This window comes from Carcharhinus amblyrhynchos, chromosome 30, assembly GCF_965287045.1.
Source record: "Carcharhinus amblyrhynchos chromosome 30, sCarAmb.v2.hapA, whole genome shotgun sequence".
Taxonomy (NCBI): domain Eukaryota; kingdom Metazoa; phylum Chordata; class Chondrichthyes; order Carcharhiniformes; family Carcharhinidae; genus Carcharhinus; species Carcharhinus amblyrhynchos.
Window position 1 is genome coordinate 31,638,611 of NC_137353.1, and position 72,089 is coordinate 31,710,699.

The window sequence follows — 72,089 nt, forward strand, 5'->3', positions numbered from 1 at the left end:
CGTACGCCAGGTTAAGGGAGATCCAACTCAGGGACAATTTATTGACACCAATCAGCCTAAAAAGCCCGTTTTTGGGATGTGGGAGGAAACCGGAGCACCCGGAGAAAACCCATGCAAACACGGGGAGAATGTGCAAACTCCCACAGACATTGACCCAAGCCGGAGATCCGACCCGGGTCCCTGTAACTGCACAGCAGACAGTGATAGTCACTGAGCTGACGTGTTGCCCATCAATTGGTCCAGTTTAAGCGTACACTAATGACGTGAAGCACTAGGCAACTCTCGAAGCAACATCCAAGAGTAACCCTCGCATGACCCGCCGCATGTATGCCCCTTGTTGGCCAACAAGGCGGACCGAATCGCCTGTAAAAGGAGACATCAATAAACGTAAATAGACATACAGCAGGTTATCCAGATGGTGATGGAAGATCCCCAATAGCTCCAATGCAAGTGACAAGGTGAGCGTTAAAATTTGTTGGATGACTGATAGGAATCTATTAATTCCCAGGAACGTCCTGAGGCTCTTGATCTTCAACTAGAACATTCTTTTGTCCCCCTGGTGTATATGTGGTGGTAATAACAGTGAACCAATAATCCAGAGGCCCGAACCCATCTTCTGGGGACATGCGTTCAAATCCTACCACAGAAGCTGGTGGAACTTCTATTCAATTAATTAATTAAACTAAAGAATTGAAACAAAGAAACAGAAAATGCTGGAAAATCTCAGCAGGTCTGACAACAGATGTGGAGTGAGGATAGAACCAACATTGAGTCTGGATGACTCTTAATCAGAGGTAAAGACAAAGTAAATAGGATGAGATGTATACTGTAAGGCTAAGAGGGGTGGGGGGAGTATTGGCTTAGTGGTATTATCACTCGACTATTGATCCAGAAACTCAGCTAATATTTTGGGGATCTGGGTTCGAATCCCGCAGATGGTGGAATTTGAATTTGATTAAAAATATCTGGAATTAAGAATCTATTGATGACCACAAAACCATTGTTGGAAAAACCCATCTGGTTCACTAATATCCTTTAGGGAAGGAAATCTGCCGTCCTTATCCGGTCCGGCTGACATGTGAATCCAGACCCACAGCAATGTGGTTGATTCTCAACTGCCCTCCAACAGCAACAGAGGATGGGCAATAAATGCTGGCCTAGCCGACCACACCCGTGTCCCATGAATTAAAAAATATGACCAAATGTCGCAGACAAAGGGAATGTACATGGTGGTGATAAAGACTGAGAATGGTGTGAATAGCGTCCATTAAGAGATCAGAATGTGTAAATAGCAGAACCAACGTGCAGAGTGTGAAAGGACAACCTGAGGGGTGTGGAAAATGGCTCTAATGAGGCAGGGGCAACAAGATGGAAAGTGAGATTTAGAAGTGGCAAATAGAATGACGGACGATATTAAAATTTAAAATAGAATGTAAAGTGATAAAAATGGATTAAGATGAAAAGAAATGAAATAAAATAAGTGGAGGTGGAGGAAGGAGGCAGTCCAGCTCTGAAAGTTGTTAAACTCAATGTTCAGTTCTGAAGGCTGTAAAGTGCCCAACTGGAAGGTGAGCTGCTGTTCTCCCAGTTTGGGCTCCATTAGAACATTACAACACTAGAACACAGACCAGGAACAGACATGTGACCAAAGGAGCAAATAGAACAGGCTTTTATCTTAAGGATTGAAAGTTAGTCTCAGTAATAGTCCAAAGATATGCAGGTTAGGTTCATTGGCATGTTAAGAAATTGCCCCTTGGTGTCCAGGGATGTGTAGGTTAGAGGGATTAGTGGGTATAATATGTAGGGATACGGGGGTAGGGCCTGGGTGGGATTGTGTTCGGTGCAGACTCGATGGGCCAAAGGGCCTCTTTCTGCATTGTAGGGTTCTATGATTCTATGAATGGCGGCTAGGAGCTTTTTTACATTAGTGTCTCAAGTAGAACTACATTAACACTACAATGAAGCTACCGTGAAAATCCCCTAGTCGCCACACTCCGGCGCCTGTTCGGGTACACGGAGGGGGAGTTCAGCGTGGCCAATGCACCTAACCAGCCCATCCTTTGGACAGTGGGAGGAAACCGGACCACCCGCAGGAAATCTAGGTAGACACAGGAAGAACGTGCAGATTCCGCACAGACGGTGGCCCAAGCCGGGAATCGAACTCAGGACCCCGACGTTGCGAAACAGCGGGGCTAACCACTGTGCCACCTTCCCGCCCGCCAGGAAGCTATCGTTGATTGGTGAAAGCTCTCCTCTTCGATAATGCCCCTTTGGGGTTGGGGGGGAGGGGGGATCCGCCACCTTTACCCAGCCTGCCTCGCACGTGGCTGTCGGCCCACAGCCTCTGACAATGGCTGCGCAAACCAGTCCCTTCAAAGACAACAAAGGACAGTCACCAAATGGTGACAACCAATCCCCATCAAAGAATAAAACTTTGAAAAGTGTTGAACCAGATGGGTTTTTAACAACAATTAGTGATAGCTTCATTACTGAAATGAGCTTTATAATTCCAAGTTTTATTAATGCAAATTTAAGTTCCACCAGCTGCTCTGGTGGGATTTGAAGCCATGTCCCCAGGCCTCGAGCTCAGAGACATTACTACTGTGCCACCCTCTCTCCCTTGCAGTTATGTCACACCGTGCTGCTCTCAGCCCTGACTTTGCTACAAGAGCACCATGTGTTCAAAAGCAGAAGCGTCGAGACTTCCAAAAAAAAGAGAATTACCTCAGCTTCTGTCAGCGCCAGTGACACAAAATGTTATTTTTATTCGCAAGCTGTGGCAGGCTAAAAATAATCTGTTAAAAAAAAAGCTTGAATGATGTAAACCAAATGGTCAGCACTTCTTTATCTTGTGAGAGCTCTGCAGACTCATTAGCTTAATAAGTTCAGCAAAGATGTCGATTGTAATTTACAGAAGGACAACAGCTAACAAGTGACTGCCGTCCGCAACGCAATTCAGGGTTTCATCTGGTAATGAAAATCTGACTGAAATTTCCTCTCCCCATCTTTGATGAACCCTGCTAATTAAGTTTGTTATCGCTCTGTACTGTCCATTCTCTCTCTCTGGGGTGGTGCAGCAGTTAGCACTGCTGCCCCATAGCGCCAGCGACCTGGGCTCAATTCTGACTTCAGTCAGGGTCTGCATGTTCTCCCTGTGTCTGCGTGGGTTTTCTCCAGGTGCTCCAGTTTTCTCCCACAGTCTGAAAGATGTGCAGGTTGGGTTGATTGGCCGTGCTAAATTGCCCCTTAGCATCAAAGGGATTAGCAGCATAAACACGTGGGATTAAGGGGATAGGGGAATTGTCAGTTCAATGGGCCAGATGGCCTCCTTCTGTACTGTAGGGATTTTATGATTCCCTTTATGAGCCTCCTCCCAATCCCATTGGCTACACACCTTGCCTCCAGATGTCCGTTGGCTGCTCTCCCCCGTGTTTGAGGCGGCGGATTGGGGGGGGGGGTGGGGGTCAGACCAGTGGTGATGAAGTGGTATTGTCACTGGACAATGATCCAAAGACCCAGTTTAATGCTCTGGGACCTGGGTTCAAATTCCACCAGGGCAGGTGGTAGAATTTGAATTCACTAAAAAATCTGGGATTAAAGATCTAATGATGACCCCAAGAACACTACCCCTCTGATTGTCATAAAATCCCATCTGGTTCACTACTGTCCTTTAGGGAAGGAAATCTGCCGTCCTTATCTGGCCTGCTCGATATGTGAACTCGAGAAACACAGCAATGTGGTTGATTCACAACTAGGGATGGGCAATAAATGCTGGCCTGTCAGTGACGCCCATGTCCCATGAATGCATTAAAAAAAAAGCTGGTTGACTTATTCTTGGTGGTCACCACATGTACACGACCATCATAGTAGTAAGGGTGGCAGATTAGCAGTGCTGCCTCACAGCATCAGGGACTCGGATTCAATTCCCAGCTTGGGTCACTGTACATTCTCACTGTGTCTGTGTGGGTTTCCTCCCACAGTCTGAAAGAAGTGCTGGTTAGGTGCATTGGGCATGCTAAATTCTCCATCAGTGTACCCAAACAGGCACCGGGCTGTGACAACTAGGGGATTTTCACGTAGCTTTATTGCAGTGTTATTGTAAGCTTACTTGCGACACTAATAAAAATAAACGTCAAAATTAAATTAATCATCATTCTGCTACCGTCCTCAGTTTCTCTTTTAACGCTGATGTGATGTGGGGGTGTTTACTGGTCAGCATTTGTTGCCCATTCTTAATTGCCCTCGAACTGAGCGATCTACTCGGTCATTTCAGAGAGCAGTTTAAGCGTCAACAGTTGGGATAGTGCTGTGTGGTCTGCAGTCACAGGTAGGCCAGACCAGGCAGAAACGGCAGATTTCCCTTCCTGACGGGGTATCCGTGAATCAGATAGGGGGTGGGATTCTCCGGCCACACTCGTCTCAAAACTGGAGAATCCCACCTGAGGTCAATGGACCTTTGCATGGTCCATCCCACGCCCGCTACAATTCCCATGGTGGGTGGGACGGGAGGATTCCGGCCAGGGGTTTTTTTTTTACAACAATCGATGAAAATTTCACGGTGTGATATTCATTCAGAAGGAGACTTGCAAATTGGTGCCGGTTGTGAAATGTGTCCTTAGACCCACACGCTATTCCCTGGGACCGGTGCGATCTACTAACTGTGCAGTGAAGTCAGGGAGTCACCCCAGGGTCAGCAATCCTGAAGATATTTCAGGATTGCTGACCCTCTCTTTATACTCTTGTGTTTCATTAAAGTTAATGAGACAAATTAATCAGATTAACTCATTAAGTAAACTGACAGCCCTTTAGAAGGACACCAACAGAAACAAAACTTCAACGAGGTCAGAAGTGTATCATGTGATCACTCAAGATAACCATAGAAAATGGGCAGACAGTGGGCTGGATGCCCCTTTGAGCGCCTGGATATATTAATGGCCCCCTTGCCCAGGCCCACAAGAAGGTCCTGCCTCCCTGTCTGTACCTGGTGGACAAAGTTGAGGAACCTGGCTCTGCAGTGCAGTCAAAACCTCAGGAGCAGTCCCTCGACGAAAGAGGTGGCTCTGACCTCATACAGCCTTCCGAACCATGGAACTGAACCTCTACAAGGCAGCAGAAAGTACAGGTGTCCTGGGAGCTCACAAACCACCTTAACCCATGTTTGTACAAGACCCCTGCACCCTCCACATCAGATCCCCAATGATAAAGGGCAGGACTCCCACATCCACAGCCCCTCCCAACAGCTGGGCAGAGCACTCTGCAAGGTCGTACCAATAAAAATAAAACAATTCACAAATTAACTCACTGAACAAATTGACACCCCTTAAAGGGGCAGGCTCTTTTTAGACTCTTCCTACAACAAGAACAAAGTAACTAATTACATTTCAGTGATGGCCCCTTAAGCAAATTCTCTTCTGCTCTTTTAATTACAACATTAAACTAATGGGCAAATTAAACTCTTAAACTAATGAGCACACCAATGAACAGGTAAACAAACTGACCAATTAAAACTGAAGTGATTGTCCCTCCACAGGCCACAGGGGCAGATTTCTAAAGACAACTTTATCTAACTGGATCAAAGTGCTGTTTTGGGGGGCTGACTTTGCACCTCAGCACCCTTAATAGCCACCTCCCCATGTCAGAGAGGACCTTAGGTGTACTGGTACACACTGTGTGCTCCGTCTCCAAAGGCCATCTGGCCATGAATGTGGCAAGAAGTCTCACAACACCAGGTTAAAGTCCAACAGGTTTAGTTGGTAGCAAACACCACTAGCTTTCGGAGTGCCGCTCCTTCGTCAGGTGAGTGGGGAGTTCTGCCCACACACAGGGCATATAAAGACACACACTCAGTTTACAGAATACTGATTAGAATGCGAGTCTTTACAGCTAATCAAGTCTTAAAGGTGAAGACAATGTGAGTGGAGATAGCATTCAGCATCATGAACATAGCCACAGAGGAGAGACAGGCAGTTGGGTTGGATTACGCCCCCAACCGCCCACTACCTGGATCTGTTAGTGACCACCTTGGCTAGGCCCAGGAGCAGGCCCACGAGGAGTTCTGCATCATTCCCCTAGCCCCTTCCCTGCCTCTCTCAGCCCCAAGACCAGCCACATGGGGCTGAAGTACAGCCAAAATGTTAGTGGCCACTCCCTCAGGTGTTTAAAAAGGGAGTTCAATCTCCCACACTCCATGGACATTTAAACAAGGGGCAGTCTCACTCTTGCTGCAATAATAACACATTAACAAATTATATTAACATGATAGCCCCTTAAACAATCTCTCATTAAACTAATGGGCAAATTAAGTCCCTTCATAATCGCTCAAAGCATTTAATTAAACAATGACCTTCACCTGTTTATTGGAACAACCTCATGAATACACCACTCAGAATTGGACTGACTCTTACTGACTGCGATAGGGCTTGGGTTAACCTGGCCTGGCCTTGTGTCATTCACTGCTCAAACACCTGGGGAGACGGGGCTCAAATGGAGAAACTCTAGGGAATGATGGTTAGGTTAGGTTGTCAGGTTCAGTTCAAAGGCATTCGTCACTTTTATACTTCTGGTCAAAGTTATTTGGCTTGGAATTACTGATTTTCTGAATTGATTTTCTGGAGAATGGTTCCAGGGATGAGAAATTTCAGTTATGAGGATAGATTCTACACTTCCTGCTGCCTCGGCAAAGCAGCCAGCATAATTAAGGACCTCACGCACCCCGGATATTCTCTCTTCCACCTTCTTCCCTCGGGATAAAGATACGAAAGTCTGAGGTCACGTACCAATCGATTTAACAGTTTCTTCCCTGCTGCCATCAGACTTTTGAAGGGACATACCTCACATTAAGTTGAACTTTCTCTACACCGTAGCTACTACATTCTGCCCGCTCTCCTTTCCTTCTCTATGAATGGTATGCTTTGTCTGTATAGCACACAAGAAACAATACTAATACATAGTGTGTTCGCGTTTATTAATAGGGGGTTAGAGTTTAAGAGCTGTGGGGTTATGCTGCAACTATACCAGACGTTGGTGAGACCATATTTGGAATATTGTGTTCAGTTCTGTCCACCTCACTATAAGAAGGATGTGGAAGCATTGGAGAGAGCACAGAGGAGGTTTACCAGGATGCTGCCTGGTTTGGAGGGTAGGTCTTATGAGAAAAGGTTGAGGGAGCTGGGGCTTTTCTGTTTAGAGCAGAGGAGGATGAGAGGCGATTTAATAGAGGTTTATAAGATGATGATAGGGATAGATAGAGTGGATGTATAGAGACTATATCCTCGGGTGGATGTAGCTCTTACTAGGGGGCATAACTATAAGGTTCATGGTGGGAGATATAGGAGGGATGTCTGAAGTAGATTCTTTACTCAGAGAGTGGTTGGGGTGTGGAATGCACTGCTTGCTGTGATGGTGGAGTCGGACACTTTAGGAACTTTCAAGCGGTTATTGGATAGGCACATGGAGCACTCCAGAATGATAGGGAGTGGGATAGACTGATCTTGGGTTTGGATATAGCTCGGTACGACATTGAGGGCCGAAGGGCCTGTACTGTGCTGTAATGTTCTATGTGACATTAATAAATCAAATCAAACAATAAAAGATTGGAGAGGTTGGGACTGTTCCCCTTTGAGGAGGAGATTTGATCGAGGTGTTCATATTCAAGAGGGGGCTGGACAGAGGGTATAGGGAGAAACTGTTCCCATTCGTGGAAGAATCACTAACAAGAGGGCACAGATTTAAAATGATTTGCAAAAGGAGCAAATTTGGTGAGAAAATCTTTTTCCCAGTGAGTGGTTGGGGTCTGGAATGCACTGCCTGGAAGCGTGGTGGAGGCAGGTTCCATCAGGGACATTCAAGAGGGCATTGGATAATTAGTTGAATAGAAATAATGTGCAGAGGGAAAAGGCAGGGGAATGGCACTAAGTTACAATGGCCTCTTTCTGCACCGTAACAGTTGTTGTGGTTTGTCACTAATAGAAGGCATTGGTTAACCTGCCAAAGCATTTGTGCAATCATATAAAATCTTACAGCACGGAACGAATGGCCATTCACTGTGCCAGCCCTTTTCAGAAGCAATCCAATCAATCCCATTGCCAGCCTCTTTGCCCATAGCCTTACAATCTTTCCTCTTCAAGTATATATCCAGCTTCCTTTCAGAAGGTCCCACTGAATAAAGCTTCAACATCTCCAACAGGTAGTACGCTCACTGCATGGGGAAAGTGGACAGAAATCAGGGTGAGATTTTAACTCACTCAAAACCCAGTCATTTGCCCAGAGTTAAAAGTCTTTGTTAAGCCTCTCAGTTGCAGTCCAACTTCTCCACAACCTCACTTTGCTCTTTTTTATAACTCCACATACATACACAGTAATTTATATATATCCCGGTAGGTACTATTAAGCAATAAACATACAAATTAAATCAAAAGTGGAAGGGTGCAGTTCACCCATTCATAATAAGTCTTCAAATTGACACAGCGTCAAAAGGTGAAGGATAGTCAGAGCAAGGTATCCTTTAGGGAAGGAAATCTGCCGTCCTTACCTGGTCTGGCCGACAGAGACACAGCAATGTGGTTGATTCTTAAATGACCAATCAAACCACTGAGCTGTATCAAACCCTAGAAAGTTAATAAAACCAGACAGGCCTGGCATCAACCTACACATCGGAAACAACAATGACAAACGCAGCCCTGTCGACCCTGCAAAGAGTCCTCCTCGCTACCTTCTGTTTCAAAATTAGGAGAGCCTCACAGAAGGGTCAAACAACAGCCTGACACAGTCACACTCATGGAATCATACCTTACAGATAACGTACCAGACTCCACCCAACTCCATCCCTGTGCATGTCCAGTCCCACAACACCAGGTTAAAGTCCAACAGGTTTATTTGGTAGTAAACACCGCTAGCTTTCGGATCACTGTTCCTTCATCAGGTGAGTACAGAGTTCTGATCACAAACAGGGCGTATAAAGACACACACAGTTTGTAACACTAGATTCTGCTCTGTCTTGTTTCTTTCTCTATGAACAGTATGTTTTGTCTGCATAGCAAACAAGAAACAATACTTTTCACTGTACGTTAATACATGCGACAATAATAAATCAAATCAAAAAAAATGCACAGTGGATTTGCAAAGGAGAAGTACAGGTTAATGCTGAGTAGGTGTAGCCCTTTTCCAACAATCTTTATCCTGTCGACTCCTCACTGATGCTAACAGACCTGCTACATTTCTCCAGCTGGTTTCACTTTGAGCTGAGACAAGCAGTTTGTAAATGCTAGATTAATATCCTAAACTCCACTCGGTCATCTTTCAAGGTGAGGCGAAATGTTTTGTGCTGTTAGCTTTCCCTGTCAGAGCCCAGCTCAGCAAGAAGAAATACGTTGAAGAGAGACTGTCGGGGTGTAAACTGGATATGACTTATTGCAAGAAGCAGGCTCCATTACCTTTCATTTTGTACAGTAACAGGCCTCAGGGATGTTGACATGGGAGAACAGTGTTGAACAATTTGTTCAGCGGTGAATCCCATGCCAAGGCTACGAGGGAGAATGATCTCTCAGCGCCAGGGAGCCGGGTTCGATTCCCGGCTTGGGTCACTGTCTGTGCGGAGTCTGCAAATTCTCCCCGTGTCTGGGTGGGTTTCCTCCGGGTGCTCCGGTTTCCTCCCACAGTCCAAAAGACATGTTGGTTAGGGTGCATTAGCCATGCTAAATTCTCCCTCAGTGTACCCGAACAGGCGCCGGAGTGTGGCGACTAGGGGATTTTCACAGTAACTTCACTGCAGTGTTAATGTAAACCTACTTCTGATACTAATAAATAAACTTTAAACTTTAGTTGAGGGGCGGTCATTTTATAATCCAGGTTGATTTATCAACTGTGACTGAATCAAATTAGCTATCGGTTGTATTACAGATTGAATCAGGTCGAAAGAATTTCCCTCCTCTGGTTGGGTGTGTTCTTGAAGGATTCACCATGTCACATGACCTCTTCCATCAAACTGCCCCTCCCCCTCCCCACAATCCCGAACTTCAGATGCCAACAGGTGTATCCTAGCCAATTGGATGAATCCGGTCTGGCAGTGAAACTCCCTGTTACCCTATCCCTGGAAATTTCACAACTAAAACACAAAATGAAATGGGGGAAGAAAACAAAGGAATCCCCACAGTGCATTCGGCCCATCGAACCTGCACAGGCAACAATCCCACCCAGGCCCTATCCCCGTAACCCCACACATTTACCCTAGCTAGTTCCCCTGACACTGAGGGACAATTTATCCTGGCGGATCAACCAAACCCGCTCATCGTTGGACCGTGGGAGGAAACCGGAGCAGCCGGAGGAAACCCACGCAGACACGAGGAGAACATGCAAACTCTACGCAAACAGTGACCCGAGGTCAGAATCGAACCCGGGTCCTTGGCGCTGTGAGGCGGCAGCGCTAACCACTGTGCCAATGTGCTGTTTAACACCGCTCCCCTATCTTCGAGCCGGGAGGTGGGGGAGGGGGAGGGGGTGCGTGGGCGCAGGAACTGGTGACGAATTGTAAAGTTGATCTTTCCCGAGGACCCTTTTGAACAGCACAGCCAGATAAAAGTGGGGGAAGAATGTTTCAATTCTCCCGGCGCCCATTAGAACAGATGTAACGTTTCCATTGTGCCTGTGATCTGACAGAGATAGCGAGATAGTTGGATGCAAATGTGTAGAAGGGTTGTACCTGTCATTTTCAATTTCATGGCTGTTTTTCATAATCACCTGTTGCAGAGCTCTGGAGATCCTTCCCTTTCCCAAATAAAACGGCCTCGGAATTGTTTTGACAACAGTGACAGGAATTGTCTGTAATTATATACACACCAGAGAGATTGGAACTGTTCTCCTGAGCGCACAGAAGGTTAAGGGAAGATTAAATAAAGATTTTCACAATATACACGGGGCTTTGGCAGAGTACACAGGGAGATGCAGTTCCTGCTGGCTGGTGTGTCGATGATGTAGAGATGCCGGCGTTGGACTGGGGTAAACGCAATAAGAAGTCTCACAACACCAGGTTAAAATCCAGCAGGTTTATTTGGTAGCGAAAGCCACTAGCTTTCAGAGCGCTTGCTGCCCCTTCGTCAGGTGAGTGAGGAGTTCTATTCACAAACAGGGCATATGAAGACACAAACTCAATTTACAAAATAATGATTGGAATGCGAGTCTTTACAGGTAATCAGATCTTAAAAGTACAGACAATGTGAGTGGAGAGAGCATTTAGCATATGTTAAAGAGGCGTGTGTTGTCTCCAGGCAGGACAGTTAGTGAGATTTTGCAAGCCCAGGCAAGTCATTATGGGGGTTACAGATAGTGTGACATGAACCCAAGATCCTGGTTGAGGCCGTCCTCATGTGTGTGGAGCTTGGTTATCAGTCTCTGCTCAGCGAATCTGCGCTGTGGTGTGTCACGTGTTGTGTCTTATGCTGTGTCAATAGCCAAAGGATACAATTTAAAGAAACTGGCAAAGTAAGCAGGGAGGATTATTGTTGGGGAGCATTATTGTTATGCAGCATGTTTTTGTGCTCCAGAATGCATGTTCTGATACTCAGGTTGAAGAAGATTTAACTGCACCCTTCGATCTCAATGTCAATGCCAAAATAATGACGTTCACCACCAACATCAAAGAAATCTCCTGTCAAGAAAGAAATCCAGCCAACTGCCTGATACGTATTTCCCATTTCCCAATATTGGATTGAACCTGGCCTCAAGTGGCATCCAGCAACAATGAGACTATGCATCCCGGTAGGCAACCAATCACATCTAAGTATTCTCACAGACAGCAAACCAGGAAGAAAAATGCACAGCTTATCCTCAACTTTTAATTAAATTTCATGGAGCTCAAAATACATGATTGGGATTGTGAATTCCATGAGGAATCTCTAATTGATCTCCCTGTGGAGCTTGCTGAATATGAGTTCCCTTGGTAACAGACAATGGCCTGCCCAAGTGGAACTCATTACTCGAACCTTTTCTAAGGCAGACACCAGGAAGGGTCAGCAAATCTATAGTTCTGGTTGGGATTCAAGACTCTTGAAGGTGAAACTCTGGATGGTGAAGTGCCGGAAGGTGACAGATACCTCAACTTTCCAAGGATTCCATTTTCTTTGGATGGGAGGTTGTTTACTGCAGTATTAAGGACTAGAAATAGCAATGCATAATAGTAAGTAGTACTGATTGCCATTAAACCCACACAATAGCCGGAATTCTCTGGCCGTTCGCACTGGTGGGATTCTCTGTTCCCGCTGGAAGTGCACCGCTGATTTCCTGCTGGCGTGAGGTGACGTCAGTGGGAATTCCAGAGAACCCCACTGCCAGCAAACAACACACCACCTCCTGCTGGTGGGAAAGAAGTTTGGAGGCCAGAAATCTCACCCAATGCTTCAGTTAACCAGTCCATTTAATTGACATCCAAGAATATGAACTGTTTCCACTGATATTTGTTGCTGGCATTGTGATTATATCAGCTTGGTGTCTTAATAGTTTATCAAACATTCAAGCAAATAAGTGTGTGTATCTACCATGCTGATGGCGTTGCCATGGTTTATTTGTTTAATACAGATGACAATTACTGAGGAATTTGCCACTCTCACAACTTCATTGATAAAGAAATGGTCCAATTCTGCCAATCTGTTAATACTTAAGATCATAGACAGTGCAGAAGGAAGCCATTCGGCCCATTGAACCTGCATCAACAACAATCCCAGCTTGGCCCTATCACTGTAACCCAATATATTTACCCTGCTAACCCCTCCAATCTGAGCATCCTGGAACACTGAGGGGTAATTTAGTATGGTCAATGCACCTAAGAACATCAGAAATAGGAGCAGGAGTAGGCCATCGAGCCCTTCGAGCCTGCCCCTAACTGGAGCACCCTGAGGAAACTCACGCAGACACGGGGAGATCATTCAGACTACGCACAGACAGTGATCCAAACCGGGAATCGAACCCGGATCCCTGGCGCTGTGAGGGGGCAATGCTAACCACTGTGCCACCCGTGCCACCCCAAACTAGGGGATCACGTCACCATGTAAATTCTTACCAATGTTAGAAGACGGCAGATGTATGAATTGTACGAGGTTTAAACCAGACGGGGCGTTAGGGGAATGGACGATCCAGGGTACAAAAATGGGGGGAATGTCACTTTGTGCAAGAGGCCAGAATTTCACATTGTTCGGTCGGGCGCGTGTGCAATCGCACAGCAAGATGCCAGGCACGCGTCCCGACATCACCACGCACTCATGCGATATTTCAGTTGTCAGTCAGGAAGACAGTTAAGCCCATTAAGGGGATAATTGAACGCAGTTTTACACAGCCCATTTCCTTTTATTGTTGGGAAGCCAGGCAATTGGCCAAGTGGCCTTGACGTTTTAGCTGGTCCAGGACAGGATGAAATTGAAAAGGGTGCCTGGGGACGGAAGTTTAAATGTGCTGCCTGGACGCTCTTTGCAGAGTATTTCCATCGCTTACAGATCTGCAGCTCCCTGGGACAGCTCCGCAGCGGCCGGCCACCCCGAGGGAGGACGTTGGTCCGTACCCTCCCATTTCTCAGTGCCCGCCCTCTCCAGGGCGGTGCTGAGCCCTAGTCAGCGCGTTTTCACATGGACTGCCATTTAAATGGGCAGGCAGCGCACATTCCGCGCCTGCTTTCCAGCCTGTCGAGGGCACGTGTCTGACAGGCAAGAAAATCCACGCCACAATCTGTGAATAATATCGTGTTTGGGTCCGAAGGTTTGACACATTTCTTTTAACATATTTCATTTGGAAAAGAATCAACTCTTGTCATCCAAACTGTTACCTTTGATGTCTGAAAGCTTAGAATTACCCAGTCACAGATTATTCAAAGAGTCCGAGTCCTCGCTGGGTACATTTGAGTGATTTACCGCTTTGCTATCTGCTGTGATACACAAATTGCGCTTTGAATGCCTATTGCCAATCTTTTCAATCTGAGAAGAAAATATATTTAATTATCTCTAAAATGCAGCTTTTGCTCAGCGTGATAAATTAGAGAAGGACAGCAGAAAAATCAATCAGTCAGCGTATATATCCCATCTATCACAGCCGGGGAAAGGGGTTTCTGAGCCAGGCAGAGGTCCTGGTTGTTCTACTGTGATAGATGATGTGGTCAGAATTTAATCAATATTTATCCTTTCGTGAGGGTGTAACCGTAACTGCTTCAGACACAGTTAGGAATCCGGAGCTTGTAGGATAATTGACATTAAGTAATAATACACATCCGGCACGGTTGCACAGTGGTTAGCACTGCTGCTTCACAGCTCCAGGGTCCTGGGTTCGATTCCTGGCTTGGGTCACTGTCTGTGTGGAGTTTGCACATTCTCCTCGTGTCTGCGTGGGTTTCCGCCGGGTGCTCCGGTACCCTCCCACAGTCCAAAGATGTACGGGTTAGGTTGATTGGCCATGCTAAAAAATTGCCCCTTAGTGTCCAGGGATGGGTAGGTTAGCGGGATTAGTGGGTATAATATATGGGGGTAGGGCCTGGGTGGGATTGTGTTCGGTGCAGACTTGATGGGCCGAAGGGTCTCTTTCTGCACTGTAGGGTTCTATGATTCATAGTTAGGAGGAATGTACCCAATTCTTTGGAAACGTTTCATAGCGACACAGCAGCTCTTGTGTTCGATGGAGCTTTTCCCTGTGCTGTATGATGGCTACGGCTGGCCAATCTCAAAATAAAAGCCACAAGTTCCTGGTGCTGGTCCATAGAAAGGCTAGAACTTCCTTCCTTTGGAGGGTAGGACATTGAGGGATGATCTTTTCGAGGTTTATAAAATCATGAGAGACATGGATAAGGTGAATGCACTCAGTCTTTTTCCCAGGGTTGGGGAATTGAGAACTAGAGGGCATAGATTTAAATTAAAAGAGGAAAGAATTAATAGGAACCTGAGGAGCAAGTTTTTTTATCCAGAGGGTGGTGCGTGTGTGGAATGAGCTGCCAGAGGAAGTGGTTGAGGCAGGGACAGCGACAACATTTGAAAGTACACGGACAGGGGAGGTTTAGAGGGAAATGGGCCAAATGCAGGTCAATGGGGTTAGCTTAGATGGGCCATTTGGTCAGCATGGACCAGTTTAGCCCAAAGAGCCTGTCTCCGTGCCATAGATTCTATGATTCTGTGAAATTCACACCCACATAACACCCTGCAGCCCCGAATCTAGTGTCACTGAGTCATTAGAATGCAGAAGGAGGCCATTTGACCCATCAGCACCCTCTAAGAACAACCCAACTAATCTCAAACCCCACACATTCCCCGTGACCCCACACACTTTTTAATCTTTAGGATCTCCTCCAACTCCCTGCAGAAAACCATTATTGAAACCGGCCCCACCACACTCTCAGGCGATCCTGACCGCTCGCTATGTGAAGAAGGTTATGGGGAGAAAGCGGGAAAGTGGACCTGATCCACTTCAGATCAGCCATGATCTTATTGAATGGCGGGGCAGGCTCGAAGGGCTAGATGGCCTACTCCTGCTCCTATTTCTTGTGTTCTCAATACTTTGCTTTTGGGTTTTTTTTTAACCAATCACCTCAAATCGATGTCCTCTGACCTTCGATTCTTCCACCAATGGGAATAGTGTCTCCACCGGACCCCTCGTGATTTTGAATATCCCTGTGGAATCTCGCCTCAATATTGTCCAGTCTTCGGCGAATTGCCTCAGCTTTGTCAATCCATCCGGATAATTGGGGCCCCTCATCCCCGGAAGCCTGCTCATAAATCTCTTCAGCACTTTCTCCAATGCCTTCACACCCTTCCAAAAGTGTCCAGAATTGGGCACAATACTCCAGCTGAGGCTGAACTGATGTTTTATAAAGGATCATTGCTTTCTCATGCCTCTATTTATAAAGCCCAGAATCTCATAAGGGTGTATTAACCACTATCTCAGTCTGCCCTGGTTTGACTTTGTTATTGTCACATGTATCGGGTTACAGTGAAAAGTATTGTTTCTTGCACACTATGCAGACAAAGCATACTGTTCATAGACTACATAGGAGAGAAGGAAAGGAGAGGGGTGGAGAAGGCAAGGAGAGGGTGCAGAATATGGTGTGACAGTCATAGCTAGTTTTAAAGTTTATTTATTAGTGTCAAAAGTAGGCTGACATTAACACCACAATGAAGTTACTGTGAAAATCCCCTAGTTGCCACACTCCGGCACCTGTTTGGGTACACTGAGGGAGAATTTAGCACAGCCAATGCACCGAGCCAGTATGTCTTTCGGACTGTGGGAGAAAACCGGAGCACCCATAGAAAACTCATGCAGACACCAGACAGACAGTGACCCAAGCCGGGAATCCAGCCTGGGTCCCTGGCACTTTGAGGCAGCAGTGCTAATCACTGTGCCACTGTAAAGAAAGAACAGCTTAATATAAGGTAGGTCCATTCAAAAGTCTGATGGCAGCAGGGAAGAAGCTGTACTTGAGTTGGTTGGTATGTGACCTCAGACTTTTGTATCTTTTTCCCAATGGAAGAAAGTGGAAGAGAGAATGTCGGCGATGCATGGGACCCTTGATTACGGTGGCTGCTTTTCCGAGGCAGATTTATCCTCTGTTCCATTTCGAATTGTACTATTTATTTTTACTGTCTCTCCATGTTGCCTCTGCCAAGATATATCATATCACATTTCTCTATATCTGCCACATGTCTACCCATTCCACCAACCGGTCTATATTGACATGGCAACATTAGGTCAAGCACAAACATAATTCTCCTGGTCTGCAGTGTAACTCCACGGCTCGTGCAGGTCCATGGGCATATTATACCTTCCAGTATTCAAACCCCAATTACCCATCCTGGACCCTGTGAGTTTGGACAGTGTCTATCAGTTGAGCCCAGTAGCCAATAATCACTGTCCTGTCTAAATAAATCTGCTTGATAGGTTGCTGTCACCGCAATTCTTAAACCAAGTTCAGCATTACATTTTTATCTGGGCCGTAACTTCTGGCCGTAACCCAGGGTGTTGGATCTGACGGGGGAGTGGGGGGAATCCCTCTCAGAGATTCTCAGGTAATGTTTCCATGGCAATTTCCCAGGCAGTGTCATTGCAGTGGAATCTATTGTGACTCTAAACACAAACTTCCAATCATTTGATCTGTCTTACAACAATATAGTCACCCAGAAAAAAGCGAGAAGAATTAAAGCCATTACTAACTTCTGAATAACTACTTTACAGACCCACGCACACCCACCACCCCACTCCCGACCCCGAACGCCCCTAACCCCTCAAATACACCCCAAACCCCTCAAATACACCCCACAATGGGACTCACCCCCCTCCTGGCTAGGGGACTCCCCCAAGCCCCCATCCAGTAATGCCTGCTGGCCCAGTTCGATTCCATCCCCCTCCCCGCCTACCTGACCCCATCCTGCCAAATGTCTGATTCCACCACCCCCCCCTTCCACTGACTCCCCGACACATCCTCCCCACTCCTGATTGGCTGATTCCCCACCCCCCAACCCCGCACCGCTCCAAAACCGACTGGCTAACACTGCCCCCTTCCACCCGCTCCCCCCCGCCGCAACTTCTCCCCGACTCCAACTGACCGCCAACCCTACCCCTAACTGACCAATACTCCCACCCCCGAACTGACCATTACTCCCACTCCAAATTCTAACCTGGCAAATCTATTTTGCCTGCTGGCGGCTGAACCTTTGAGCTCACCTGGTTTGCGGCAGCCACGTTGGTGATGAGAAGGGAAACGGGATTCAGCAGCTTTTGACTGCGGGCCTCAAGGGGCGCACTGCCCAACACAATCCGTGCCCAGCCCGGCGAGACAAGATTGAAAAAAAACGTGACGGGGGAAGGAAGCAGGAACCCCCCCCCTCCCCGGGAGATCTCGTCCTGTGATTGTACTATAATGCGGGCTTTGCCATTTCACCTGGAATAGAAGAATGTAGATTTATCAGTGTTTCACTCCATTACCATTTCTCTCACAGATATGTGCTCATTACTGTGAAGATTTACAAGTCTTCTGTGATGCTGTTCAGCTCCTAACAGCTCAGCAGTCCATTATTCATTAAAAAGGTAGGACTGCCTGATCCAACAATTAATTTCTCTTTGTGCTCCATGTCAACATGTCACCTGTTGGAATAGGCAGCCCCCTTCTCCACTTCACTCATTAAACCTTTACTCCAATTCAACTTTTCCTGTGTTTAAATCGGGAGACATGCAGAGCGTGCCTGCTAATTCACTATCCCGGCCTAATTGATTTAGATTCATTTGCCCCTGTCACAATGATTCATAAATCCAATTTGTCAGACTCACACAAGCTGGGTTGTTCGTTGGTCCTCTCATTAGGAAGGACGGTATTTGCTGGGTTTCAACCGCATTCAAATGTAAGTGGACTCAAAATGATGGTTAAGTGTTGCCTTGAAAGAAGAACGCAGTCCTCTTTCTGGAGTAGAGAAGGAGGCGCAGTATTACAAGATTTTTTTTTCAAAAATTCATTCATGGGACAAGGGGGTCACTGCCTGGCCAGTATTTATTGCCCATCCCTCGATGCCCAAGGGCAGTTGAGAGTCAACCACATTGCTGTGGCTCTGGAGTCACATTTAGGCCAGACCAGGTAAGAATGGCAGCTTTCCTTCCCTAAAGGACATTCGCGAACCAGATGGGTTTTTCAGACAATTGACAATGATTTCATAGTCATCAATAGATTCATTATTCCAGATTTTTTTATTGAATTCAAATTCCACCACCTGCCGTGGTGGGATTCGAACCCAGGTCCCTAGAATATTAGCTAAGGTTTCTGGATTATTAGTCTAGCAATAATATCGCTATGCCATTGCCTCCTTGTACAAGAATTGGCAGCCTCTGAAATTAAATCTTAGAATTCCTACATTGCAGAAGGGGGCCGTTCTGCCCATTGAGTCTGCACCAACAACAATCCCATCCTGGCCCTACCCATAACCCCATGCTTATGTCCCTGACACTAAGGGGCAATTTAGCACTGCCAATCCACCTAACCCGCACATCTTTGCAGTATGAGAGGAAACCGGAACACCCAGAGGAGACCCAAGCAGACATGAGGAAAATGTGCTAGCTCCACACAGACAGTCACCCAATGCTGGAATTGAACACAGGACCCTGGCGCTGTGAGGCAGTAGTGCTAACCACTGCCCTGGAGAACCAACTCCAATTCTGGGCAGACATCTTTCTATTATTTTTTTAAAATTCATTCATGGGACTTGGTGTCGCTGGCTGAGCCAGCATTTACTGCCCATCCCTAGTTGCCCTTGAAGGTCAGTTGAGAGTCAACCACATTGCTGTGGCTCTGGAGTCACATGTAGGCCAGACCAGGTAAGGATGGCAGATTTCCTGAGGGATACTCTTGTTCAGTGAGTATGGCTTATCCCTCCTCATTGTGTAGGGTGTGGAAACCACAATATGTAGGACCAACACTCCTATTGGCTTGTACGAGGATGGTGGCAGTCACAGAAGGAGTGATCATGTTGACCTACCCCCCCAAGGGAAGATACAAACACAAAGAAAATAAGGATCTCCTTGTCCCAGAATGTTGGATAATGAGCGGGATTTTCCACACCTCCCGCAGCGTGTTTTGTGATGGCGAAGGTTGCCCCATCATTGGCTGATGGTGGGGTCTTCCAGTTCCACCAGGGGTCTCCCATTATTTGCACCCACGGTGCAACCCAGGGAACTCACAGTGGGATGAATATTAGTATACCTTCTTCTATATCCTGTCACCTCTGATGGTTCTGAAGCAGCATCAACACTTGTTCTGCAGTATAAGGATGTTTGGTTTAGGATGGGTGAATGGGGGCCTGTGAAAACTGTACTGCCCAGACTCTGATAGAACCATTGAACCATAGAAAAATTACAGCACAGAATGAGACCATTCAGCCCATCTTGTGTACACCAGCCCGAGGACACCTAAGTGCCCTTTCTAATCCCACCTTCCTGAACCTGGCCCATAGCCCTGTAGCTTACAACAATTAAGGCGCAGAGCCAGATATCTTTTAAAAGAGTTGAGGGTCTCTGCCTCCACCAAAATTCAGGCAGCAAATTTCAGAGTGATATGTATGTTGGGGGCATAGCCCCTTTAAGGGAACAGGTCATGTGACCAGGGGTGTGGGGTGAGCTGGTTGGGAACCGTCCTGAGTGGGCAGTCAAGGTTTGAAGTGTGGAGCAAGTGGACTGAATGAAGATCTGCGTTCTCTGATGCTTAGCTGTGGAGTAATTCTTCAGGAGACACCTCAGGGCTCAGAGATTTAACAGAGACCCACTATCCCCTGCATCAAAAAAGTTCTTCATCGTGTCCCCTCTATCCCATCATCTTAAAACTACGGGTTCTAGAATTCTCCGCCAAGGGAAATCATTTTATCCCGTATAGTCTATCGCTTCCCCTCATCATTTTGTATTCCTGCATCACATCACCTCTCAGCCTTCTGTGGAGAGTCACACAACAGGAGAATGTGTGCAGAGAGAGTCTGAGAAAAGTCAGCGAGAAGAAAGCGCCCCGATAGGGTTATAGCCTGGAGGTATGTGTATCGCTGTGTGTTAACAAGAAACAGCCTCTGATCAATCACACAACTCTCTTAGTGAGACACCAAACAACCTTACAACATAGCCAAGCCTGCGAAATATTTCCCACCAACCTTTCATTATACGTCCTCACATCGTGAAGGTAAATCACAGAGTCTCCACTCTGTGAAATGTGAAGTGTGATTTCATTATATTTCTGTCGCAGCTCCCTTAAAAAATGCCCCACTTGACTTCTGCAGACGTTGGAAATCTCTGGGATTGACCTGAGTTTGGATTCATAGAATCCCAAATGTACAGAAGGAGGCCATTCGGCCCATTGAGTCTGCACCGACCAGGTGAGCGTTCATTTTCGGCACTGAAGAGGTTCAAAATCTATTTGCGCCCAACAATGAGCGATGAGAAACTTAGTCATCTGGCACTCGCGCATTGAATCAGACGTGCTTTGATCTGTTGATTTACATGCTGTTATCGACACTTTTGTAAACCAAAAAACACGGAAGCTTTTTAAAGTGCAGATGTAAAGAAAATGAAAAATAAATGAATAAAAGGGCTGTAATTCATTCATTTAACTTTATGATATTATACATCAGTACATTATACATAGTACAACAATATAAGTTATCTAATGTCACTTAACGTCACTTTATTCTATTCAGCGAAGGGTGGGGCAGGGGGCACAGGGCAAGGTCAAGGGGCCTTACTAAAGCTCAGCCTGGGGCCCGGGTTATAGTTAATCCACCACTCCTGTTAATGTAAGCCTTACTTGTGATGATAAATAAAGTTTAAACTATTAAACTTGTCTCGCGGTGCCCAGAATTTAGAACGTAGAACACTACAGCACAAACAGGCCCTTCGGCCCACAAGTTTAGAAGATCGAGGGATCAATGTGCTCAAAGGATTTGATGTGGGTATGCCGGCGTTGGACTGGCGTAAACACAGTGAAAAGTCTGACAACACCAGGTTTTAGTCCAACCTATTTATTTGATACTATACTCACAAGCTTTCGGGGTTAGCCCCTTCGTCAGGTGAATGGAGAGTTCTGGCCTCAGACAGAGCATATAAAGCACAGACAGTTTAGAGATTACTGATTAGAATGCGAATCCTTACACCTAACCTGCTGTTCAAGACCTGAAGTGGCTGATAATGTGAGTGGAAGGAGCACTATCTGTAACCCCCGTGACTTGCCTGGGTTTGCAAAACCTCACTTACTGTACTGTCTGGAGACAATACACATCTCTTTAAACTGTGATCAGTGCTCCTTCCACTCACATTATCAGCCACTTCAGGTCTTGAACAGCAGGTTAGGTGTAAGGATTCGCATTCTAATCAGTAATCTCTAAACTGTCTGTGCTTTATATGCTCTGTCTGAGGCCAGAACTCTCCATTCACCTGACGAAGGGGCTAACCCCGAAAGCTTGTGAGTATATTATCAAATAAATAGGTTGGACTAAAACTTGGTGTTGTCAGACTTTTCACTGTCTCAAAGGATTTGACATAGGGACGTAAGAATTAGGAGCAGAAGTTGGCAAAGTCAGCCCTCTGAGCTTGCTCCGCCATTCAGATGTCTCTCTGGTCTCAAATCCACTTTCCCACCTGTTTCCCATATCCCCTTTTTAAGAACATAAGAAATAGGAGCAGGAGTAGGCCATCTAGCCCTTCGAGCCTGCCCCGCCATTCAATAAGATCATGGCTGATCTGTCGTGTCTCAGTTCCACCTTCCCGCCCTCTCCCCATAACCCTTAATCCCCTTGCCTATCAAAAACCTATCAACCCGCATCTTAAATATATTTAGCGAGGCAGCCTCCACCACTTCAACGGGCAGAGAATTCCAGAGATTCACCACCCTTTGAGTGAAGAAGTTCCTCCTCAACTCCGATCTAAACTGCGCCCCCCCTCTTATCTTGAGGCTGTGTCCTCTAGTCCTGCTATCCTTTCTAAGTGGGAAGAATCTCTCTACCTCTACCCTATCCATCCCTTTCATTATCTTATACGTCTCTATAAGATCCCCCCCTCATCCTTCTAAACTCCAACGAGTACAGACCCAGTCTATTTAGCCTCTCTTCATAGTCCAACCCCCTCATCTCCGGTATCAGCCTAGTGAACCTCCTCTGCACTCCCTCCAAGGCCAAAATATCCTTGCGCAAGTGCGGCGACCAAAACAGCACACAGTACTCCAGCTGCAGCCTCACCAGTGCCCTGTACAGTTGCAGCAAGACCTCCCCGCTTTTATATTCTATCCTTCTATTTTTAAAAATGAGAAGTGTATCTATCTCCTTCGAAAGCCATTCAATGATTCCGACTCCACCTCGCTATGGGGCAGCGAGTTCCACAAATTCACCACCCTCTGCGAGGAGTAGTTTTTCCTCATCTCATTATTAAATCTACCGCCTCTCACTCTATTACCTGTAACCCATGATAGGGTTGATAGAGAGGAGGTAGCACTTCTGGTGTGGGGGAATCCCAAACACTGGGGCACAATGTTAAAATCAAAGCCAGGCCATACTAAGTGCCTTCCCATACAAATTTTTATTCATTTGTGGGACGTGGGCATCGCTGGCTGACCAGTATTTATTGCCCATCCCGAGTTGCCCTTGACCTTGTAGTGATTCATACAACAGATTGGAGATCACTTGGCTACTTCAGAGGGCAGTTGAGAGTCAATCATATTGTTGTGGCTCTAGAGTCGGGTAAAGACAGCAGGTTTCCTTCCATAAAGGACATCAGTGAACCAGGTGGTGGTGGGAGTTTGAAATTCTCACCCCAATGGTCGGGAAGCGTTCAAAATTAACCTGGGTAGAGTTATGTAGAGGGATATGAAGCGAAGGCAAGAAAATGCGACAGGGTGGCCCAGTGGTTAGCGCTGCTGCCTCACAACGCCAGGGACCCGGGTTCAATTCCGGCCTTAGGTCACTGTCTGCGTGGAGTTTGCATGTTCTTCCCTCCGGGTGCTCTGGCGGTCTCCCACAGTCCAAAGATAAAGAACAGCACAGGAAACAGGCCCTTAGGCCCTACAAGCCCGCACCGCCCACTTTAACACTCAGTGAGTGCCTTATTCAAGTCTTCTACCAATAACGCTTTTGTCTACCTCTAGTGGAACTCCACAATAAAGGGGGTGGAAATTTAGGGAATTATATGTGCGCCAGATTAAGGGAGATCCAACTCAGGGGCAATTTATTAACACCAATCAACCTAAAAGCACGTTTTTGGGGTGTGGGAGAAAACCCACACAATCACGGGGAGAATGTGCAAACTCCCACAGACATTGATCCAAGCCGGAGATCTGACCCAGGTCCCTGTAACTGCACAGTGATAGTCACTGAGCTGTCGTGTTGCCCATCAGTTGGTCCAGTTTAAGCGTACACTAGCAACGCGAAGCACTAGGCAACTCTCGAAACAACACCCAAGAGCAGTCCTCATACGACCCACCGCGTCTATGCCCCTTGTTGGTCAACAAGGCGGACTGAATCACCTGTGGATGTGAAAAAGAGACATCAATAAACATACAACAGGCTATACAGACATGAATGGAAGATTCCCAATAGCTCCAATGTAAGTGACAGGGTGAGCCTTAAAATTTGTTGGACGGCCGATAGGAATCTATTAATTCCCAGGAATGTCCTGAGGCTCTTGATCTTCAAGTAGAACATTCTTTTGTATCCCTCCATCTCCAGTCTGCTCATGTGCCTATCCAGGTAAGTCTTAAACAACCCTAGCATGTCTGCCTCCATCACTCTACTTGGCAGTGCATTCCAGGCCCCCACAACCCTCTGCGTAAAAAACATCTGAATTATACCTCACCCCACTCACCTTAAGCCCGTAACCCCTCGTGATTTTCGCATCCAACCTGGGAAAAAGCTTCCACTGTTCACTCTATCTATACCCTTCATAATCTTATACACCTCTATTAGGTCTCCCCTCATTCTCCGTCTTTCCAGGGAGAACAAACCTAATTTGCCCAATCTCTCCTCATAGCTAAGAAGTGTGGGTTAGGTTGATTGGCCAGGCTAAATTGCCCCTTAGCGTCAGGGAGACGAGGAGGGTAAATATATGGAGCTACAGGGATAAGGCCTGGGTGGGATTGTTGATGGTGCTGGCTCCACGGATCAAATGGCCTCCTTCTGCACTGTAGATTCTTTATGGTGCAGTTCACCAATGATCTAACTGAATGGTAGAAAGACTGACCGATCTATTCCTGTTCCTAACGCCTGTCCCATTTTCTGACTCTTTATAATACTAATCCCTTTTCTTATCTTTTTAATACACATCTGAGCTGTGTCACATCTGAACTGTGTCACATCTGAACTGTGTCACATCTGAACTGTGTTGACAATGTGTGTGTGGATCACAAATAAATGATACTGAAAAAAGACTGGGAGACCACAAATGAAAGTACCATAAGCTATAACAGGAGGTTATTACAATTCGGTAGTACCTCAAGGCCAATTTCTCTCATAATCCCAACAAAATTTGTCCCGTAGATCACTCAACCTCCAGATAATATATAGTTCCAGTACAACCTCACAACAGCGTTAAACACGTGCTTTTTCAAAAAAAAACTCATATTAAATGATTAGAAATAATGCTTACTGTGCCCAACATTGAGTTCACAATAACAGCTGCAATTTAACAACAAGGCAAGGGAAGGCAAGAGTGTTAATTGGCGATTTAAATAGATTGTAAATGATCGCTGAATTCCAAATGGGAGTGAAATCATTTGATACGATGCTCCTTGTTCCCCGACAGGGAGGTTTTACACCGTTTCCTCTGCTGAGCTAGACCCAGGTTTTCAGTGAAGGTAGTTGCTTCAGGAAGTGGGTTGTGCAAGGAGTGATCTGCGTGGCTTAAAGGCCGAGATAGACATGAGGAGATGGATGACACCTCACTCACATTCAGGATCAGAATACTGAAATAAAAGCAAATTACTGTGGACGTTGGAATCTGAAACTAAAATAGAAAATGCTGGAAAATCTCATCAGGTCTGGCAGTATCTGTGGAGAGAGAGGAGCAGGACGGAATTCTCCAGGTCTAAAAGCTGGAAATTCCCGCCCGACTGTCAATAGGGTTTGACATTGTCCGCAACTCCCAACGCTAAAATTCCAGTGGCGGGCAGGATGGGAGAATTCCAGCCGCAGAGTTCACGTTTCGAATCTGGATGATGCTTCTCTAGGGCCTCAACAATGAATCTGATTCTTAAACACACAAGCCTCCCTGAAGTATCCTATCACTGACATTCACTGCGCTGTGTTCAAACACCCACTTCAGGTGCTTAACAGGTCTCACCCTTTGCGCAGTTGAGCATACACCAATCTCTGAATTATAAAGGTCATGGATTCAACCTACAACAGGGTGACACTGTGGTTAGCACTGCTGCCTCACAGCGCCAGGGACCCAGGTTCGATTCCGGGCTTGGGTCACTGCCTGTGTGCAGTTTGCACATTCTTCCCATGTCTGTGTGGGTTTCCTCCAGTTTCTTCCCACAGTCCAAAAGATGTGCAGGTTAAATGGATTAGGCATGCTAAATTGCCCCTTAACTCTCCAGAAGTGTCTAGATTAGATGGATTAGCCACAGTAAATGTACAAGGTTACAGGGTAAGGCGACTTTTCGGAGAGTCAGTGCAGACTCGATGGGCTGAATGCTCTGCTTCTGCACTTTAGGGATTCTATTCTATAGTTGCTCATCTCCCATTACATTACGTTGTCTTCACCGGAGATGGCAATTAGTTTCTGTATGCTTTAGAAGTATCAGTGGTTGGCACGGTGGCACAGAGGTTAGCACTGCTGCCTCACAGCACCAGGAAACCAGGTTCAATTCCAGCCTCAGGTTACTGTCTGTGTCGAGCCTGCATAGTCATAGAATCAGAGAATCCCTGCAGTACTGAAGGAGGCCATTCTGCCCTTTGAGTTTACACCAACAACAATCCTCCCCCAGGCCCTATCCCCACAATCCCACTCATGTACCTGGCTAATCCCTTTAACCTACACACCCCGAGGCAACTTAGCATAGCCAATCAACCTGACCCGCACATCTTTGGACTGTGGGAGGAAACCGGAGCACCCGGAGGAAACCCATGCAGACACAGGGAGAATGTGCAAACTTTGCACAGGCAGTGATCCAAGCCAAGAATCGAACTCAGGTCCCTGGAGCTGTGAGGCAACAGTGCCAACCATGTCTGCATGGGTTTCCTCCGGGTGCTCCATTTCCCTCCCACTCTCCAAAGATGTACGTGTTAGGTTGATTGGCCATGCTAAATTGACCCTAGTGTCAGGGGGATTAGCAAGCTAAATGTATGGGGTTACGGGAATTGGGCCTGGGTGGGATTGTGGTCAGTGCAGACTCAATGGGCCGAATGGCCTTGTGCACTGTAGGGATTCTATGATTATATGATCTTTGTCTGGAAACAGGGTGAGGTTTCATTGTCTCTCAGAGTATCACCCTCCAGTAATCCTGCCAGTGACCGACTGTGCATCCTCAGCTATCTTTGCCATCTGTTTGCCCATATTTTTAAAAACTCACAATTACTTATTGTTCAATATTTCCAAAAGTAATTTGTGGTTTTTTCTTCATTATTATAACACTACTCAGCTCCTAACTCAATTACAGTTTGAACATGGATAAAAAATCTTAGCTCAAGAGATGAGATCTTGAAATCAAGACAGCATTTGATCAAGTCAAGGAGCCCTGGCAAAACTGGAGTCAGTGGGAATCAGGGCAAAACGTCTCTGTTGGTTATAGCCATTCAGTGCCATTGCGACTCCTCAGACACTGAAACAATCCATGTCTGTATGCAGCAAGACCTGGGCAACATTCAGGTTTGCACAGATAAGCGGCAAGTAACATTCACTTCACCCAAGTGCCAGGCAATGGCCATCTTCAACAAGAGAAAATCTAACCATCTCCTTTTGATATTCAATGGTATTACCATCGCTGAATCCCCCACACCCAGGGGGGGTTACCATTGATCAGAAACCGAACTGGACCAGACATATAAATACTGCAAAAGCAGGTCAGAGGCTGTGAATTCTAAAGCTCCTGACCTGCAGCAACTCGCCTCCTGATTCCCAAAGTCTGTCCACCGTCTACAAGATGTGGGTATGCCGGCGTTGGACTGGCGTAAAGCATCGGGTAAGCATTCTCCAAGGCGGCCTTCACAACACACGACAGCGCAGAGTCGCTGAGCAGAGACTGATAGCCAAGTTCTGCACACATGAGGACGGTCTCAACAGGGATCTTGGGTTCATGTCGCACTATCTGTAACCCCCGTGACTTGCCTGGGTTTGCAAAACCTCACTTACTGTACTGTCTGGAGACAATACACATCTCTTTAAACTGTGATCAGTGCTCCTACCACTCACATTGTCAGCCACTTCAGGTCTTGAACAGCAGGTTAGGTGTAAGGATTCGCATTTTAATCAGTAATCTCTAAACTGTCTGTGCTTTATATGCTCTGTCTGAGGCCAGAACTCTCCATTCACCTGACGAAGAGGCTGTCCCCTCGAAAGCTAGTGAGAATATTATCAAATAAATAGGTTGGACTAAAACCTGGTGTTGTCAGACTTTACACCGTCTACAAGTCAGGAATGTAATGGAATACCTTCACTTGCTTTGATTGGTGCAGTTCCAATAACAGATTGGCTCTGGTTCAATCACAGCTTGGTATAGCTATGCTCTGTCCAAGACTGTTAGAAACTACAAAGGATCGTGAATAAAGCCCAGTCCATCACGCAGACCAGCCTCTCATCCATCCACACTGTCCACACTTCCCACCGTCTCAGAAAAGCAGCCAGCTTAATCAAAGACCCCACACAGACCAGACATTCTCTCTTCCATCTTCTTCCATTGGGAAAAAGATACAAAAGTGTGAGGCCACGTACTAACCGACTCAAGAGCAGCTCCTTCCCTGCTGCCATCAGACTATTGAATGGGTCTACCTCGCACTAAGTTGATCTTTCCCGACACCCTAACTATGACTGCAACACTACACCCTGCACTCTCTCCTTTCCTTCTCTATGAATGGTATGCTTTGTCTATATACTGTGCAAGAAACAATACTTTTCAATGTATGTTAATACATGCAACAATAAAATAAAATCAAAATCAAATCAAATCAAACACTTAATAAGTTCAACACCTTCCAGGAAAAATCAGCCCCTTTGATGGGAACCCCATCCACCACCTCAAACATTCCCTCCCTCCTCCAGCAGTGCGCAGTAGCAGCAGTGTGTAGCAGAGACAAGGTTCTCTGTAACAACTCACTGATGCCCTTCAACAACACCTTCCAAACAAAGTAAAGTAAAATTTATTTATTCGTCAGAAGTAAGGCTTACATTAACACTGCAATGAAGCTACTGTGATATTCCCCTAGTTACCACAACCCAGTGCTGGTTCAGGTCAATGCACTTAATCAGCATGTCTTTCAGACTGTGGAAGGAAACTGGAGCACCTGGAGGAAACCTACGCAGACACAGGGAGAACGTGCAGACTCCACACAGAGTGACCCAAGTCAGGAATCAAACTGGGGTCCCTGGAGCTGTGAGACAGCAGTGCGAACCACTGTGCCACCACGCCGTCCCGTGAAGCAAGTGACAAGGGCAGTAGCTACATGTGAACACCACCACCTGGAAGTTCCCCTCCCAGCCGCATGGAAATATATCAGCCGTTTCTTCACTGTTGTTGGGTCAAAATCCCAGAATTCCCTCCCTAACAGCACTGTGGGTGTACCTACACCACAGGGACTGCAGCGGTTCAAGAAAGCAGCTCGCCACCACCTTCTCAAGGGTATATCAGGGATGGGCAATAAATGATATTTTTGCTCGCAACACCCATCTTGTGAAAAAATAAAACAAACAGAGGATATTAAGGACTTTTGGACACTTTAAAGGCATGGAGCAACTTAACAGAGACTTTCCTCAGGAATTAATGGAGTCCGTGTAGGCAGCTTGTACAGATTCCATCAAGGCCCCGTTCAGTGAAAGAGTCTTCACCCATTCTCATGCCTCCTGATGTTCTTATGAAGATGAGGCCCAAATCAGTGACCTTCTGACTCGCTTTACCTGTGAGAGAGATGAGATGACTTTGGTTAAAACAACGTAGATACCCAGTGATCGCTTGAACTTTAGCAAGAGGCAATAACCTCGTGGTATTATCGCCAGACTATTAATCTAGAAACTCAGCTAACGTTTTGGGGACCTGGGTTCAAATCTCGCCATGGCAGATGGTGGAACTTGAATTCAATAAAAGAAAATATCTGGAATTAAATATCTACTGATGACCGTGAAACCATTTTCGATTGTCGGAAGAAACCCATCTGGTTCACTAATGTCAATCAGGGAAGGAAATCTGCCGTCCTTACCCGGTCTGGCTTACATGTGATTCCACAGCCATAGCAATAAATGGGATGGGTAATAAATGTTGGCAACACCTTAGCCAGAATTTTACCGTCCGCCTTCTACAGGAATTGGAGCGGGTGGGGTGCTGCTATAGGGAAGGTCTGTGAGCTTCAGGCAGGATTTTAACGTTTCGGGATGAGCAAGGCCGTAAAATCTCTGCGCATGTCCCGCAAACGAATGAAGGAAAAAGTGGGTTACTATTTGCGCAGTGTGACCTTGGTTTGATCTGTTGGCTTGTGGCTTTAATTCGCCCACTATCGTGGCATTTTTATCCTTGTGGTTTGGCCAAGAATTGTGACCTTGCAGATTCACAGCAAGCCCTTTGTTGTATCCTTGAAATCTCAGGGTTAAGCTTCCATTGCAATGAAAGTTCAGTTCAGGAACGTCAACATGGTATAGAACAACCCTGTGGTATGTATAAGTCAAAGCTCACCGTACCCTTTCCTGGAGTGTCAAATGTTGGGAACTGGCAGATTCAGAATTAAAGGTTAACAGTGACAGCAACAACCTAGCTGTCAACGCGCATGAACGATTTTAAGCAATTAAGATTAAGAAAATCTGTGGCATTTACTTTGGACACAAGCATTGTGATAGACTTCAGAACGCGGAGCAATCCTCGGGCATTTCTGTTAGAATTCATTGATTTGCTGTCAGGCTTTTCAAACCAATGTAACCTTGCAAGAAAGGAAAATCTATTCTGTTTGTTTGACCTCAACCTTTGTGAGTTTGGTTAAAATGGGATAGACTTGTACCTTCCAGAAATGTTGCATAAACAAGATATTCCAACTCGTTTCGTGTCAGCTGTCGCATCCATCGGCGACGCAACATCAACCAGCGGTAACTTCCTCAGCGATCTACGGGAGTATGTTCCGGAATCTGACACAGCTTTCGCGTCTGGATGAGCCCACCTGTCAACAGCAGTGGCAAATTGTGCGCGGGGCGAGATTTTAACTCACTCGGCCCTGCTGGGGTCAGAAAGAAAATGAAAGGTTGGCATTTACCGTTACCCCAGGAATGTCCAAAGCGCTTCGGAGTCAATGGGCGGGGGGAAGGGTTTTCCTGTCCCGCCCACCACGGGAATCGTAGCGGGCGGGCAGTGGGGGGCCGGGGGAGCGCGGACGATGCAAAGGTCCATTGACCACAGGCAGGATTTTCCCATTTTGGGGCGAGCGCGGCAGGGAAGCCCCGCCCAATGCAGACCTTTGTCACTGTCGCCATGCTGGAACTGTGGGCAGCCAATTTGTGCACAGCAAGAGCCCAAAAAAAATCCAGCCATGTGGTGGTGATCAGGTACTCTGTTTTATGAGGGTTGGTTGAGAGAGAAATATGGATCAGGACGTCAAATCCCAACTCCCCAGCTCTTTGTCTAAATAGTACTGTGGGATCTTTTACATCCATTTGCCAATTGCGGCTCCGTCTTCTCAAGTATGAATTTCAATGAACCTCCACCGAGTTCTCCTCTCAAGGGAGAGTGCATAAAGTGCAGTGAAAATGTGGAGGTGTGATAAGAGGTGAGTGAGACCAGTGAGGAGTGAAAAGGAACTAATAATGTCATTTTCTCAGACCACAATGTCCTAGATTTTCCACGCAGTTTTATTTCCACTTTGGCATTAACCTATTTAAGATGATAAGATCAGAGAGTCTGGGCTACTGCGTGTTCTGCTGTCTTAACATCTCCTTAATATGGCAAGGCTGTACACATTCTTACCTTCAGTTTTTGATGGTATTTGATAAGGCAGGAACATGTTAACGTGCTGTGTTGTGTTAGAATTCACAAAACCAGTTTGATCCTGGCAGAAATGACAGAAGTATGGAAAATGAATCATAGACACCCTACAGTGCAGAAGGAGGCCATTCGGACCATCGAGCCTGCACCGACCACAATCCCACCCAGGCTGTATCTCCGTAACCCCACATATTTATGTTGCTAATTCCCCCCACATTCGGGGCAATTTGGCTTGGCCAATCAAGCTAACCTGCACATCTTTGGAGTGTGGGAGGAAACCGGAACACCTGGGGGAAACCCACGCAGACACGGGGAGAACATGCAAACTGTCTGTGGGGAGTTTGAACATTCTCCCCATGTCTGCGTGGGTTTCCTCCAGGTGATCTGATTTCCTCACACACTCCCAAGATGTGTGGATTAGGTTAATTAGCCATGCTAAATTGCCTCCCTATATCAAGGGATTAGCAGGGTAAATACATGGGGCTACAGGGATAGGGCCTGGGTGGGATTATTGTCAGTGTAGGCTGGATGGGCTGAAAGGCCTCCTCCTGCACTGTAGGGATTCTATGATTCTATGAAGACTGTCTCTGCTATACTCAGAGACCTGCTTCAACACTAAGATCTGTTCAAAGACGGCCAAATAGCAAACTATCCCACTTAGATAGAATCTTGTTTCTTTTGTTTCTATATGAATTCTCAGTGTGTTCTGAACTTCCAAACAGGAAACACAGACTAGCCCAATTTCAATGCAATTAGCTTTTTATTTACCCTTTGCTTCTTAGCTACATCCCCATGTCACCACAGGTCACATGGGCATCTCTTGGAATCCAATGTTGTCTTAATCAGAAAAACCATTTTGCCCGCTTTTAGATAACTCCACAGTTCATCTTGGTCTTAAAGAGGACATTCTACAAAAAACAAATACATGTTTATCGCAAGGCACATGGGTCATCACAAATGCCAATAAAACAAATGATTCATTCAAAGCCTTTGTTGCTCTTGTCTCTACAGTTTAAGTTTAAAGTCTATTTATTAGTGTCACGTGTAGGCTTATATTAACACTGCAATGAAGTCACTGTGAAAATCCCCTAGTCACCACATTCCGGCGCCTGTTCGGGTACACTGAGGGAGAATTTACCATGGCCAATGCACCTAACCAGCACGTCTTTCAGACTGCGGGAGGAAACCAGAGCACCTGGAAGAAACCCACGCAGACACGGGGAGAACGTGCAGATTCTGCCCAGGCAGTGGCCCCAGCCGGGAATCAAATCCAGGTTCCTGGCGCTGTGAGGTAGCAGTACTACCATGCTACCCGTTGCCATAAGGGGGGTAAGAGAGAGTTAAAAAAAATTTCATTAAAAACACTGCAGTCACAAAGATCAGCAGAATCCCCAATGTGTCAGTCTACTCAAGGTCTTAAAAAAGCCAAGCCTTTGAGTTTCACTGATAACATTATTTTTCTAATTGGTATTCGAACGTGTATTGATTTCATTGAGACATTCTTAATAACCAGCTCTGTTCCACTCTGCTAATTATTGTAATTAGTGTCTGGCAGATTAAATCTAGCTGTTTGTCAATGCAAAACATGCCAGGATAAGTCCCCAGTGATGATCTGCCACAACAGTTTCCCTGCAGTTGTGAAGTTATCTCACTGAGAATGATAAGCAGTAAGAATAGCCTTGGGTGCTAATTGTACCGAAATGGCAAAGAGTGAAAGACGATTTGCTCTGATAGCAAATCCTGACAGCATTTGTCATCTCATGAAATATACTAACCAGAGGAAATGTTCATAAATCCATTTACAATGATGTGTCCCAGGAAAACTGGAGCCATTCTCCCCTCCTCCACCCCCTATCCCACTCCACAAAGCAGAAGAGGCTGGGTTGGAATTAAGAAGCTACTGAAGCCAGCTCATGTTCTAGGGACTCGGGTTCAAATCCTGCCATGTCATTTGATGGAATTTGATCAACAGGAAATCTCTTGAATTAAAGGCTTCCCACTAATCTGTATGTTTTCTGTATGCAGTGAGCGTGTCCAAGCAGGAATTTCAATGCCAAGCCTGAATCTCGGGTTCCTCTGGATCTTTATGAAGATCATTGTGGCTTTACCATGGGGATATCATCGAATCATAGAACCCTAGAGTGCAGAAAGAGGCCCTTCGACCCATCGAGTCTGCACCAAACACAATCCCATCCAGGACCTACCCCCATATCCCTACATATTATGCCCACTAATCCCTCTAACCTACACATCCCTGGACACTAAGGGGCAATTTTAGCATGGCCTATCAACCCCTCCCTTTTTCTCCTCTTTTTCTTTCCTATGCGCCAGCAGCTGAACCTTTTCCAGTTTAAGGGTAGGCAGTGGCCTGGTTGTATCATCACTCGACTCTTCATCCAGAAACTCAGCTAATGTTCTGGGGACCCGGGTTCGAATCCCGCCAGGGCAGATGGTGGAATCTGAACTCAATAAAAAATATCTAGAATTAAGAATCTACTGATGACCTATTGCCTATTGTTGGAAAAATACATCTGGGAAGGAAATCTGCCATCCTTACCTGGTCTGGCCTACATGTGTCTCTGGAGCCACAGCAATGTGGTTGACTCTCAACTGCCCACTGAACAAGGGCAACTAGGGAAGGGCAATAAATGTTGGCCCAGCTATTGATGCCCATGTCCCATGAATGAATGTATATATAAAAGAAGAATTGTGTCAGCAAGAGACCAGAAAATGTCATCAATGTGATCTCTGATGACTTCCTATCTCCTTCCTGATGTCTGAAATTTTCATGAGGGGATTGCGAACACGCTCACACTTGTGTTTCTGCCAATTAATGGTATTTAAGGGCCTAGAATCACAGAACCCTACAGTGCAGAAAGAGGGCCTTCAACCCATCGAGTCTGCACCGAGCACAATCCCACCCAGGCCCTACCTCCACATCCCTACATGTTATACCCACAAATCCCTCTAACCTACACATCCCCGGACAACTAAGGGGCAATTTCTTAGCACGGCCAATCAACCTAACCCGCACATCTTTGGACTGTGGGAGGAAACTTACGCAGACACGAGGAGAATGTGCAAACTCCACACAGACAGTGACCCGAACCGGGAATCGAACCCAGGACCCTAGAGCTGTGAAGCAGTAGTGCTAACCCACTGTGCTACCGTGCCTCCCAATAGTCCAGTAAACCGTTCACCATATTCATATTCAAAGGCGTGAATGCTGCCTTAGCGGCACGGGGTGGGGGGCGGATTTTCACCGCGGAACTGGAGTTGGGTCTGTTTGCTAGTCAGTAAACTGCCTCCAGAGGGAAACTGATTGAATGTCAGATTTTCATGGGGTCAGACCTTCATCGAGGTCCACTCGGGGGAAATGGGGGCTGGAATGGAGGTCGATCAGATGAAGTGTGGGACTCAGATTTACCATGGCAACCCTCACTGAGGCTGCTGGTTATCCTCAGGTAGGGATCTATGGTTTGTGCCTAACCTTCCGCTGCACCAGAGGGAGCGAGATAGCCAATGTTGATCTGATTTTTTGATTTGATTTGATTTATTGTTGCCACATCTATTAGTAGACAGTGAAAAATATTGTTTCTTGCCCGCTTTACAGAGAAGGGAAAGGAGAGAGTGCAGAATGTAGTGTTACAGTCACAGCTAGGGTGTTGTGAAAGATCAGCTTAGTGCAAGGTAAGTCCATTCAAAACTCTGATGGCAGCAGATCTGGGTCTGATGCTGGAGGCTGTGAGGGAGAGGAGGGTGGTGCTCTTCCTGAAGGGTGGCTGGAGGAGACCACCTCACAGCAGGAGCACCTCTCTGTTTAACATCACCTCCTTTGGTCTCCTCTTCCTCTCGCAGCTCCAGTTCCTCCCTGAATGAGCTCTTTCCTTCCAGGATCTCATGGGCCTTGAAGTTGACACCTTTCTGAAGGGCTACGTTACACAGAATGCAGTGGACCATCACAATGAAGCCAGACCCTTATCAGAGGGTATTGCGGACACTACCTTACAGGCCATGGAGTTGCATTTTCAGAGGCCCGAGAGCCTGTACAACAGTTGTTTTGCTGAGCAGATGCATTAGTGCCTATCTGTCTGGGGCTTTCATCGAGCAGTCAGTAGCTGTCACTTCAATGGGTTTCCCTTGTTCACCAGGATCCATCCACACATGTTAGGGGCTTGAGTGAAGGTTTGAGACAGCCTGAGCTGGAGGAGGATGAAGGAATCATGGCAGCTACCAGGAAAACAAATGAAGGAATCTCTTGATACAGTCACAGACCAGTCAAACGTTGAGGGAGTGCAAGCCCCTTCCTGTTGATGGATCACATTGGCTGATCACTGGCTGCCCTGATGGCAAAACGGGTGCAGCGGACAACATCCTGTACTTGGGGATGTCCAGTAATGGTGGCAAAGCCCAGTGGCTGTTGAACCTGCGATATTGAATCAAGTCGTGAATCTACTGCATTTTCAAGCCTTGGCAAAGATGGTATCTGCTGCCTTGGAAATGAACTGATGTCCAAGCATTTGCGAGCTATCATAGTGGGCCACATTGAAGAGGGCACAGATGTCTCTGACAACCTGACTAGAGAGTTGTCATCTCCTTTGCCACAATCATTCCCAGGCAGTTCCACTTCTGCCAGTGGATCCTGTTCTCAGGGTGGAATCTTTTCTTCTTTGTGTCCCTTGTGTGTGTTCTCAGGCCTCCTGATACCCACTGCTGTACCCTTTCCACGCAAGCAGCTGCTTCTTATCTCTAACCGGCCTGGATTTCTTGTGGTACAGCACCAATTTTCAGCTGCACTCTTCCTGGTGCTCAGGTGGAATCAGGGCACCCTTGCCCACTTCTCCGATGCCCAGGTGATGCCAGGAGAGTGATGGCCCCCTGAATTGGTGAAATTCTACATTTGTAGCCAGCTCCTCCTCTGACATGTGGCGGGTTGCTACCACACCCATTTCAAAGGAGTGAGCTCTCTCAGCTCTGACCAGCCTTTGGTGATTTACCGGCAATGGCATTTTGGGCCTCACCGAACCACAGCACATTTGGCTTCAACTAGTCAGAGGCCGTCAACACGTGAACACTCGCCACCTCCAAAAAATGTTTATGAGGGTGAAAAGGTCAAGATGAATGGTCAACAGTTGGAACAGGAATCACGATGATATGGATGGAATTTTAGGCCCCCATGGAGATGGGAGCAGGGCGGCGAAATGTGGCAAGCCATTCAAAAGCCCAATGATTTCAGCAAGACAGTAAAATCCTGCCAGTGTAAAATGCTGCCTTATACTGAGTGAGAATGAGTGAGGCTTAAGCCTATACCTTAAAACAGGTTTATTCCTAAGACGGCAGAATGAGGTCACAGACTCTCCCAGTTCCTCCCAGTTACCCAGAGTGAAATTGTAATGATTCCCTATCCCTTCCCCAACAGGGGACAGCAGTGTGTAATAATCAACTCCAAGCATGCACACCACTGCAACACAATTTCAATATTAACAATCACAATTTAAACACCTTAAAGTTTACTTATTAGTCACAAGTAGGCTGACAGTAACACTGCAATGAAGTTACTCTGTAATTCCCCTAGTCGCCACCTTCTAATGCCTGTTCAGTCATAGAATCCCTACAGTATAGAAGGAGGCCATTTGACCCATCAAGTCCGTACTGACACAATCCCACCCAAACCCTATTCCCATAACCCCACATATTTATCCTGCTAATCACTGATTCTAGTGTCAGTTTACCATGGCCAATCAACCTAACCCGCATATCTTTGGACTGTGGGAGGAAACCGGAGTACCCAGAGGAAACCCACGCAAACACAGGGAGAGTGTGCAAACTCCACCCAGACAGTGACCCGAGGCCGGAATCGAAACTGGGTCCTTGGCGCGGTGAGGCAGCAGTGCTAACCACTGTGCCCTAGCTCGAGTACAGTGAGGGAGAATTTAGCATGGCCAATGCACCTAACCAGCATGCTTTTCAGACCTGGAAACAATTTGTCAGAAGCTGTTTGCTACCAGAAAGAAATCAGAGTTAGGACAATGGAAAAGAATGTATTCCCCGAACATAAAGAATTGCTCAGAATAGAAATGAGTAGCAATCTTGTGAAAATAATTAATAAGACTGTGATTTGGAATGTCTTGTATGGGGTTGAAAAGGGGACTTTGAGAAAAGACATCCAAAGTTGTAAAATGTGGTACTGGGGAAGGACGGAGCGGGTCAGTTGGCGAGAGGGAAGAACAATGAAGAAGTTCTGTAGATGTTGGAAGAGGATAATAGTGTAGTATTACAGCGATAGGGCAGGAGAGAGAGCCTGGGTAAGATACTCTGTTGGGGGATTCGGTGCAGACTTGATGGGCTGAATGGCCTCCTTCTGCACTTTAGGGATTCTAAGATTGTGAGATCATGAGGAAAAGGCAACAAGATTGGGATTGGCCAGGTTCTGAGGTATGAGAACTTGCTGACGGGGGAGACAGCAGGAAGATTGGAGCATTGTACACCGACAGGGAGAACAGGAATGGCTACATTAGACAATTTAAAATTAAAAATTGGGGGCTGCAATGGGCAAGAGGGAACTGTAAGTTCAGAGGGCGTGCCCTTGGGCAGGTCACTACTATTATCGGCAAAAGACAGACAACTTGGCTGCACTGTCTGTTACAGATAGCCTGGCATCACATCTTGTCTGCTCTCTCATTCAGTAAACATGACACTCAGGTGAGGTGCCAGGCCATGGGAGCTTAACGCAGAACTGACAACACATGGAGGTGACAAAGGCAAGTTTTTGTCCCCCAGGGGAATTAAGGGTTATGGGGAGAAAGCGGGAAAGTGGAACTGATTCACTTCAGATCAGCCATGATCTTATTGAATGACGGGGCAGGCTCGAAGGGCTAGATGGCCTACTCCTGCTCCTATTTCTTATGTTCTTAATTGCGACTTTCTATACATTTCATTTTAGATTTTCTGCACATTCTGATGCAAATTTCTTTCTGTGTGCTCCTGTGCAGAAAGCAGGGACTCAGAACATCTCCCTATTGTATTTATAGGTCTTCACACCACCTGCAAAAATGCCTGATTCCAACAATGATTAATAATGCAGTCCTGTGGAACACAGCAAAACACCAAAACTGCTCACTAACTCATCATAAAAATCTCCTATAGAAGGCTCTGCAAATGCTCAAAGTCATTAGCTAGTAATAATATAATGATGATAAATTCTTGCCTCGAAACTAATTTTTCTTTAAGTTTTGCACTCTCAGCAACATTCGCTCTCCTGGGTAAGCTCTAAACGGAATCTTCAAGTGATTAGTTAAAGTCTGCAGTCACTGCCAGACAAAAAAAAATTAGCAAGACCATTGCTGAGTCAATGGGTGTCAAACAAGCTAAAGAGATTGCACCGTCTGGAGTGTTGGTTGGGAGAAAGGGAGGTGATGTTAGGAGATGACTGGCATTATCACTATACTATTAATCCAGAAACTCAGCTAATGTGCTGGGGAACCGGATTAAAATCCTGCCATGTCATTTGGGGGAATTTGAATTCAGTAAAAAATATCTGGAATTAGGAATCTACTGATGGCCACCAAACCATTGCTGATTGTTGCAAAGACCTGCCTCGTTCACCAATATCCGTTAGCTGTTGTCCAACAAGGGGCATACACGCGGTGGGTCTTGGTTGTTTCAAGAGTAGCCTAGTACTTCACGTCGTTAGTGCACGCTTAAACTGGACCAGCTGACAGGCAATACGACAGCTCAGTGACTATCACTGTTTGCTGTGCAGATACATGGATTTGGACCGGTGTCTGTGGGAGTTTACGCATTCTCCCCGTGCTTGCGTGGGTTTTCCCCGGGTGCTCCAGTTTCCTCCCACACCCCAAAGATGTGCTCTTAGACTGATTGGTGTAACAAATTGTCCCTAAGTTAGTGTCCCCTCAATCTGGTTTCCAATGTGGAGTGCCATAACATAGACAAGGGTCATGGGTGGAAGAGGGGACTCACAATGTTAAAATGGCGGCGCGGGCTCGTTGAGCCGAAGGACCTGTTTCCCGTGCTGTGTTGTTCTTTGTTCTCTTTGTTCTTTGAAAGGGAAGCTGCCGTTCTTACCTGGTCTGGACTATATGTGACTCCAGAGCCATAGCAATGTGGTTGGCTCTCAACTGCCCTTGGACAACAAGGGATGGGCAATAAATACTGGCCAGCCAGAGACTCCCATGTCCCACGAATGAATAAAAAAAGGTAGGGGAATTAATTAACATCATCTGGTGTGGTTCTCCCGTCATCAGAAAGTAACCACAAGCTTGATCCAAAGGATTTAGGAGGCATTATAATGGAAGAGAGGGAAGCAAAGAGCTTTGGGACCTGGATAGATAAAAGCTTGGACACCAGATATAGGACAAAAGGAAATTGGGGATACACATGAGGCCAGAATGAAGCAGAGTTCTGGAATGGTAGTCGCATAGCTAAATAATCTGCCAATACTCAATGGTTGGAATCCAAGCAGCTGGCTATTACTTGGATGCAAGAGGAAATGGGAACCAGCAATAGTGGAACTAAACTAATATTTCACCACTGAATGTTCAAACCTTTTTTTCACTGATTTGTGGGACGTGGGCATCGCTAGCTGGCCAACATTTATTGCCCATCCCTTGTTGTCCGAGGGCAATTGAGAGTCAAGCACATTGTTGTGGCCCTGGAGTCACATGTAAGCCAAACCAGGCAATGTTGGCAAATTTCCTTTCTGAAAGGTGAACCTGATGGATTTTTCCGACAATTGACAATGGTTTCATGGTCATCAGTAAATTTTTAATTCCAGATTTTTTTTATTGAATTCAAATTCCACCAGCTGCCATGGTGGGATTTGAACCCAGATCCCCAAAACATTAGCTGAGCTTCTGTATTAATGATCCAGCAATAATACCACTAGGCCATTGCCTCCCCTCACTCCCCTTTTACCCCTGCATCCATCACCCAGTCTAACCGAGGCAACTTTCTTTCTTCTAAGTGGAAGCCAATGCTTATTCTTCACTATCACCACACACCCTCAAACTGAACAACCTCCCCTTTGACTCTCCTCCAAAATAAAAGGTATTGCTATGGAAACCCGTATGGTTCCTAGCCTTTTTATGGAACATTCCTTGTCTCAATTCCATTCTGGTCAGCTCCCGTCACCTTTTTCTCTGATACATTGATAACTGCCTTGGTGCCATTTCCTGCTCTCATCACTTGCCCTCCTTTCTAGGCCAGACTCGCCAGCCCCCCTCCCCACCACGCCCCATTGCCCACCCCACCAGCCTCAACAATCACTCCATTATCCTTTGCCATTTCTGTCATCTTCCGTCATCTTTCTCCCTCCCCACCCCCTCTCCCCTGTCAGTGTTCAGAAGGAAGCAATGCCTCGACCACAAGCTGCTCCGCTCCACAATCGCCCCCCACAACAACTGCTCCCCTTCGCCCAGCACCTTTCCCTCCAGCACAGAAGACGCAAGACCTACCTTTTATTTTTACCTCAACTAGTCAAACCACCAAAACAAGTAAGTGGTTACAATTCTGCTGATTTGGAAAATTGCACCTTGATGCAAGCAACAGGATCTCATTAGACCATAAGATATAGGAGCAGAATTAGGCCATTTGGCCCATTGAGTCCACTCCGCCATTCAATCATGCTTGATAAGTTTTCCATCCCATTCTGCTGCCTTTTCCCAGTAATCTTTGATCCCCTTACCAATCAAGAACCTATCTCTGTCTTAAGAATAAAGAAAATTACAGCACGGGAACAGGCCCTTCACTGTCCAAGCCTGCACTGACCATGCTGCCCATGAGAACTAAAACTCCCTACCCTTCCTGGCCCTCTATTCCCATCCTATTCATGTATTTGTCAAGACTTCCCATAAAAGTCGATCAAAATACTCAATGACCTGATCTCCACAGTCTTCTGTGCCAATGAGTTCCACAGGTTCATAACCCTCTGGCTGAAGAAATTCCTGCTTATCTCGGTGCTGACTTTGCCCCTGAGGTTGTGCCCTTGGATCCTAAGTTTCATTCTGCGCTGAAAGTCAATAGTGATTTATCCTTTCCAACTGTCCATGAAGGCCGCCGGGACTTCTTGAAGTCAAGGTGCTATCGAAACGCACATCTTCCTTCTTCCGAGAACAGTCCCAGCGATCGAATCGCGGGGGCGCCTTGAAGAACTGTCTGATTTAATGAGCTCACGCTCGTGCAGTAACTTGGGAGATAACTTCCTCACCCTGAAGCTGATAAAATAGACATTGAGTCAAGGCCGAAAATAAATTGATCCAAACACAGTCGATAGCCACAAACTACAACATCAATCATGTCACTGGCTGAATGAGCCCATCACTTTAATAGTTCGATGGATACTAAAATAATGAGCACTGAGTGGTTGTAATTTTTCTCGCTCAGGATTGATTTTGGAAGTTGTGCTCAGTGAGATTTTTTCCCCCCCCCGAGGGAATATTGCAAGTTATCAATTACTGTGAAACCATCCCATAAATTGCAAGCTGCAAGGGCAACGGAACTTGGCTATCAATCTTCCCATCTCGCCAAATCCAGGGAGTAATCCAGCCATTTCTCACATAGTTTGCCGCCGTAGGAATTTAGCCTCAGATGAGCTGGCACCAAAAGCAGTGGAGGCTCGGGTTAGGTACCAATCCTACAGCGCACCTCCTTCTCGAGTTTGAAGGTCGTTGGGTTCATTTGGGGTGGCACGGAGGCACAGTGGTTGGCACTGCTGCCTCACAGCACTAGGGACCTGAGTTTAATTCCCAGCTTGGGTCACTCCCTGTGCGGAGTCTGTATGTCCTCCCCGTGTCTGTGTGGGTTTCCTCCCACAGTCCAAAAGATGTGCTGGTTGGGTGCATTGGCCATGCTAAATTGACCCTCAGAGTACCCGAACAGGCGCCGGAGTGTGGCGATTAGGGGATTTTCACAGTAACTTCATTGCAGTAATTGTCACCCCAGGATTTGCAACACAAAGCTCTGGCACAGTTCTGAGAGCAGTACTGCAGCTTTGTTGGGAGAGCCTACCTTCAGGTCCTGAATCTCTGGGCTGGAGAGTTATCCCTCGCCCATTGCGAAAAGTATTATTGTATTCAGAAACATCTCCTCCTGTATTTAACTGACCTGAATAAAAGGATATCCAGGTGAGAAATGGGGTTCAGTTTAACATGAATACAGAATATAAACGGTTGTGCAAACATTCCAGGTATAATGAGGTGATTAAGTTTAAACAATACTGATTGTGATAGAGCGCAGAGCTGTTCATGTTCGATGAGATGGGTTGGCACTGAGCATGGAGCTTATTTTTCACCCATTTAAATAATACTTATGGGGGAAGGGGCAATCTTCATTAAGGATACACCAGTCTCCCTGCGCTGCGCCCAAGGAATTCTTCACACAACTCAACAACGAGAGAAAGATCCAAAATAAGAATAGAAAATGCTGGAAGCACTCAACAGGTCGGGCAGCATCTGGGGAGAGAGAGATGGGTTCAATTTTCCAGCCCTTCTGGCCAATGGGGTTTTCCAGTCCCGCATATGGCAACCACCCTCCACTTGGCTGGTTCCTCCAGGGGTGGGATGGGTGTGCCACGCAAAACGCCAGAGGCGTCGGCAGGACTGGAAGACCCCTCTGGCAACCAATGGTGAGTCACCTCCACCATAGGAAAGCACAGCGCGGTGGGGGCGGGGGGGACTGGAAAATCCTGCTCAATGTTTCAGTGGCTTCATCAAAGGAAGATGGGCTCTTGACTGCATCTCATGATATCCTGCTTGCATTGCTTATCCACTGTCTCCGTACTGACCTTGGGAGTGTGCTCATGTTCCCAATCTGTTACACAGCCTGATCACTGCAGTGAGATGTTTGACTTGCTGAATCTGAAGAGGGAAACTCTGATAGCGAGAAACATCTGGAAAGATAATCAGAAGGATTAGACATTGTTCAAGCAGCCAGCATGAAGTCGATTTATCAGATTATAATTACCGACAAACAGCGAAAGCTACAATTTAGAATTCAGCAACTTCAATAAAAAACAAAAATTTAATAATTTGCAGTAAAAAGCACACTTTGGGCAGAAACAGACAGTGGTAATTCTTTAACAAGAAGGAGGCTGGAGGACACTAACAGAAATACTTTTCATAGAATCCCTGCAGCCGAGAAGGAGGCCATTTGGCCCATCAAGCCTGCACTAACAACAATTCCACCCAGGTCCTGTCCTATCCCCGTAACCCCACATATTTAGCCTCCAAGTCCTCCTAATATTAAGGGGCAATTTATCATAGCCAATCAACCTAACCCACACATATTTGGACTGTGGGACGAAACCATCGCAGGCACGGGGAGAATGTGCAGACTCCGCATAGACAGTGACCCGAGCCAGGAATTGAACCCAGGCCCCTGGCGCTGTGAGGCAGCAGTGCTAACCACTGTGCCACCGTGCTGCCCAACCTATCCAATAAAATCATCACAATAAGACAAATGATGTACATTTCCATGAGAGGGTTAAAAAATGGATGGCACGGTAGCATAGTGGTTAGCACTGCTGCTTCACAGCTCCAGGGTCCTGGGTTCAATTCCCGGTTCGGGTCACTGTCTGCGTGGAGTTTGCACATTCTCCTTGTGCTTGCATGTGTTTCCTCCGGGTGCTCTGGTTTCCTCCCACAGTCCAAAGATGTGCAGGATAGGTTGATTGGCCATGCTAAAAAATTGCCCCTTAGTGTCCTGAGATGCATAGGTTAGAGGGATTAGTGGGTAAATATGTAGGGGTATGGGGGCACGGCCTGGGTGGGATCGTGTTTGGTGCAGACTTGACGAGCCGAATGGCCTCTTTCTGTATTGTAGGGATTCTATGATGTTAAATTGAATATTAGCTGCTATATATGTTGGGGGCATTGTCCCTTTAAGGGTATGGGCCATGTGACCTGGGGGTGTGGAATGAGCTGGTTGGGACCTGCCTTGAGTCAATGTTTGGAGTGTGGAGCAGGTAGACTGAATAAAAGTCGCTAATCCCTGGTTCTTAGCTGTGGAGCAGTTCTTGAGGAGATACCTCAGAGATTTAACATTAGTCTCCACCTACTTTGCCAGCCCTATAAAAGAATTTGTCCAGTTGGCCTAGATCAGATGAATGTATGACCTGAAAATGTTAGCCACAAAGTCAACCTTTCCTTGGACCTTGATCTCACTCCATTAGCCTTATGATCTCACTCACACTGCTCATTAACCTAGTCTGACATTCCACCCAATATCCTCTGCTCCTTGTTGTAGGTAAAATAATACATAGAACATAAAACACTACAGCACAAACAGGCCCTTCAGCCCACAAGTTGCGCCGATCACATCTATACCTACCAAGCCATAGAACTATCTGTAATTTCCAATGCCGTTAGATCCCATATACTCATCCAGAAATCTTTTAAAAGACCCCAGTGAGTTCGCCTCCACCACCACTGACAGCAGCCGATTCCATTCACTCACCACCCTCTGAGTGAAAAACTTTCCCCTAACATCTCCTCTGCACTTGCTTCCCAGCACCTTAAACCTGTGTCCTCTCGTAGCGACCATTTCAGCCCTTGGAAAAAGCCTCCGAGAATCCACCCTATCTATTCCTCTCAACATTTTATAAACCTCTATCAGGTCGCCTCTCAACCTTCGTCTCTCCAGGGAGAAGAGACCGAGCTCCCTCAATCTATCTTCATAAGGCATGCCTCCCAATCCAGGCAACATCCTTGTAAATCTCCTCTGCACCCTCTCAATAGCTTCCACATCCTCCCTGTAGTGAGGCGACCAGAACTGCGCACAGTACTCCAAGTGGGGTCTGACAAGGGTCTTATAAAGTTGCAGCATTACCTCCCAACTCCTAAACTCAATCCCTCGATTAATGAAGGCCAGTACACCATACGCCTTCTTGACCACATCCTCCACCTGCGAGGCCGATTTAAAAGTCCTATGGACCAGGACCCCAAGATCCTTCTGCTCTTCAACACAGCTAAGACTCCTACCCTTGATATTGTACTCCTGCATCCTGTTGGTCCTGCCAAAATGGACCACTACACATTTATCTGCGTTGAAGTCCATCTGCCACTTCTCCGCCCAGTCTTGTATCCTATCTATGTCATGCTGCAACTTCTGACATCTCTCCAGACCATCCACAACACCACCAACCTTCGTATCATCGGCGAACTTACTAACCCATCCCTCCACTTCCTCATCCAGGTCATTTATGAAAATGACAAACAGCAAGGGTCCTAGAACAGATCCCTGGGGCACTCCACTGGTGACCGACCTCCATTCAGAAAAAGACCCATCCACAACCACTCTCTGCCTTCTGCAGGAAAGCCAGTTCTGGATCCACAAGGCCAAAGCCCCTTGGATCCTATGCCGTCTCACCTTCTCAAGAAGTCATAATACCTCTGAGATTGTTAGTGAGACAAGATACAGTGGCTTTTATTTCAAAGCTTTGGCTTTTATTCCAGAGCTTTGGGAGAACTGGTTCCTCAGAATGGACTACCAGACTTCCCATAGAACACAAACACAAGTGGGCATTTATATATTATGAACTCCAGCAGTAATCACGATTCAAAGTTCCAATTCCAGCCAGACCTCCAAGTCTTCCTTCCCTGGTCAGGATTTAGCTTCAGAGTTGACCAGAGATTACTGTCCAGCTAGCAGCCGCAGTCATGGCACAGGCTTCAATCCGGCCACAATTCAAAACCCTTCTGCAGCAGTACCGGCACCCCTGTCTTTGAAGCTACTTGTGCGATTGCAGCTGTTCCCAGCAGGACTCTCCCTGTTAAAAGCCGGTATCGCGATCCGCCATCAGCAGCTGTCCAAAGCCGGTATCAGAACGTACCATCTGCGTAGCAATGTCCAGTTAACACAAATAGGTAAGATTTGCAAAGTCTACAAAATACCAGCCACATTAAACTATCTGTCTTTATAAAAATGAGAGTTAGAGCATGTAAGACATGAACAAATAACTTATATTAATGCCAGGAGCAGTATAAGCTTGAGAAGATCAGTCATGTTTATGATATATTCTAGGTACAAAATCCATTAACCCTTTCCCTTCTTCAAGGTACAAAATGCATTATAATCCTTTCCCTGATTCATCCTTCATTAACCAAACAGTCAACTTGAGAAGTTCTGCCCCTGATGCCTCAGTGACTTGGTCCAGTGAATATCTGATCACCCAGACCACCTTATAGCACCAGGACCTGGGTTCGATTCCCGGCTTGGGTCACTGTCTATGCGGAGTTTGTACGTTTTCCCCATGGGTTTCCTCCAGGTGCTCTGGTTTCCTCCTACAGTCCAAAATCGCGTGGGTTAGGTCAATTGACCATGCTAAATTTTCCCTCAATGTATCCGAGCAGGCACCAGAGTGTGGCAACTGGGGGATTTTCATAGCAACTTCATTGCAGTGTGAATGTAAGCCTACTTGTGACTAATAAATAATCTTTAAAAAAGAAATGGACCAGGTTCAATCCTTGATCCCTGCTGGGTTAACAAATCTCAATGTGCCTTGAATTAAAGAAGGTGTGACACACACTCCTTATCACAGTCCAAGATCCTAGATGGAAGTGTGTGTCTTGAGTACATCTCCAATAAGGGGGGACCCTGACTTGTGACTGATCAAACTGGACAAGGATTAATTCGGGAAGGTTGTGACCACATCGAGAGATTTCACCGGGAGTATGCAGAGACAAAGATGAGGCATCGGAGGGAGGGCACGAAACTCCAACCAACACACGTACCCAACGCTTTAAGCAGCTCCTTGTGACAGATCATACATTGGATTTATCTGACATCCTGAGTCGGACTGGGAGCAAGTCATCCTCAATCCTTCAATGAGACTGCCTGGGAAGAGAAAAAGTTAATCGAATGAGGGCAGCGATGGGCTCGGTTCTGATAATCCCCTGCACCATTAAACACGCCAATAAAGATCACACCTCAATACTGACCACTGGACCGAGGTCCCAGAGGGTGATGGACCCCAGTGAAAGTTTACCCCTGTAAGAAAAACAGAGTAGCAAATAACTAAGAAATGGGACAGGATAAAACTGGATTCTTTATCCTGAAATTGTAGATAATTGGCGGTGATGCGGGCATTGCAGTAACGAAGAGACAGTACAGTTGGAACTATAACCAATTGGACATCTTAAACTCATCAATCACATTATCATTGGGAGGAAATCGAGTCCACAGAGGGAGGAACCTTCTCGATTAGGCCTTCCTATGTCCTGTTGGCATTTTATAGTTCTACATCATCGTTACCCCATGGTCTTGAGTAAGTTTGTACAGCAATGATGGATTCAATTTGAACCGTGTTAAATGACCATTTTTAAGTCAACAGCAGCGAGTGAATTCACTGAGTGAATATGGCAATCACACCTGGTTCTGCAATCGCCAGCTAAAGAAGATTGAACAGAATAGGATCCTTCCCATTTATCTGACAGATTAGTCTGGTCTCCCGGCTTACAGGAGGTGGTGACAGCTCATCAGTCCTCCTCAGCACAGTTAGATTTTTGCCTTAGAAGTGTTTGAATAGCTGCTGGAATGATTTGTGAAATTTAAGATGGTTCAAAATCACTGGGAAGTTCTGGGTGATACACTCAACACTGGGTGATATCACTCCTGCCCCCAACCTTCCACATACACACACACACACTCACACAGAGACACACACGCACACACACATACATACATACAGAGAGAGACACACACACATACACACAGAGAGAGACACACACACATACACACAGACACACACTCACATACACACAAACACACACTCACATACACACAGACACACACACACTCACATACACACAGATACACACACACACACACACACTCACATACATACAGACACACACGCACACACACACACATACACACACATACAGACACACACAGACAGGCGGAGGAAACCCATGCAGACACAGGGAGAATGTGCAAATCCCACACAGACAGTGACCCGAGGCCAGAATTGAACCTGGGTCCTTGGCATGGTGAGGCAGTAGTGCTAACCACCGTGCCATCTAAATTGCCTTATATCTTAAAATTCAATGGGGCCGGACTCCAAATACCTCTCTGTAAGGTAGAACCTACAAGCAGGTAAAACTGGTCACCATGTGGCTTATCACTCTGCCTTACTCCATCACCATTCAGGTGGATCAGCAACACTATCTCATTCTCACTCAAGAAATAGAAGGTTGTGGACTAGCGCTGACTTTATAATCTTTGCTGGTTTGTATTAGAACACAACTCAATCATCACTTCAGGAATGTTTCTCCCAGACTCTGATCATCCAAGTTGTCCAATAAAGAGTCACATTTGTAGTACACACATTGGGCACGACAACCCCTTACCATTCAAACATAGCTAATGGCCATTGCTGCTGATTCTCACAACCCCTGACCCCCTCCCCTCACCCCCACAATAACCCCCAACCCAAATCCCAAAACGTAACAATCAGGCGAGCTATGTTGGCAAAGGCAAAATACGCTGGAATCTGAAACAAGAACAGAAAATGCTGGAAAATCTCAGCAGGACTGACAGCCTCTGTGGAGAGAGAATAGAGCCAACGTTTCGAGTCCGGGTGACTCTTCAGCAGAGCTGCTGTCTTTTCTGATTTTGAGCTTTATGGGTTCATCTTTGATGCCCTCCAGCTCACTTGCTGAGTGTAAGACAGGCTGAAGTCCCATCCTGGTGGGACCTCCTCACCATCGGAATGGATGGCCCAACAAAAATCAGGTTCACCACCCTTTCAGATCTGCCCCTCATTCTGCCTGTATGAGTGGTTCATCATTTGATATATTCCTTGCCTAAAATACTAGACCAAGTTATGGTCGTCTCTTTCATCCCATCAGTTTAACTTTGACGACAAGCCTGTTTTGTGACTCCTGATTGAATATCTTTTGGAACTCCTTGTACAGCACATTACCCTCCTCAACCTTCCCTGTTATCTTGGTGCCCGGCTAAGCTGTTCCAGTTACAACATTAGCATTTATTCAGAAATGTAAAAAGTAGCCCATGTGTGTCCTTTATATGAAAAGCAGGACAAATCCAAACTTGCAATTACCAACCCCCACCTCCCCAACAGTCTGACTCTCGATCATCAGCGAGTCTACAATTTACATCGATGATTTGGAGTTGGGGACCATGTGTAGCTTGTCAAAATTTGCAGATGACACTAAGGTGAGTGGCAGAGCAAAGAGTGCAGAGGACGCTGAAAGTCTGCAAAAGTATCTGGATAGTCTAAATGACTGGGAGAGGATCTGGAAGATGGAACACTAAGTGTTGGTAAATGTGAGGTTATCCATTTTGGTAGGAATAACAGCAAAATGGATTATTATTTAGGTGGTAAAAAATTGCAGCATGCTGCTGTGCAGAGGGACCTGGGTGTCCTTGTGCACGAACCTCAAAGAGTTGGTTTACAAGTGCAGCAGGTAATTAAGAATTTTGTTCCTTATTGTTAGAGAGATGGAGTTTAAAAACAGCGAGGTTATGTTGCAGTGGTATAAGGTGCTGGTGAGGCCACACCCGGAGTACTGTGTACAGTTTAGGTCTCCTTACTTGAGAAAGGATATACTGGCACTGGAGGGAGCGCAGAGGTTTACTAGGTTGATTCCAGAGTTGAGAGGATTGACTTATGAGGTGGGGCAGAGTAGACTGGAGCTAAAATCATTAGAATTCAGAAGAATGAGGGAAGATCTTATAGAAACTTATAAGATTATGAAGGGAATAGGTAAGATAGAAGCAGGGAAGTTGTTTCCACTGGCAGGTGAAACAAGAACTAGGGGACATGTCCTCAAAATAAGAGGAAGCAGAATTAGGACTGAGTTAAGGAGGAACTTCTTCATACAAAGGGGAATCTGTGGAATTCCCTACCCAGTGAAGCAGCTGAGGCTACCTTGTTGAATGTTTTTAAGACAAGGATAGATAAATGTTTGAACAGTAAAAGGATTATGGTGAGCGGGAGGGTAAGTGGAGCTGAGTCCACGAAAAGATCAGCCATGATCTTATTGAATGGCAGAGCAGGCTCAAGGGGGCCTACTCCTACTCCTAGTTCTTATGTGTCATTGAGAACTATAAAGAAGTGTTTACCAATAACTTTCTCCCTGAAACTCAGAATGGGTTCTTCCAGGGCCATGTGCTCGAACACATTACAGCTTTGATCCAAACTGAATCCTAGAAACGAGGGAACTGTCCTTGGCACCAAGGCAGATTTTGACCGAGTGTGGCTTCAAGAAGCCCTAGCTAAACTGAAGTTAATGAGGATCAGGGTAAAACTCTCCATTGGCTGCAGTTACACCTGGAACAAAAGGAAGATGTTTGTGGTTACTGAAGATCAATCATTCAGTCTTGGGGCATCACTGAAGGAATTCCTCAGCAGAGTGTCCTAGTTCCGACCATCGTCAGTTGCTTCCTCAGTGACCTTCCCTCCATGCTGTGATCAGAAGTGGCGATGTTCAGTGATGACTGAACATAGAACATAGACATAGAACATAGAACATTACAGCGCAGAACAGGCCCTTCGGCCCACGATGTTGCGCCGACCAGTTAAAAAAAAACAACAATGACCCACTAACCTAAACCAATCCCTTTTCGTCCATAAACCTGTCCACAGACCTCTTAAACGCCCCCAAACTAGGCGCATTTACAACTGCAGCAGGCAGGGCATTCCAATCCCTCACCACCCTCTGGGTAAAGAACCTACCCCTGACATCTGTCCTATAACTACCCCCCCTTAGTTTAAAGCCATGCCCCCTCGTGCTAGATTTTTCCATCAGAGGAAAAAAGCTATCACTATCCACCCTATCTAAACCTCTAATCATCTTATATGTTTCAATAAGATCCCCTCTTAGCCGCCTTCTTTCCAGCGAAAACAACCCCAAATCCCTCAGCCTCTCCTCATAGGATCTCCCCTCCATACCAGGCAACATCCTGGTAAACCTCCTCTGCACCCTCTCCAAAGCCTCCACATCCTTCCTGTAATGTGGGGACCAGAACTGCACACAATACTCCAAGTGCGGCCGCACCAGAGTTGTGTACAGTTGCAACATAACGCTACGACTCCTAAATTCAATCCCCCTACCAATAAACGCCAAGACACTGTATGCCTTCTTAACAACCTTATCTACTTGATTCCCAACTTTCAGGGATCTATGTACACATACACCTAGATCCCTCTGCTCCTCCACACTATTCAAAGTCTTCCCGTTAGCCCTATACTCAACACATCTGTTATTCCTACCAAAGTGAATTACCTCACATTTCTCTGCATTAAACTCCATCCGCCACCTCTCGGCCCAGCTCTGCAACCTGTCTAAGTCTTCCTGCAATGTTCAATGTTCAATGTTCAGCATCTTAGGTACTGAAGTAATTGATGTCCAATTGCAGCAAGGTCTGGATAACATCCAGGCTTGGTCCAATCCATGGCAATAGACTTTCAAGCCACACACTGCTTTGCCAACTCCCTCTAATACCATACTTTGGGTTATCTAACATAATGGATACAATCTTACCAGCCATACAAGCCACACTCCCACTGCAATGAGGCCAAAGAATTTGGCTCCCAGCCAAATTACTGTGTCCCTGTCACACGAGACATGAAGCTGCTTTAAATTTAACTTTATTTATGACTGTCACAAGTGGGTTTACATTAACACTGCAATGAAGTTACTGTGAAAATCCCCTAGTTGCCACACTCCAGCGCCTGTTCGAGAACATTGAGGGAGAATTTAGCATTGCCAATGCACCTAACCAGCACGTCTTTCAGATTGTGGGAGGAAACCGGAGCACCCAGAGGAAACCCACACAGATACGGGAGAACATGCAGAGTCCGCAGACAGTGACCTAACCGGGAATCGAACCCGGGTCCCTGGTGCTGTGAGGTAGCAGTGCTAACTGAGTCTGATTTTGGCAGAAGGTTCTAGAAATTGGATCAAGTGGTTTCTAAAAATGTTTGGAAGTTCATGTCAATCGGGGTATTCATTTCTCCCCTTGTCACTCTTAACTGGGGTGAACATGCTCATCCTGGACAAAGACACTGGGAGAGATTTTCCAGCCCCGCTTGCCCCAAAACCGGAAAATCCCGCCCGAGGTCAACAGACCTTTCTATGGTCCACCCCTTGCCCGCGGAATGGGAATATTTGCCCCACTGGGCAGAATTTCCTGGTCCTTCATAATGATGGGATCCTCCGATCCAGCCAAAGGGCAAATTCCCTGATGGCACAGCCGATGACCAACACAAACAGCCAATGATTTCGGCAGGACTGGAAAATCTCACCAGCATCCAATGTTGAACGGCTCCCCATCACCAGAGAATCCAATAAGGGAGAAAGGGGAGGGGGAACATTGTGCTTCAAACAGTCGAAAGAAAAATAAATGAGGATTGTGAAGAGAAAGCCAGGAGGCGAAAGAGCGACGGGGCCAAGAGGAGAAGGTAACCTTTCTGCATGTGTACTGCTCAAAGAGGATTAAATGGAACAGTGTAGGTTGGGCCTAATAAGCAGCTGGAAGCACAAAGCCTTTCATTGGCCTGGAAAGGTCATGGTTCACACTGTGTTTCAGAAATCTGAGTTTGTAAAGATATAACTATGGCATATTGATTTTACTCTGTTGATCTTTTCTTGTACAAATTTACGTTATTGATTGCCGGCTCAATATGAGAAAGGGCTCTGGGTGTATTATCACTGCTGGGTTCATTTACAGTAACCTTCACCACTCCACTCTCTCATTCGGAGCCTGTCCCTCCTCGCTCCCGCAAACCCACTTAATCTCAATTATTCATGCTGCTCCACCGTAAGCTGTACGGACAGAACACAACTTTAAAATGAATGTAAAATAGAACAGTTTTCAGAGCAGTGCTTGAGAAACCTTCCCGCATTGCGTTTGTTGTTTTCTTTTATTTCAGATCAATCGATTGTATTAAACTGTCAGGGGCCTGCGCAGTGCATTAGTTTGCTTTTTCATTCATTCCCAGGGTGTGGGCATCGCTGGCAAGGACAGCATTTATTGCCCATCCCTAATTGCCCTTGAGAAGGTGAGGAGAAACCACACGCGTGAATGCAACTGAGTGGTTTGTTAGGCTGTTAAAGATGGCAATTCACGGTCCAAGTGCTGTGGGGCTGGAGTCATGAATAAGGCAAACAAAAGTAATTACACCAAGGGCAACACGGTAGCACAGCTGCCTCACAGCGTCAGGGACCCAGGTTCAATTCCGGCCTTGGGTCACTGTCTGTATGGAGTCTGCATATTCTCCCCGTGTCTGTGTGGGTTTCCTCCGGGTACTCCAATTTCCTCCCACAGTCTGAAAGATGCACTGGTTAGGTGCACTGTTCATGCTAAATTCTCCCACAGAATACCTGAACTGGCACCGGAGTGTGGCAACGAGGGGATTTTCACAGTAACTTCATTGCAGTGTTACTATCAGCCTACTTGTGACACTAATAAATAAACTTCAAAGTTCCTTTCTGTAATAATCTTACTGCGGAATCACCAATCACCCTTTATTTACAGAGTATTCGAAATGCCATTCAGCGGCTGCAGTGTACAGATCAGCCCATTGACTGCCAGCTGGAGTGGAGTCAACTGTTTGTCAACCTTCCACCGTCCCTCCAGTCCGCTCTCACTTCTCCCTCCCTATGGGACAAACCTCCACTGGCCTAATAAGGGAGCTGGGAGTGTGCCACACCCATGGGGAGATCTATTGATAATCCCCCGAGGCCATCGTTACATCTTCCTAAAGAAAATTTGTGAACCAGATGGGGTTTTTAGCATAATGCAATAGTTTCATTGTCACCATTACTAATGTTCGGTTTTTATTTCCAATGAGGAGGCCTTGTGAGGCAGTGGATAGTGTTCCTAACGCTGAACAAGTAACTCCGGGTTTGAATCCAATGCCAGAAGTTACTGGCCACGGAAGGAGTTTTCAACAAGTTCATAATCAGCACCAAAATCCTTCCCCCCACTATTCCCAACAGGTTAAACAGTATGTGTGAAGATATGCAAGAGAGAGAGATTCCACATTCAGTTAATTAAATTTAACACCCCCCGTTAAACATAAACATAAGAACATAAGAAATAGGAGCAGGAGTAGGCCATCTAGCCCTTCGAGCCTGCCCCGCCATTCAATAAGATCATGGCTGATCTGAAGTGGATCAGTTCCACTTCCCCGCTTTCTCCCCATAACCCTTAATTCCCTTGTCTATCAAAAACCTATCTACCCGTGTCTTAAATATATTTAGCGAGGCAGCCTCCACCACTTCAATGGGCAGAGAATTCCAGAGTTGCTGTAGTGGGATTTTTTTTTTGTTTTCTGAAGGTTTTATATTTCTACTTTTTTAGCTTATCCATGGGATTCAGGCATTGGCTGGCTGGGCCAGTATTTGTTTCCCAGCACCTCCCCCCCATTACCCTTGAGAAGGTGGTGGTGACCCCACAGTGCTGACTGGGAGGGAGTTCTAAGATTTTTACCCAGTGGCTGTGAAGGAACAGCGATACATTTCTAAGTCAGGGTGGTGAGTGGCTTGGAGGAGAACTTGCAGGTTTTTCCATATCTGCTGCCCTTGCCCTTCTGTGCGGTTGACGTTGCAGGTTTGGAAGGTGCTATGGATGGAGGCCTAGTGAGCTGCTCCAGTAATCTTGTAGATGAACACTGGATCGTTAGTCTAGGCTTCAGGACGAGGCACATGGTAGCATTCAAGGCTATGGGCCAAGTGCTGGTAAATGGGATTACGTGGGTCAGGTGTTTCTCATGTGTCAGTGCAGAGTGGATGGGCTGAAGGGCCTCCGCTACACTGTGTGATTCTGCAATTCTGGATTATCTGTCCAATGACATAATCACAGGGCTAACCAATAGGCCTATTCTGTTTTAAACAAGGGCGATCAGTCCAAACCAACCTGGGATGTGTACAGATTGTGGGATGAAAGGGCACAGAAGGATGCCATTCAGCCCCTCTTGTCTGGGTTGCTGAAATAACTGCCCAGTTGGTAACACTCTGCCGATTTTCCCCTGCGTACTTCTGTTTCGGGTACAGCTCCAATTCCCCCGGAGAAAGTTAAATCTCATTTCCTTCATCTGCTCAGGAAGCGCACCCAAGTCCATGGTCCACCTCCAGGTTTGTGCCATCCTGACTTGCAAACATATCGGCCGTTCCTTCACCGTCACTGGGTCAAAATCCCGGATCTCTCTCTCTAACAGCACTGTGGGTGGACCTACATCCACATGGTGGTTCAGGAGGGCAGCTCACCACCGTCTTCTCAAGGGGGCAATTAGGGATGGGCAACAAATGCTGACCCAGCCAGAAACGCCATCCCGTGAAAAAAATATCTAACATCAATTTTAAATAAAAATTCTCCTCAATCCCCTATTTCTTTTGCCAGTTTTTATAATTCCGTGTCTCCTGGAAATAATTGACCTTACCACCTCAATTTGGGACAGAACATTGGAAAGCTGCTTTGGAATGCAATTCCTCTCTCGATTCCCTCGTTGAATTCTGAGGGAAAATTACAGACACTGTTCGGTCTGTGATTCCCAATCAATCATCGCTAATTCCTTCCTCAGTTTGTTGCTTAGATCTCCTTAATTGGAATGATTGGGTGTTAGAAGACAGAATCGTGTAAAAACATAGAATTATCTAGAAGTTACTAACAAAGACACAGGCACGTTTAACCCAACCAGGTCAGGCCCACGATAGCATCAATTTAACCCATTTCAGTCATAAATGTACCTGTCATAGTCTAGGGGCACCATCCTACTGCCCGTTCACGCCACAGTCCCACTGCAGCGAAGACGGAGAACTTGGTGACAAACCAAATCTCTATTTATACCACAGCACGGTGGTGCGGCACAGTAGCACAGTGGTTAGCACTGCTGCTTCACAGCACCAGGGTCCTGGGTTCAAATCCCAGCTCGGGTCACTGTCTGTGTGGAGTTTGCACATTCTCCTCATGTCTGTGCGGGTTTACTCTGGTTTCCTCCCACAGTCCAAAGATGTGTGGGTTAGGTTGATTGGCCATGCTAAGAAATTGCCCCTTAGTATCTAGGGATGCGTGGGTTAGAGAGATTAGCGGGCATAATATAAGGGGGGTAGGGCTTGGGTGGGATTGTGTTCGGTGCAGACTCGATGGGCCAAAGGGCCTCTTCCTGCACTGTAGGGTTCTATGATCTACAGCAGCCCGATGGGAAAATCCCGCTGGCCTGAACGGTTGGAATATTCCAACTTAAATGTGGGACCAATCCTTCCGAATCCAAAATTTATTTAACCTCTTGAAGTCTGGCCAAGGGGGGAGGGGCATTGCCAGCTGAGGAGAGCAAATAAGGGATGTAGAATTAAAAGATATACCTGTCCTGGTGGAGCCAACACAATCATGAAGTTAAAGGGTATAGTTATTAGTCACAAGTAAGGCTTACATTAACACTGCAATGAAGTTACTGTGAAATTCCCTATTCGCCACAGTCCGGCGGCACTGTTCAGGTCAATGTACCTAAGCAGTACATAGAACACTACAGCACAAACAGGCCCTTCGGCCCACAAGTCGAGCTGATCATATCCATACCTACCAGGCCTATCTATAACCCCCAATCCCATTAAATCCCATGGACTCATCCAGAAGTCTCTTAAAAGACCCCAACAAGTTCGCCTCCACCACCACCGATGGTAGCCGATTCCACTCACTCACCACCCTCTGAGTGAAAAACATATCTTTCAACATGTGGGAGGAAACCAGAGCACTCGAAGGAAACTCACACAGACAGTGATCCAAGCCGGGAATCGAACACAAGTCCCTGGAGTTGTGAAGTAGCAGTGTTAACCATTGTGCTACCGTGCCACTCCAGAGAACTTTCCCTGTGCAGGTAAACCTTACGTTACGGGTACAACCGTGGAACAGGATTCAGGCAACAGTGTGCATTGAATCTTAGCAGTCACCTTGAGCTATCGGTGCAGCTGTAAGGTTATCGAGTCCCAGGGCTGGAGTTAGTGCTGAAGGTGGGAGGTCCCGTCCAGTCAGCAGGATGCAATTAAATGGCTGCCACAAGGGCGGCCGTTTCTATTAAGGATGGCCACCTATCAACACCGGGAGCCGCAGTCCATCGATAAGACATTCTGTCACTGTTGCTATCGTTTCGGAAGACGTTCCATTCTTACCCTCAGCAAAAGATCTGACTGGAGGCAAATTTGCTTTTACAAAGTATATTTTGTTTGCATGTACAGGATTACAAAGCACCATGACAGAGCGAATGTTCCTCTGTCAGATTCCCCTCATTCCAATCTAGATGACATCGTCCATACTCAGTAGCTATTGTAAAAGCGATGTTAGAGTTAACCCCTTCCTGTACAGCCCGCAGCATCGCCGGGAGGCACTACTGGGACTGCACAGGGAAGCAAACAATGCAGAGATTGGTGTGCACCCTTAATGGTGTCTGGTCACGCCAGGGTTATATTCACTGGAGTTTGATGCTAGGATTATATTCATTGGAGTTTAGAAGAGTGAGAGGGATCTCATAGAAACTTATAAAATTCTAACCAAATTCGACAGGCTAGATTCAGAAAGAATGTTCCTGACGGTGGGGAAGCCCAGAACAAGGGGTCATAGTTTGAGGATAAGGGATAGAACTGAAGTGAGGAGAGCTTTCTTCACCCAGAGGGTGGCGGATGTGTGGAATTCACTCCCACAGAAAGTGGTTGAGGCCAAAATGTTATGTGATTTTAAGAAGAAATTAGATATTGCTTTTGGAGCTAAAGGGATCAAGGGATATGGGGGGGAAGGGGGGATCAGGATATTGAATTTGATGATGAGCTGTGATCAAAATGAATGCCAGAGCTGGCTCAAAGGGCCAAATGGTCTTTTCCTGCTTCTAGTTTCTATTTTTCTGTGTTTCTATGACCAGTCAAGCTGGGCTCTAGTGGAAGGAGTGTTTGGAGAGGTCAGGTTGCCATGGGAGCACTGTTTCTACTGGGGAAGCAGTGGGGAGAACACTTTGTGGGCCAAAGTGTAATTGAGAAGAAGGAGGCCCCTGACGCTAGTTAAATCCTGCTCCGCCATAAGCTGTATGAAGAGAATTCAGCTTCCAAAATATCAATAGCTAAAAAAAAGCATAGTTGTTGAGGCAATGTTTAAGAAACTTCCCCCATTTTGCTTTGTTGCTTTTTCAGATCAATCGATTATATTGAACTGCCAAGGGTCGGTGCTGTGTGTTCATTTCTCTGTAGTCATTCATGGGATGTGGGTGTCGCTGGCTCAGTCAGCGTTTATTGTCCATCCCTAATTGCTCTCAGGGAGGTAGTGGTGAGCGGCTTGCTTGAATGCAGCTGAGTGACTTGTTGGGCCAATTCAGAGAGCATTTAAAATCCAACCACATTGATGCGAGTCTGGAATCACAGGTAGACGAGGTTGTGCTTCTTTTAGGATAAACAAATTGAGGGATAAATTGAAAGGCAGCTGTAATAAGTCTTCAGGGGCAGAAGTTCCTCCATCATAATCCCTTTATTTACAAACACCAGTACACAGAACTCCATCAGTCAGCAGTCTATATCCAGGAGTGCCAGAGGAACTGACGCTCCTGGTTAAATACAAGACAAAGATTCCCTGAGTGGCCCATCAATTGGATCCTTAATCAGGGAGCTCATACTCCGCAAGGCCAACCTCAATGGCCTGATTGAAGACATTACAGAAGCCCCCTTAAAGGGATATTCCATCAAAATAAATAGAATCTCAAAGGAAACTTAAAACAGCAAAACAGATTGTGATTAAAGAGGTAAATAAATCACCCTCGTCCCTGAGGAGCCCATTGGGTATGAAAGGCTTTGATGGTGTCAGCAGACTCTGTGCGCTTTCTTTCCAGAGACACACAGCAGCAAACGTAGCTGTGATAGAGGGGCAGACAGATGACCCCACTGCCTGGCCCTATTAATGGCCTTCTTGGCAAAACAAATAAAACTAAATCAAATAAACTGAGGGACAAATTAAAAGGGACAGCTCCCACCCCACTCCCACCAAAAAGAAGGGAACCGCCCAAAAACAAAAGCAGAAAGGAAATTTAAAACAGTAAATCAAAAAGGGGTCGATAATACATCCCAGGCCCTGTGGTGCCCCACGAGCATGGAAGACCTCAATGATGCCCTTGAACAGCGCATGCTGCCTCTCCAGGAACACTCAGCCGTGAATGTAGCCTCGGTAGACAGTTGGGTTGGACAACCCCTTGACTTCCCACTGCCTGGGCCTACTCATTTTGGCTCGGCCCAGGATCAGACCCACCAGAAGATCCTCCTCCTTCTCCACCCCCTCTCCAGATTGCGTAAGTGCAGGAACATTCATTTCCTAATGAGATCCCTAATTGGCCATTTTAGGGATTCAATTGGCCTCTGGTTTGAGGCGGCCAACCACCACCTCCCCCTCCACTGGCAAGATGGTTTGGGTGTGGAGATGCCAGCATTGGACTGGGGTAAACACAGTAAGAAGTCTCACAACACCAGGTTCAAGTCCAACCGGTTTATTTGATAGTAAACACCACTCTCCACTCACCTGACAAAGGAACAGTGTTCTGAAAGCTAGTGGCATTTAAACCTGATCAAATAAACCTTTTGGATTTTAACCTGGTGTTGTGAGACTTCTTACTAAGATAGCTTGGGGACAGGGAGATGGTGGCAGCCACCTTCCCATGCCATTTTAGGGGTCTACTTGTCTCCAGCCTATGCCTAGAGAGCTGGGACAATCCAAACTCTTATTTTAGATTAACCATTATAACCATGTGATATGACCATGGTTAGAGGGGACCCATCAGGTTTGACAAACAGATTCCACAACAAGCATTAAGGTCCGTCATTTTAATTCCACTTTGCCAAGAAGTAAAGTAATTCCAACCAATTAAAAATTAGCGGGTGAAAGTTTAATATAATTTGAAAAATATAAATGAATCACATTCTAACCAAAAAACCTGGGCCTTGTGAAATCTTGGCCCACTGGGCAAATTTTTCTAAGAAAGGGAACAGTAAGAAGTGTCAACACCAGGTTAAAGTCCAACAGTTTTATTTGGAATCACAAGCTTTGGGGGCACTGCTCCTTCATCAGTGAGTTGGGGAAGGCAAAGGGGGCAATTTATCAATTCCATTTTTTAATTTGTTAATAACATGGGACAACAACTCATGAATTATAAAATCTTACACAGGTTGGAGTAGGTTTTCCCGTCTGACGTTTGAATATTGAGGGTGGCGTGGGTTGAAACCGCAAAGTTGAAAAGAGGCCCCTTACCCATCTGGCATTTATTAGTTACGATGAGCTGCCCCCCTAACAATGGCTGTGACCTTTTTACTTAAGCAACCAGCTGTACTGGGCACTGTCATTATACTATGCAAAGTAGAAACCCTACAGCACAGAAAGAGGCCATTCGGCCCATCGAGTTTGCACCAACCACGATCCCACCCAGGCCCTACCCCATATCCCTACATATTTTCCCTCAAATCCCTTGAACCTACGCATCTCAGGACACTAAGGGGCAATTTTAGCATGGCCAATCAACCTAACCCGCATATCTTTGGACTGTGGGAGGAAACCAGAGCACCCGGAGGAAACCCACGCAGACACGAGGAGAATGTGCAAACTCCACACAGGCAGTGACCCGAGCCAGGAATCAAACCCAGGTCCCTGGAGCTGTGAAGCAGCAGTGCTGACCACCGTGCTACCGTGCGGCCCTAAGTCTCCAGCCATAACAAGAGGTGTGAAATTGCCGACGACTGCGAACGTACTCCCTCCGGCAGATTAGCTAAATCTGCCCCTGCGTGTTTCTGAGTAATGTTTATCTGAGCTGTCAGTTGAGCAAAGCATTTTTTCTGATTTCTGAAATGCACTTAGGCTCATTGCAGATCTGGCAGGCTGCCAGCGAGCCCATTCCTTCAACAATCACAGTCATTCCCGGCTAATGAAATTAAACAGGTTACTTGGTGTTAATGTGGTTCACTATGAGCTCCATCTCGCCCTGTCTTCTCGCTCCTTTTTTTTAAATAAACTCCAAACGCGTTGACGTACTTTGAAATTAAGGATCTCAGCTGCTGAGCCGAATACTTTTGTACAGCGCTGTCCATGGTGCTGAATGGACAAAACCTTTCGGCACAATCACACATTTACTAGTGTGTGTGCGCGGCGGTGTGACAATAAGTTGAAGTTCATTTTGTTAGTATCACAAGTGGGTTTACATTAACACGGCAATGAAGTTACTGTGAAAATCCCCGAGTAGCTTCACTCAGGCGCCTGTTCAGGTACACAGAGGGAGAAAAGCAAATGACTGGAATCTGAAACCAAAAGAGAAAATGCTGGAAAATCTCAGCAGGTCTGGCTGCACCTGTGAGGAGAGAAAAGAGCTGATGTTTCGAGTCCAGATGACCCTTTGTCAAAGCTTTGGTTTTCTGGACTTGAACTGTCAGCTCTTTACTTCTCCTTACAGATGCTGCCAGACCTGCTGAGATTTCCCAGTATTTTCTTTTTTCGTACACTGAAGGATAATTTAGCATGGCCAAAGGACCTAACCAGCCCGTCTTTCAGACTGTGGGAGGAAACCGGAGCACCTGGAGGAAACCCAGGCAGACATGGAGAGAATGTGCAGACTCCACATAGACAATGATCCAAGCCAGGAATCAAACCCAGGTCCCTGGCTCTGTGAGGCAGCAGTGCTAACCACTGTGCCATTGCGCTGCCCTGCAATAATTAATTAACATAGATTACCAATCAGAACTCCAGCAGGCACAAGAAATAAAGGAAGGCAGTCAGACAGAAAGACAAACTTGTATGTTGATGACCCCTTTCAAGACCTCGGGACGGCCAAAAACACTTTGCAATCAAGGAAATACTTTGGAAGTGTAGACGCTGTTGTAATGTGCAGAATACATTGACTGATTTACGGACAGTAAATCCCACAGACACTGTGTAATAGCTACCAGGTAATCTGAAAAGATTGTCTAGACATGTATTACCAAAAAAAGTCACAGAAAAAAGAATCTTCCGCTACCTTAACTTTGGTGGAACCCTTATCTAATTGTGATTTCCCCCAAAGGTCCAGAAATGCAATGAGAGATACTGTGAAGTATTTTAACCCACAAAACTCCATTCATATTCACACTTTATACATATTTGATGCATATTCTTTTGGAGAAGACAGCAAAATCTTCTTTCTCCCAGTGTGGAGTCTGAATGTTTTCCTCGTGTCTGCGTGGGTTTACTCCGGCTGCTCCGGTTTCCTCCCGCAGTCTGGAAGAATTGTTGGTAAGGTGCATTGGCCATGCTAAATACTCCCTCAGTTTACCCGAACCAGAGTGTGGTAACTAGGGGATTTTCACAGTAACTTCATTGCAGTGTTAATGTAAGCCTACCTGTAACACAAATAAAACAAGTAAACTTAAACTTACTGATCTTCCATGTACAATTATAGAATCATAGGAAGTTTACGGCACAGCAAGAGGCCATTCAGCCCATTACGTCTGTGCTGGTCACTAAACAAGTCACCCAGCCTAATCTTACTTCATAGCATTTGGTCTGTAGACCTGCAGATTACAGCACTTGTGATGCATATCCAGACACCTTTTAAATGCCTCTGTTACCCTTTCAGACAGTCAGTCCCAGAACCCCGATAATCATCTAGGTGAAAAAGAATTTCCTTCCCTCCCTTCTGACCCTTTTATCCATCACTTTAATCTATGTCCCTCGTCACTTGTCTCACTGCTAAAGTAAACAGATTCTCCCCGCCTACTCTATCCAGGTCCCTCCCAATTTTGTGGGACAGTGGCACAGTGGTTAGAACTGCTGCCTCACAGCGCCAGAGACCCAGGTTCTATTCCCGGCTTGTGTGACTGTGTGGAGTTTGTATTTTCTCCCCGTGTTTCCTCTGAGTGCCCCGGTTTCCTCCCACAGTTCAAAGATGTGCAGATTAGATTGATTGGCTGTGCAAAAAATTGACCCTTAGTGTCAGGTGTATTAGCAGAGTAAATATGGAGATAGGGCCTGGGTGGGATTGTGGTCGGTTCAGACTCGATGGGCAGAGTGGTCTCTTTCTGTACTGTAGGGATTCTATGATCATTAGTCTTTAGGGTGGCACAGTGGTTAGCACTGCTGCCTCACACGCCAGGAACGCCAGTTCAATTCCGGCCTTGAGTCACTGTCTGTATGGAGTTTGTACATATCTGTGTGGTTTCCTCTGGGTGCTCTGCATTCCTCCCACTTCCAAAAATATGTTGGTTAGGTGAATTGATCATGCTAAATTGCTCCTGAGGATCGGGGATTAGAAGGATAAATACGTGGGGTTATGGAGATAGGGCCTGTGGTCAGTGCAGACTCGATGGGCCAAATGGCATCCTTTGCACTGTTGGGGTTCTATGATTCTACCTCCCTCAGCCTCCTCTGTTCCAAGGAAAGCAACACCTAGGTGATTAAAGGGGTCTGGAATTCTCTGCCCGTTGAAGTGGTGGAGGCTACCTCACTAAATATATTTAAGTCACGGGTAGATAGGTTTTTGGTAGGCAAGGGAATTAAGGGTTATGGGGAGAAAGTGAGAAAGTGGAACTGTGCCACTTCAGATCAGCCATGATCTTATTGAATGGTGGGGCAGGCTCGAAGGGCTGGATGGCCTACTCCTGCTCCTACTTCTTATGTTATGTTATGTTCTTATGTTCACCGTCCAGCCTTCTCTCGGAGCTGTAAATCCCCAGTCCTGGCCACATTCTCATAAATCTCCTCTGCACAACTCAAGTTGCAGCCTGATATTTTATACAGTTCCCGCATAATCTCCCCTGTCTTTATATTCCATATAAGAATAAAAGAAAGATTCCAAACAGAGGCAGGTGTTTCCTCTGCAGTAACAGTGCCAGATGTCAGATATTGTTTGAATGTCACTGCCCCAGGCTAAAGCCTATAAATGGGCCTATAAATGGATGAGTTGAGTAATAAAGATGATTAAATGCTTTGCATATATTCATGGCCTTCCTTGATCTCCTAGTTTCTTGCTGTCTTGGGCAGAGCAGGAGCCAAAACAAGCTGTGATACAACCAGAGAGAATGCTTTCTATGGTGCATCTGTAGAAGTTGGTGAGAGTCGTAGCAGACATGCCAAATTTCTTTCGTCTTCTGAGAAGGATATGATAACACCAGAGGGGGTTATAGAGGAGATTCACCAGAATGTTGGCCAGGATGGAGCATTTGAGCTTAGAGAGAGATTGGGTTGTTTTCCTTAAAGCAGAGAAGGCTGCAGGGGAAACATGACTGAGGTACATAAGATTATGAGGGGTATGGACATGATGAGTAGGAAGCAGCTGTTCCCCTTGGTTGAGGGAGGATCGATCACGAGAGACCATAGTTTTAGGGTAAGGGGGCAGGAGATTCAGAGGGGTTTTGAGAAATTATCAGAGAGTGGTGAAAAGCTGGGATGCACTGCCTGGGAAGGTAGTGGCGGCTGGAAATTTTACAACTTTTAGGAAGTATTTGGATGAGCATTTGAAACACAACATAAAAGGATATGGGACAAGTGCTGGAAAATGAGAGTTCGTGGTGGTTATTGTCGGTGAGGACTCAATGGACTGAAGGACCTTTCCAGCACTGTATGACTCTATGGGTGGCACCCGAAATTCCCACCCGAAATCAATGGACATTTCCGTTGTCAGAGCCTTGCCCTCCCCCCAATTCTGTGACTGGTAGAGGTCCAGCCTATGACTCCACGGCAGGAAGGTTGACACTTAAAAGACTTCAATTTAACGAACCATGAAGAGGGGAGCGGATCACAAATATTTTAACGCAGTGACTTGTTAGCAGAATATTGGAACTAGGGCCAGCCAGTCAACACCCAAAATAAAAGCTGGCACTTTGAAATAAAAACAGAAAATGCCAGATAAACTCAGCAAGTCTGACAGCATTGGTGGAGAGAGAAAGAAGAGTTAACGTTTCGAGTCCAAGTGACCCTTCTACAGAGCTGGGGAGGGATAGAAATGGAACGAATTATATAATTGGAGAGGGGAAGGCAGATTAGAAGGTCAGTGACAGGTTGGAGCTAAGGAGAGATTGGCAAAGGAACGGCTACCTGCCCAGCCTGTTCTATCATTTAATGAGCTCATGGCTGATCTGTTTCTGAACTCCTTCACTTAGCTTTCCCCTACATCCCTCAATGTCCTTGACTGGCACTGATCTGTCAGTCTTATGTTTAACTGAGCTAACATCTGTTGTTTTGTGGAAGAGTATTCCACACTTCAATGGCCAATTGTCATGACTTAAACTGCAACTACGCCCAAAATTATGAAAATTTCTTCCCTAACTCCTATCCTGAATGGCCTGACTTTTAAATGATGCCTTGCCCTAGACTCCCCCCACCCCCCCACCAGTGGGAAACATTTCTCTTTATCTATTCATAGAATCATAAATTCCTACAATGCAGAAGGAGGACATTCGGGCCATCGAGCCTGCACTGACAAAAAATCCCAAGGCCCTATCCCCGTGACCCCATGCTAATTCCCCCGACACTAGAATCAGCACAGCCAATCAACCTAACCCATACATCTTCAGAGTGGGAGGAAACTGGAGCATCCGGAGGAAACCCATGCAGACACAAGGAGAATGTGCAAATTCCACACAGACAGTCACCCAAGGTTGGAATCAAGCCCAGGCGCTGTGAGCCAGCAGTGCTAACCATCGTGCCACCCCAATTCCATCCAAATTCATAAAGAAATCCCAATCCAATCACTCTTATACATTTATATTCCAGGGAATATGATCTTAGTCTCTGTAATTGCTCTTCGTCACGTAACTCTCTCAGTCTAACAACATATTGGGGAATCTATATTCAACGCCTTCCAAAACTGATGTGTCTCATTTAAGATGCAGTGCCCAGAATTGTACACAGTTCTCCAAATGTGGGTTAATTGGGACTATATGTAGCTGTCACCAACCTTTTTCCCTTCTACATTCTGGCCCTTTTGTCATAAAAACTAACATTGTATTTGATATTTTCATCATTTATTGTAACCAGACTGCTGACATTTTAACGATTTATGTCCATTATAAGTTCATAAGATATAGGAACAGAATTAGGCCATTCGGCCCGTAGAGTCCACTTCGCCATTTGACCATGGCTGATATGATCCTTATCCCCATTTTCATGCCTTCTCCCCATAACCTTGCAACCCATTGCCAATCAAAAATCTATTTAACTCCTCCTTAAATTTACTCACTCTCCCAGCATCCACTGCACTTTGGGGTAGTGAATTCCACAGATCCCACAACCCTTTGAAAAAAATAGTTTCTCCTCAGCCCTGTTTCAAATTTGCTACCCCTTATCCTAAGGCAATGACCTCTCATCCATGGCCACCTCAATCTCTTTGGACTGTCACAGTTCCAACCTTTCATCATTAACATTTGAATCTATCCATTTTTGGTCCAAAATCAATCATTTCACAGTTGAAATCCATCTGCCACCCTTGGAGGAGATGGTGGAGTAGTGGTATTGTCACTGGATAGTAATCCAGGGACATGCTATTAACCCAAGGCAGATGGTGGAATTTAAATTGAATGAAAATTGAATTAAATAAAAGGAAGATCGGGAATTGAAAGTCTAATGGTGACTATGAAACCATTGTCAAATGTTATAAAAACCCATTTGTTTCACTCATGTCCTTTAGGAAGAAAAGCTGCCTTTCTGACCTGATCTGGTCTACGTGTGACTCCAGACTCACCGCAATGTCATTGACTCTTAAATGCTCTCAGAATGTGAGACACTCACCTCAAGGGGCAATTAGTGAAGGACAACAAATTGTCTTTGCCAATAATGCCCACATCCCATGAACGAATTAAAAAACAATCTATCAATGTCTCTTTGTAATTATATACCACTGTCTCAGCTCCCGACAATGCCATCAATCGTTGTGCGATGAGGGAATCTTAAACATAGGGCTGGATTCTCCGACCTCACCCACAATCGGGATTTTCCCATCCTGCTGCAATGAATGGAGATTTGGCTGTGCACCAAATTCTCCATTCTCGCTGGCAGCAGCAGCAGGGCAGGAAGAGCTGGAGAATTCCTGCTATTGTGTCAGGATAAGGGGACAATCACTCAGGGCTGATATGAGAAGAATTTTTTTTGTTCACTCATGGGACATGGGCGTCGCTGGCTGGCCAGCATTTATTGCCCATTTCTAGTTGCCCCTTGTTCAGAGGGCAGCTGAGAGTCAACCACATTGCTGTGGTTCTGGAGTCACATGTAGGCCAGACTGGGTAAGGATGGCAGATTGATTTACTCAAAGGCTTGTGAATCTCTTGAATTTTCTACTCCTGACAGTTGTGGATGCTCCATCATAGGATACATGTGATGGATGGATTTTCAATCTCTCTGAGAATCAAGGGATATGAGGAATGGGTTGGAAAGCTGGAGCCCATGATCGGTCATGATTACAGTAGAATAAATGGGCTGAATTTCTACTCTTGCATTCTTGCGTGTCAGAATATGGCTTTCGATTGCGTTATCCAAGTCATCAATCGGTATAGTGAATGGTTGAGAGTCTAGCACAGATCCTTGTAGATCACCTTCCAACACTTCCTTCCAACTTGAGTACATACCCATTATCCCTGAACTCTTATCTTTCACTGCTTAACCAAAACCCAGATCAGCTCAATAATTTGCGTTAAATTCCATGAGCTTTAATTGAGCTAGCAGCCTTTTATGTGGAACCTTATAAAATGCCTTGTGGAAATCCATCTAAATTACACCCATAGACAGACCCCTGTCTACGACTTAATTACTGCCTCAGGAAACTAAATTAGGTTGATTAGTTGTGACCTACCCTTTACAAACCTATGTTGGCTCTCTCTAATCAGCTCAAATTTCTCTAAGTGATCACTCACTGTGCTTAATTATAGATTCCGGCAACTTCCCCACAACAGATGTTATACTAACAGGTCTATAATTTCTTGGTCTCTCTCACTCATTATGATCTTATTTCCTACAATACAATAGTGACTATATTTCAACAGTATTTCATTGGGCTGCAAAGTGCTTTGGGTTGCCCAGTGATCATGAAAACACAAGTTCTTCTTTTAAATCGGGAATGCACGGCCCATAAGGGTGGGGGAAGCTGACTTAATAGAAACTTACCAAAGAGAATTAGAAAAGTGTTGAAAACCAAAATTCAACTGGGCGGTAGGGAAGTAGCAAAGGAATGGGGGCTCGTTGTATCAAACTTGAGCTAACAGCACTGCTGCCTCACAACGCCAGGGACCCAAATTCGATTCCTGGCTTGGATCACTGTCTGTGTGGAGTCTTCATGTTCTCCCTGTGTCTGCATGCATTTTCACTGGGTACTCCAGTTTCCTGCCACAGTCTGAAAGACGTGCTGGTTAGGCGCGTTGGCCATACCATATTCTCCCTCAGTGGACCCGAACAACCACCAGGAGGTGGCGACTCGGGGCTTTTCACAGTAACTTCATTGCAGTGTTGATATAAGCCTACTTGTGACACTAATTAATAAATAAATAAATAAAATTAACAACGTAGTGGCAGTGGCACAGTGGAATTGTCATCGGACTAGCACTTCAGTGACCCAGAGCAATTCTCTGGGGATCAGGGTTCAAATCCCACCACTGCAGGTGGTGAACTTCACCATCCACATGCAATAAAAATCTGGAATTAAAAGCCCAAAGATGACAATGAAACCATTGTCAATTGTCAGAAAAACCTTAATCAAGTGTCCTTTGGAGAAAGAAATCTGCTGTCCTTACCTGGTCTGGCCTACACGTGACTCCAGAGCCACAACAATGTGGTTGACTCTCAAATGCCCCCTGGAATGGAGGGCAGTTAGGGATGGGCAATAAATGATGGCCAAGCCAGTGACACCCACATCTCAAGAAAAGGAATTAAGAAAAGGCATAATAGGCTAACTGACACAGCCAGACTGAGAGTTCAGGGCAACCATTACCAGAACAAAAGAGGCTCTTAGAAACACGACTTTAAGTTGGTTAATTGTATCTCTGAATATAATCCTCCATTCGTGAGACATGGGCATCGCTGGCTGGGCCAGCATTTATTACCCATCCCTAGACGGACTAGAACTGAGTGGCTTGCTAGCCAGGGGGCAGTTGAGAGTCAACCACATTACTGTGGCTCTGGAAAGACTTGTAGGCCAGACCAGGTAAGGGTGGCAGATTTCTTTCCCTAAAGAACATTGGTGAATCAGATGGGATTTTACAGCAATGGTTTCATGGTCATTCTTAATTCCAGATTTTTATTTTATTAAGTTCAAATTCTCACCATCTGCCTTGGCGGGATTTGAACCCGGGTCCCCAGCACATTAGCTGCGTATTGGGATTAATAGTCTAGTAATAATGCCACTGGGCCATCACTTCCCCCCACTTTGCTGCCACCTTTGAAGATATTTCTTCCCTCCCCTGTCACGAGCGCACAATTGCGATTCCATATTTTCCCAAAGGTGCTCACGGCAATGGCAGCTACCACAACAGTTTCAGACTTCGAGGGCAAATTCCTTCTTCACGTTGTCACTTGCTTTTACCAAATGATTTAACATAAAGATAAGGGAAGAGACACATTCACCTTTACTTTGGCAAGGCTCCACCCCAGATTTTGGTATGCCAGGTATTATGATGGCTTCATAAATAAAAAATATGCAGACTTGTAGCGTCGACTTATTAAGTGCTTGATTTAAATGTCAAGAGCGAAATTATTACAGCTGAATAAATGATGCTGATTACTTTATGTATATATGATTATCTAATTGCCTGAGGCATATAAGTGGCTTTTTACAGATAAATAGGATTCAGAGCTTACATTGTGGGCTAAATTCAGATAAAACTTGCCACATTTGCTTTATCCACGCTGTAATACAATTTTTCTCACGTAATTAAGGTGCTCGGCTGCACTCCTTCCATCCCGGGCTCGTGCACAGCCCTGACTTTCATCACCGCGCCATGGGCAGGCTGTGCCTTGAGCTGCCAAAGGCCTAAGTTCTGGAACTCTCTCCATAAACCACTCTGCCTCTCCCTCCAACCTTCAGACGCTCCTGTCAGTCTACCACAGTGACCAACACTTGCTCAAAGACCCTAATTACTCCTCACCACAAGATATAGGTGCAGAATTAGGCCATTCGGCCCGTTGAGGCTGCTCCACCATTCGATCACGGCTAATGAGTTTCTCAATCCCATTCTCCCGCCTTTTCCATGTAGCCTTTGATTCCCCTTACCAATCAAGGACTTTTCTACCTCTGTCTTACATATATATACTCAATGACCTGGCCATCACGGCCTTCTGTGGCAATGAATGCCACAGTTTCGCCACCCTCTGGCTGGAAAAATTCTTCCTCTTCTTGGTTCTAAGGGGTTGTCTCTTCATTCTGAGGCCTTCATATTCTAGCCTTTCCTTCTAGTGGAAACATCTTCCCCACATCCACTCTATCCAGGCCTTTCATTTTTCTGAGAGTTTCAATGAGATCTCCTCCTCATTGTACTCCATCGAGTACAGACACAGAGACCTCAAACTCTCCCTTATACAGGACGTGCTGTCAAGTTTTACAAAAACAGAACATGGAATGATGCTGGAAAACCTCCAATGAAAATGTCTGGAAGTACTCACAGGTCAGGCAGCATCCATGGAGAAAGAAACGGAGAGTGGAATTTAACCGCAGAGATGCAGGTCCCACCAGCAAGCTTGGTAATGGGCACATTGCCGAGTAGGGTGGAAATGACTGGATGAACATAATTATATGGTATCCAACCAACTAATAAGTGGAAGGCAGGGGGACCTATCCAATCATGAGATGTGGTAAGCGTTAGCGTAGTAGTCCCTGTGTCAATGGATGGATGCTCAGGCGCTGTTGCCATTTTTAAACAACTATCGGGCAGCATGGTGACACAGTAGTTAGCACTGCTGGCTCACAGCGCCAAGGTCCCGGGTTCAAATCCCGGCTTTGGTCACTTTCTGTGTGCAGTTTGCACATTCTCCCGTGTCTGTATGGACTTTCTCTGGGTGCTGCACTTTCTTCCCACAGTCCAAAGATGTGCAGGTTAGGTGGATTGGCCATGCTAAATTGCCCCTTAGCATCAGGGAACTAACTAGGGTGAATGCATGGAGTTATGGGGATAATCCTGGGCGGGATTGTGGTCAATGCAGACTCAATGGGCTGAATGGCCTCCTTCTGCACTGTAAGGTTCTATGATTCTAATCCATCCTGGCTGCAAAGTTCAATCATCCTTTCACTCTTTCTCTGTTGGAATAACTTCACACCAGCGTATCTCAACCCAGAGAACATCCCTAAATGAGGGTCTGACACCCCAGATGCGAAGCTAGCTTCCTGAGCCCTTCAAACCTCAGAGAGCACTCTGAGAAATCAGACCCAGCATACTAAAGACAATATCACAGAGTGGGATACAAGATAGCCCCACGGCTCAGTGATGCCTGTCCACCCGAACCTCTGACAGAGCCTGGGGAT